General features: G+C 50.9%; 1 protein-coding gene and 1 long non-coding RNA gene across 2 annotated transcripts; one reads left to right on the top strand and one right to left on the bottom strand.

Moving 5' to 3' along the window:
- Positions 1-7,333: 7,333 nt before the first annotated feature.
- LOC115501438 lies at positions 7,334-11,132 on the bottom strand. The gene is made up of 3 exons (XR_003964792.1): positions 11,064-11,132; positions 8,138-8,249; positions 7,334-7,859 (listed from the first exon to the last, which is right to left on the bottom strand). It is a non-coding gene; the product is annotated as an uncharacterized LOC115501438 (long non-coding RNA).
- Positions 11,133-20,214: 9,082 nt separating this feature from the next.
- LOC115501287 (heparan sulfate glucosamine 3-O-sulfotransferase 3B1) lies at positions 20,215-58,739 on the top strand. Its single transcript, XM_030296279.1, has 2 exons — positions 20,215-21,254; positions 57,822-58,739. The coding sequence occupies exons 1-2, from the start codon at positions 20,701-20,703 to the stop codon at positions 58,438-58,440; spliced, it is 1,173 nt and encodes a 390-aa protein (XP_030152139.1). The 5' UTR covers positions 20,215-20,700; the 3' UTR covers positions 58,441-58,739.
- Positions 58,740-69,509: the final 10,770 nt, after the last annotated feature.

The following is a 69,509-nucleotide window of genomic DNA, read 5'->3' on the forward strand; positions in this document are numbered from 1 at the left end:
ATTCTCACCTCCTCAAAGAAGCGAACCAGGCAATACTTGTCCTTCTGGGTCTGGCTTATTACACTTGGCACAACGTCTTCAAGGTTCAGCCATAACGCAGCATGTGTCGGAATTTCATTCCCTCTTATGATGGAATAGTATTCTGTTGGATGTTTTCTTCTAATAGTTTGATAGTTTTCACTGGTAAGTTTAGCCTCTGAACTATTTTGAGTTAATTTTTGTATATGATGTAAGGGTCCAACATCGTTCTCTGCGTGTGGTTGTCCGTTTTCCCATAACTATTTTTTGAAAAGATTGTCCTTTCCCACTGAATGGTGTGGAACCCATGTTGAAAACCGACCTACCATATGTGGGAGGCTTTATTTCTGGGCTCTCTATTCTATTCCATTGGTCTGTATGTCTGTCTTTATGCCAGTTCCACACTGTTTTGATTACTGCTTCGCAGTAAATTTTGAAATCATGAAGTTTGAGTCCTCCAAGTTTGTTCTTCCTTTTCAAGATTGTTTTAGCTATATGGGGTCCTTTGACATCCCACATAAATTTAAAGGTGGATTTTTATTGATGCACAAAAATGTAATTGGAGCTTTGATAGGGATCGTGTTGGATCCATATCCAACTACTTTGGGTAGTCCTATCGTCTAAACAGTATTAAGTTTTCCAATTCATGAACGCAAAATGCTGTTCTATTTATTTATGTCTTCCTGTAATTACTTTTAGCGATATTTTGTACCTTTCAGGGTACAAATCTTACACTTCCTCGGTGACGTTTGTTCCAAAGTGTTTTATTCTCTTTGATATTATTAGTGGAATTGCTTTCTTAAAATTTTTTTGGATTGTTCATCATGAGTATATAGAAATGCAACCAATTTTTGAGTGTCGATTATGTATCCTGTAACTCTGCTGGGTGTGTTTATCAACTTTGTTTATTTTTGTAGAATCTTTACGATTCTTGCGTTTATAAGGTTTTGTCATCTGTAAACAGGGATAATTGTACTTTTTCCCTTCTAATTTGGGTGCCTTTCTTTGTTTTGTGGTCAGTTGCTCTGGCTTAGCACTTCCAATACTATGTAAAACAGAAGTGGTGAAAGTGGACATTTTTTTTCTAGTTCCTGATTTTAGAAAAAAGGTTTCAGTCATTCATCATTGAGTATGCTGTTACCTGTGGACTTTACATGAATGACTTTTATTATGTTGAAGAAGCTCCCTTCTATTTCTACTTTATTGAGTCTTTTTAAAAAAATATATCCTGAAAGGGTGTTTGATTTTATCAAATTTTTTTTGCATCAATTGAGATGATCATGAGTTTTCCCCCCCTTTACTTTATTAATGTGGTATATTACATTGATCCATTTTCATAGATTTAATCAATCATTGCATGCCAGGAATAACTTCTACTTGGTCATGTTGTATGGTCTTTTTAATATGCTGCTAAATGTATTTTGTAATTATGTTATTGAGGCTTTTTCATCAATCTTAACAAGGGATCATTTCATTGCATGCTAGAAGTTTTGCTATGTTGTTTGTCATTTTCATTTGTCTGAAGGTATTTTAAATTTCCCTTGTCGACCTATTTGCTGTTTCGGAATGTGTTATTTAATTTCCACGTATTTGTGAATTTTCCTAATTTCCTTCTGCTATTGACTCCTGACGTCATTCCATTGTAATGGAAAAAATACTCTGCATGATATTAATCTTTTTAAATGTATGAAAACTTGGGGCGCCTGGGTGGCTCAGTCGGTTAAGCGTCCGACTTCGGCTCAGGTCATGATCTCATGGTTCATGAGTTTGAGGCCCGCATCGGGCTCTGTGCTGACAGCTCAGAGCCTAGATCCTGCTTCAGATTCTGTATCTCCCTCTCTCTATGCCTCTCCTGCACTCATGACCTTTCTCTCACTCTCTCTCTCAAAATAAACATTTAAAATCATTTTTTAAAAAGAATTTTAAAAAAACTTAGCTCCTCTACAGCTCCTTTTCCACTTCTTTCTGTTATTGATATTGCAAATTACCCCTTTATACATTGTGTGTCCAACAATATGAATATTTATATTTATCCATTTGTCTCTTAAATCATGTAGAAGAGTGGAGTTATCAACCAAACTTACAATAATACTGGTTTTTATATTTGCCCCTGTATTTACCTTTCTTGGGAGTTCTTTATTTCTTTCTACAGCTCCAAGCTGCCCTCCAAGCATTCTTCCATTTGAACCTGAAGGAGTCCCTTTCCTGTTCTTGCAGAGCGGGTCTAGTGCGAACAAACTCTCTCCACTCCTGTTTGTCTGGGAATGCTTTAATTTCTCCCTCATTTTTGAAGGACGTTCTTGGCAGATATAGAATTCTTGGTTGACAATTGTTTTTATTTCAGCTCTTTAAATATATCACCCCCTAGCCTTCTGGTGTCCCAAGTTTCTGTGGAGAAATCAACAAGTGATCTTATTAAAGGTCGCTCATATGCGTTAAGTCATTTCTCTTGTGGCTTTCAAGATTTTCTCTTTGGTTTTTTGTCAGTTGGATTATAATGTGACTTGCCGCGGGTCCCTTTGAGTTTATTCTACTTGGAGTTTATTGAGCTTGTTGGCTTTGTATGCTCAGATCTTTCATCAAATTTGAGCTGGTTTTTAAAAAAAAAAATTTTTTTAAATGTTTATTTTTGAGAGAGACAGAGACAGAATGTGAGTGGGTTAGGGGTAGAGAGAGAGGGAGACACGGAATCCAAAGCAGGCTTCAGGCTCTGAGCCATCAGCACAGAGCCCGACACGGGGCTTGAACCCACAAGCTGTGAGATCATGACCTGAGCCGAAGTCAGATGCTCAACCGACTGAGCCACCCAGGCGCCCCAAATTTGAGCTGGTTTTGGTGATTAATTCTTCAAATAATCTTCCTGCCCCTTGTTCTCTCTCTCTCCGTCCTCATTCTTGGACTCCCATAATGTGATGTTGGTTTATCCACTGGATGGTGTCCCTTAGGCTCTGTTCACTTTTCTTCATTCTTTCTTATTTCTCCTTCATACTTGGAATTTCAAATGTCATGTCTTTAAGTTTGCTGATTCTTTTTCTCTGGCTGCTCAAATCTGTTGTTGAGCCCCTCTAGTGAATTTTTAATGTTAATGACTTTACTTTTCAGCTCTGGAATTTCTGTTCAGTCCTTATTAACCCTTTCTCTCTGTAATGATATTCTCACTTTGCTAATGCATCTTTTTCTGATTTCCTTTAGTTCTTTGCCCATATTTTTCCTTTCATTCATATTGCAGTTGTTGTTTTAAAGCCTCGTCCTAGGAAGTCTGATGGCTGGCATTCCTCGGGACAGTTTCTGTCAGTTTATTTCGTCCCTTCGAGTGGGCTAGATTTTACTGTTTCTCTGTATGCCTTGTGACTTTTTGTTGAAAATTGCATGTTTGACTATTACAATGTTGTAACTCTGAAGATCAGCTCCTCTGTCTTCCTCAGAATGTTCTGGGACCTTTAGATTGCTCTATTGTGTTTGTTCTTATTGACGAAGGCTATGATAGCCCATCTCTTTTGTGATTTTCGAAACCATTTTTACAACAACTATTCCTTATCATATGTGATCACTAAAGTCTGTTCCTTTTGCTCTTGTTCGGCTAATGTTTTGCTAGAGATTTCCTTGACTACCAGGAGCAAACACTCACACACATACAGAAAACTAAAATAGCCCTCCTAGTCTTTGTAAATTGGCTCTCGGCTGGAACGCTTTGCCAGCACTAAGCTAGACTTGCACTGAAGCTAGGGATTAGCTCAAGATGAAATCTTTTTTTTTTAATTTTTTAAATGTTTCTTTATTTTTGAGAGCTTGAGTGCAAGCTCTTTATTTTTGAGACAGAGTGCAAGTGGATTAGGGGCAGAGAGAGAGGGAGACACAGAATCTGAAGCAGGCTCCAGGCTCTGAGCTGTCGGCACAGAGCCCAGTATGGGGCTCGAACTCACAAACTGCAAGATCATGACCTGAGCCAAAGTCAGGTGTTTAACCAACTGAGCCACCTAGGTGCCCCTCGCTCAAGGTGAAATCTTAACGTCTTCTGAGGTCTTTTCTGAGCATGCCTCTTGCCCTGGGGATGTGCATGGCTTTAAATCTCCTCTCATGTATGGTGGCTTTTGAATGACTTAGTTTCCCAAAGAATCTCACCCCAGCTTTCCTTCCAGGTCTTAGGTCATCCATTTTATGTCACAACCCACAACTTCTTGCCCCAGAGAGCCGTGGGTCTCTAGTTCACCTTGCTGCTTTCATGAGCTGTGTCCATCGTTCTTCTCACCCCAGTTCCAAGCTACGTGAGACAGAAATAAATGTCTTGCTTCACTCCTATGAGGACTTTAAGAGACAAAACAGATGAACATAAGGGAAGGGAAACTAAAATAATATAAAAACAGGGAGGGGGACAAAACAGAAGAGACTCATAAATATGGAGAATAAACTGAGGGTTGCTGGAGGGGTTGCAGGTGAGGGGATGGGCTAAATGGGGAAGGGGCACTAAGGAATCTAACTCCTGAAATCATTGTTGCACTATATGCTAATTTGTTTGTAAATTAAAAAAAATAAAAAATTAAATTAAAAAAAAAAAAAGAAAGAAATGTCTTGTATCAGTCCTTCAAGTATCCCCCGGAGAGATTAGAATAGATATAGACAATAACTTGGGAATGAGGTCTGTTCTGCTCCCTCTGCTTCGAAGGACTGAGGTCCCAAACTGGGAACACAGGCTGCTGCTACTTTAAGACCAAAGCTTCTACTGTGCCAGGGAGGGGCGGGGTAAGGCCAAGTAAGAATGCCACAAAACGTTCCTACCGCTTTGAAGATAGTTTCTTTTCTTTTTCTTTTCTCTTCTTTCCTTCTCCTTTCTTTTCTTTCTGTCTTTTTTTTTTTTTAATTTGACATTCACTTGATTTAAAAATTGGACTCCCTCCGCCCTCCTGCCCTGAGTTCTGACAAAGTTAAGTCAGTCAGTTTCCGATTTGTTTGTTTTCTGTGGTTGACCAAGAGCTTGGAGCTTCTTAATCCACCATTTTGCTCCAGTTTCCCTCTAGTCTTACTACTTGTTCATGTTAAGAAGACCGGCCACATTTTCCGAGTACCTTCTATGTGACATAAATACTAGGGATATTATAACAAATGAGACACAGTCTCTACCTTCATATGGCTTCTCTTCTAGTGGAAGACACCAGAAAACAAGTCACTTAGACAATTGCCATTTCTAATGTGTGCCTTGAAAAGGGGGAAAGGCTAATCTAATATAGAGAATGACAGGAACCTACTGGGGTCCTTGAGTGCTATTTTTCTAGTATCTTTCTTGCGTGCCAGAGAAAGTCTCCATGAACTTGGGTATTTGAGTGAGACTAAGGCTGGAAAGGAGGTCCCAGTGTAAAGAGTGGGGACAAAAAAAATGCAGCCTAGTGGGCAGCATTGACAAAGACCATGGTGTAAAAACATACTTGCGGCACTTAAGGGAGCCATCGAGACTTCAGGACCACGAATAAGGAGAGGAGGGCACAAGACAAGGCAGGCAAGCTGGAGGGCAGTTGGAGGCCACTTGAAGTTCAGTGGGCAGCCATATGTCAAGTTGAGGGGTGACCCAGTTTGACTGGACTTCTAACATCATTTGTTGCTAAGTTGAGAACTGATTAGAGAATGGTATTATGGAAGCATGGAGGCCAACTCGGGGGATGTTTGTTACAGTCCAAGAGAGATTATGGTGGTCTGGACTATGGCGGTTGACAGGAAGGGTGCGGAGAAGAGGGAGACATGGCTGTGTTGGTGGTGGAGGATGTGGTGGGACTTCCTGATGGGTGGATTGGATGGATGAGGAAACAGGCAAGGGAGAACTTGAGGAGAGCTTCCAATTTTCTATGAGAAAATGATACGAATAGACAACGGTGCCATTACGATGGAGAGGGAAACCTGGGCGGGGAGAAAGGGCTATTTCGATGTGTCTTGAAATAACCCTAAGACCCCCCCCCCAAGTGGAAATGTTGAGTAGGGAGCAGAACATAACACTGTGGCTCAGACACGAGAGGACTGAGCTGGAATAGACACACAGATCAACGGAACAGAATAGAGCGCCCAGAAATAAACCCACAATTACATAGTCAATTAACCTTTGATAAAGGAGGAGGCGAGAATATGGAATGGGGAAAAGCCAATCTCTTCAACAAATGGTGCCGGGAAAGCTGGACGGCGACACGCCAAAGAATGAACTGGACCGCTCTCGTAACACCATTCACAAAAATAAACTCGGAATGGCTGAAAAACCTCAGTGTTTTTTCACTGGAGACCCACAACCATAAACGTCCTCGAAGAGACAACAGGCAGTAATTTCTCTGACGTCAGCCCTGGCAACAAAAAGAAGACTGAGCTACAGATGTAAATTTGGAAGCCTTTGAAACGTAGATGGTATTCTAACCCATGCGTTTTAATGAGGTCACCTAGGGAGACCGTGTGGAGAGAAAAGAGGTAGGGACCTCAGACCTCACATTTAAAGGCCAAACAGATGAAGTGAACCAGATACAGAAGCTGCCAGATCCCTGAGCCTGGATTCACGAAAATAAACGTCCTCTGGGATCACACGGCGGGATCTGACTGCTCGAACCATTACTCGGTGTCTTTGTTTATGTTCTGGGATCATTAAAGCCAAAGGCAGATGGCAGGTCATAAAACGCTGCTTTAAGAAGTCGGTAAATCCGGGGCTCCCGGGTGGCTCAGTCGGTTAAGCGTCCGACTCTTGATTTCTGCTGAAGCCATGATCTCGGGGTTCGTGGGTTCCAGCCCCACAGCAGGCTCTGTGCTGACGGGGTTGGGATTCTCTCTCTCTCTCTCTTTCTTGCTGCTCCTCCCCTGCTCACATGCACACATGCTCTCTCTCTCTCTCTCTCTCTCTCTCAAGTTAAAAAAAAAAGTCAGTAAATCCTTCTCAGATGGGGCAAAGAGATCCCGAAGGCCCCTTCCAGATCTATGCCCCTACAATGCCAACTCTCCATGCAGGAATTATGCAGCCTTCCTCCGGTGCTTTAGGAAATAACTGTGTGTTTCTGAGCCACCAGAAAGGGATAGGGGGGCCGAGAGAGAAGGAGAGAACTTCCTTGTGTACAGCTGTCTCAGTTTCCATCTGAATTCGTTTTCCATCCTCGTGTTTAAATTGGTATGGTTTTTTTTTTCTCTTTTACAATGAACATATGCCTTTATAATATCTACACTTAACACTGTCAAGATTCTTCTATGGACTGGACTGTGTGTCTGTCCCTAACACAGTGCCTAGCCCAAGGGGCAGCTCAAGAAAGGCCAAATGAACGGACAAATGAATGAATGAATGAAGGTTTTGAGCTAGTGAAGGATCCAGAAACTCATTTACTTTAGAATCCAGGGGATCTAAAGCAGATCTGACATTATCCGTACATATCAAGTAAGTTGTTACTTTAATGCAATAACCCGACGGGCTTAATTACTTCAATTCCTTTGAGCCACAACAATTTGTTGGCCACTTGCCTAGGATTGTGGCAGGCACCAGGGTCAGGGCTAAAGAGGGCTGACAAAGGGGAAGAGTTGGTCCCTGGGCTGCGGGCTGGGAGATGCACAAATAGAACAAAACGCCCAACATGGGAGTGGTTTGTGCACCCCCCTAAGGGCAGACCTAGACTGGGGAGGCCCCCGTGTGGTAGAATGGGTGTGTGTGTGGGGGGGGGGTGGGTAACAGCCTGCTTGGCCTCTTTGTTGAAGTCTAGATGACCTTGGGCAAGTCCGTTCACATCGTTGGAAAGCAGCATCGTCTTCCATAAAAGGGAGTTCTTTGTCTCAGTAGTGCACACGGGAAGTCCTCTCGACTCCAACATTGTCATTTTCTCTTTGTCGTCAGGAACTCTCTGGAAGGAACAGGTTTGTATAGGCCAGAGGGCAGAAGTTGGAGTTACAGGGGCCTGATGTACATGTTTGGGGCTCACCTATTAATGGTTCTTGGGGCTCCCTTCGAATTCTATTTCAAAAATGTAACATTTGAAATCATGTTCACGTTTAAAATGCAGGCAACTTCACCTAAGAATCCAGTTTTCCCAGGAGATCCGACAGCACAAGGAAATGCTAGCCCTGGGGTGGTAGGTGCTGTTTTCCCATTTACTTTGGACCCCTCTCGATGGTTTCTTACCAGTCCTAGTGGTCCAACTGGTGACCGAGTTTCAGAACAGGTATTTGGAACAGGAGTTCAAGCCAGTGATGTTCCTGGAGGTATGTCCCTCGAGGGAGGGCGGGAGCCTTTCCTAGGAGGTAGATCAGAATGTCTGAGCGTGTTTTCGATCCCAGAGGTTCAGAAGGTACCCTCTTCCCACTTCCTTACCTGAAAATCAGCGGGTGGCATGAGCCACTGTACAGATGAGAGCGCGGGGCGGGGGGCGGGGGGGGGGGCATGCACAACAATCATTTACGTAATGGCGGGAAGAGCTAGCATCCATCGACTGCTGGCTTAGGTCTAGCACTGCTCTGAGCCATATAGCATTACCAGCCCCATTTCACAGATGGAAACTGAGGCATCAAGACATTAGTTAGTCACCTTCTCCAGAGTCCTGGGTTGGCAGGTGACTGAGCCAGATACTTGTTCTGCAGATGAAATCAAGGTTGGGAGCTACGACTTGCACAGCTAAAACCCACGGAGGGGGGGGCGTCTCTGAGCGGGGAGGGGGCCCGCTGAACCTGGTGTTGGTGAGCACCACTAATTCGGATGGCAGAACAGAGCGCGGGGGCCAAATGTTAGTTGACGTGGCGGTGATGACTAGAAAAGCAATCCCAGCAGAATATCGTTACTCCAACACGGAGTGTGTTCCTTCTAATACTGTTAACCTCCTCCAGACAAATTCTTTTTTTTTTTTTAAGATTTTTTAAAAAAATATTTATTTATTTTTGGTAGAGAGACAGAGCATGAGCAGGGGAGGGGCACAGAGAGCGAGGGAGACACGGAATAGGAAGCAGGCTCCGGGCTCCGAGCTGTGAGCACAGAGCCCGAGGCGAGGCTCGAACTCACGGACTGTGAGATCATGACCTGCGCCGAAGTCGGACACTCAACCGACTGAGCCCCCCAGGGCCCCCCCCCCCCCCGCCTCCGGACAAATTCTTAAACCAACTGAAGAGCCAGCTCTGGGTTTTATAAACCAACCTCTTTTACTATTATTATTATTTTTTTTTTTTTTGGAGGGTTCACATTCGTGCTTTTTGTCTGCCAGACGGAAATGGGGTTGAACGTCTGACAATAGCCTGTGCACGTGTAAAAGCTGAGCAGGACACTGGAGACAAAGCCCACCATTCAGTGACATAAGTCATTTCCAAGGATGGCTTATGAACGTCGGCATCATTACTCATACTCTCAGTGTTCACAGAAAGCCCTGGGTGTCCAGATTTCAGGCAGGTTTCCCCCTGAAAGTTAAGAAATTCATAAAGTGCTGATGGAAGTCCAAAGGAAACAACAACAATGAAGTGATTCCTCGTACGGCCGATTTTTCCTGAATGTACTTTGCAAAGTCGGGGAGAAGGGTGTAGCGTGTAGGATGACAGGAAACGGACTTGTCTATTACTTCGGCCTGTCTGGTGACTGCAGGGAATTGAAAATGAGGAATAGGTTGCAGAGGTGATTTCCAGAGGGAGAAAGAGTGGAATATGGAAAAGAAAGGTCAGAAACGGAGGAGGGGGGACACATCAAGAGTGAAGAGAATGTCGCGGGACATTGCCGGGGAGAAGCAAGGGGCAGCGAGGCATGGTATGGAAGCCTCTGGAATCAGCAGCCTTTTTGGATGAGAAAAGGAGCAAGGGATAGTGTGCATTTGCTTTTTTTTTTTTTTTTTTAAAGCAGTTTGGAGACTCTGGTGACGATTCACTAAAACACTGTACCAAATCACCTGACTGCAGAGAACACACCGGTTGAACGTGTTTCAAGATCTCAGAGGGATCACTTGTTATATTTCAACGGGTCTGGTTTGAGAGACATCGCCGTATGACTCCAGAAAATCTGGCGGTTGCTCAGCCAAATACTACGGCCAGTCACTTTCCTGCCACTTTAAGAGGAATCACTTTGAAATATGCGATGTGTCTGCAGACACTTGGGATACAGGTTATGAGAACCACCGTCCCCCCCCCCCCCCCCAGATACCACTGCACATTTTCTCTTTGATTAAAACAACAAGATTCCTTTTTAGCCAATAAGTAAAGTCTGGTTCAAAGGCTCTCAAACTGCCACCTGTTACTTCAAAAGCTCTTTCAATTCCCCCGAGCAACTTACTGTAGGGCCCTTGCACTCCTGGGTGTGGTTTCCATCCGTTTCTAGCCATGCTCTCTCCGTGTAAAGGAAGTATCGATCTCTGAAGGCAGATTTTTAGTAGAGACCTGTCCGTGGAGGTATCTGCCTGGCCCTACAGCTATGACAGTGGAGATGGAGAAAGGGTCCTATGGGTATAGAACAGGTCAAGATCTCAGAGCATTGACCGGAAATCGAAATTTTGGTTCAGTTTTTAAAATTAAAGGTGGAACTGACTGGCCCGTCAGGATGGCCCACTATAAAAAAAAATATTAACAACAAGTCCGGGGGGCCCAGTCGGTTGAGCATCTGACTCTGGATTTTGGCCCAAGTCTGTGATCTGAAAGTCATGAGATCGAGCCCCACGTCGGGCCGCCCTGGGTGTGGAGCCTGCTTGAGATCCTCTCTCTCCCATTCTCTCTCTCTGCCCCTCCCCACCCCCCAAAATTTAAAATAACAAGCCCTTGTGCACTGTTGGTAGGAACGTAAAACGACGGAGCTGCTGTGGGAAACAGAATAGTTACTAATGCGAGAAGCGGCACCTCAACTAATTAAACACAGAGATTCCCTATGGAAAATTCTGGATCTATCGCCAAAAGAGTGGAAAGAAAGATCGCTCACGGCAGCATTATTCATAATGGCCAACAGGCAGAAGCGACTCAGTGGACCATCCTTCACCCTTACAAATGAAGGAAATCCAGACACGGGCTACAACTGGGATGAACCTCGAGGACATAACGCCGAATGAAATACATCAGACGCAAAAAGACAGGTGCTGTGTGAGTCTGCTTACCTGAGGTGCCCAGAGTGGTCAAATTCACAGGGACGGAGACTAGAGTGACACTTGCCGGTGGCTGGGGAGGGAGGCTGGGGAATCAGTGCGTAACAAGTACAGAGTTTCAGTTTTGCAAGATGGGAGGAGTTCTAGAGATTGGCCGCACGACGTGAAAGATTATGAAAGATACGAAAGATTACGAAAGATACCAGGTGGCACGCTTCACAGAGGGCCACGAGTGTCATAATCTACCACAACCATCAGAAGAATGGTTTGATATGTATATTCAATCCATAATTTACAAATCAATAAAAGAATGAGGGGAGGAAATGTAGAAAATACAATCCAAGAGAAGACCAGAAATGAGAAAAAAAAAAAAAAAAGCAAAGATGAAGGATGGAAAATAGGATCTAACATACCATGTAAAAATAGGCCATTAATTAAAATAAATTAAAATAAAATGGGAAGACTTAACTGTCTCTGTAACATTTTATTAAAATAATTATTTGTGCTAACACCTCTGGATAATAGAGGTACAGATGTCTCTTAATGATTTCTTTGCTTTCCAATATGTTCAAGGTGTTTCCTAATTAAAAAAAAAATCTATTTTAAAAGGAGCGAAAGGGAAAGCAAATTTAGAATTAGTTTAGAAATCTTATTAAGAAGGTAGGAGTAGATCTCACCAAATGCTGGCAAGGATATAGAGAACAGAAATTCTCATCCGTTGTGGGTGGAAATACAAAATGACACAACCATTTTGGGAGACATAATGTAGTTTCTTACAAAAATAAACATATTCTCATCAAATGACCCAGCGATTGCACAGCTTTGTATTTGCCTACATAAGATGGAAAATTATGCCCACACAAAATCTGCATATGAATATTTATAACAGCTTTATTTACAATTTATGGCCCAAATTGGATGCAACCCAGTAGATAACACCAACAGACTTTGATACATCCAGACAACAGGATATTGTTCACCAGTGAAAAGAAACGAAGGGCCCTGGGGTGGCTCAGTTGGTTAAGTGTCCGACTCTTGATTTCGGGTCAGGTCATGATCCCACAATTCCTGAGGTCGAGCCCTGCATTCGGCTCTGCGCTGACAGCACGGAGCCTGCCTGGGATTCTCTCTCCCTCTCTCTCTGCCTCTCTCCTGATCTTGCTCACTCATGCATGTGCACTTTCTCTCTCAAAACACACACACACACACACACACACACACACACACCTTAAAAAGAAAGAAATTAGGGGCGCCTGGGTGGCACAGTCGGTTAAGCGTCCGACTTCAGCCAGGTCACGATCTCGAGGTCTGTGAGTTCGAGCCCCGCGTCAGGCTCTGGGCTGATTGATGGCTCAGAGCCTGGAGCCTGTTTCCGATTCTGTGTCTCCCTCTCTCTTTGCCCCTCTCCCGTTCATGCTCTGTCTCTCTCTGTCCCAAAAATAAATAAACGTTGAAAAAAAAATTAAAAAAAAAAAAGAAATGAGCTATGAAGCCATGAAAAGACATGGAGAAATCTTAAATGCACATTGCTAAGTGAAAGAATCGAATGTAAAACAGCAACGCTATATGATATTCTGAAATCCAACTATATGATATTCTGGAAAAGGCAAAAATGGAGACAGCAAAAAGATCGGTGATTACCAGGAGCTTGAGAGGAGAGAGGGACAAGTAGATGGATGTGTTTAGGGCAGTGAAATTTTCTGTGTGGCTATAATGGTGACACGCATTTCTGAAAACTTACCGAGTGTGTACCACAAAGCGTGTTATACCCTAATGTAAACTATGGACTTTACATAATAATAATGCCCATATTGGCTCATCAGTGGTAACCACTGTACTGCATTAACACAAGATATTAATATTGGGCAGAAATATGGGTGGAAACGGTGCTTGAGGAGATAAATGGGAGGTCTGTATTTTCCGTTCAACTTTTCCATCGACCCAAAACTGCTCTAAAAAATAAAGCCGATTCATTTAAAAGAAAAGTGAGGAGTCAGATTAATCATTCCCTAACCTCTCAAGAAATTACGAGAGAAAAATTACTAATGCAATTCTTCTGGAAAATAAATGGGGTCAAAGAAGAGATTTGACGTTTTTAGGTAAGCCAGCTTTCCTTCTGAAGGGGCAGAAGCCTGGTCATCCCGGCCAGTCTCAGATATCTCTGGAGGGCAATCTGAGCTCCAGAGTTTCCTGTGGGGTCAGCAAAGGATGTTGTGCCTGCAGCACAACGGGACTTCTCAACCTCTGCCCAAGCCTGCTTCCTTCACCCCCTTCCTTCTGTGGTCCCAAGGGCACTCCCTCATAAACATCCTGTAAACTCATCCTTCCCCGGCTACCTATTATCAGCTGATATCCTTGAGGAGCACGAGCTCAGGGAGAAAAACTAGACAATGAAGGTACGCCAATAAACAGTTTTTAAAAAAGTAGAGACGTTGAATAAAACATAGACAGTGATTGAGGTAGAGTACTCAGGAGATGTTGAAGTGCAGAATGGATGCCATCCAAGAATGACCTAGCAAAACCCTATGCCAGGAGAAAACAGAACAGCTATAACATTCTAAGTGGAAAACAAACAAACATGTAACTAAAAGAATTTTATACCCAGCCAAAATTTTCCTCAAGTCTAAAAAGGCAATAGGCAGACATTCTCAAGGTGTCGAAGGCACAGCATATCCTTGAATGCTTTCAAACAGTATCCACAATGGCCATTTATTCCATGAATTCCAATCAACTAAAAATAGGTACCAGAAATGAAGCTCTCAGATTTCTTGGCTCTGTTGAATCACATAAAAATAAAAGCAAGGGTGCCTGGATGGCTCAGTCAGTTAAGCGTCAGACTTCAGCTCAGGTCATAATGTCACACAGTTCGTGGATTCGAACCCCAAATCGGGCTCTGCGCTGACAGCTTGGAGCCTGCTTGGGATTCTCTCCTTCTCTCTCTGTCCTTCCCCCACTCTCTCTCTCTCTCTCAAAATGAATAAATTTTTTTTAAAAAGTGTCAATATTATCAACCTTGATAAAGTAAAATAAAGTATACAATAGTTAATTTTTTTTACAGTTACAGGGGTGAAAACAGTATAAGTGTGCCAGTTTACCCATGTTTCAGAGCAAGAAGTGAATAAATATTGTCTCTATAAATAAAGGGCATACTGGGGCGCCTGGGTGGCGCAGTCGGTTAAGCGTCCGACTTCAGCCAGGTCACGATCTCGCGGTCCGTGAGTTCGAGCCCCGCGTCGGGCTCCGGGCTGATGGCTCAGAGCCTGGAGCCTGTTTCCGATTCTGTGTCTCCCTCTCTCTCTGCCCCTCGCCCGTTCATGCTCTGTCTCTCTCTGTCCCAAAAATAAATAAATGTTGAAAAAAAAAAAAATTAAAAAAAAAAAAAAAAAAAGAAAAAAAAATAAAAAAATAAAGGGCATACTTTCAAAAAATGATTCCAGGGGCGCCTGGGTGGCTCAGTTGGTTAAGCGTCTGACTTCGGCTCAGGTCATGATCTCGCGGTCCATGAGTTCGAGCCCCATGTCGGGCTCTGTGCTGACAGCTCGGAGCCTGAAGCCTGTTTCAGATTCTGTGTCTCCCTCTCTCTCTGCCCCTCCCCTGTTCATGCGCTCTCTCTCTCTCTCTCTCTCAAAAATAAATAAAATAAAACGTTAAAAAAATAAAAAAAAAATGATTCCAAATGCACGTGTTTTATTTTCTTAACTTTAGAGGTATCTTTTAGGAAACCACAGTCCCAGGGATAAAGATATATATTTATTACTTCAATAATTCCTTAATTTTATTTTATTAAAATCTTTTTTTGTTCATTCATTTATTGAGAGAGAGAGAGAGAGAGAGAGAGAGAGAGGGAATCACAAGCAGGTTCCGAGCTGATTGGAGCCCGATGTGGGGCTTGAACTCACAAACCATGAGATGGAGAAGGAAACTGGGGGAGCAGGCCTGGGCAAAGTGACAAGTTCAGCTGTGATGCAGGCCCAACCTGCTTTGCCCGCCCCACAGGAAGCTCCAGGGCTGGGCTAGCCCTCCAGAGGTGGCGGGGGGGGGGGGGGGGGGGGTGCTGGGATGGCCAGACCTCTACCTCTGCACGGGTCACTGGATGGGGCCACCCTGGGAAGGAGTAGGCCATTCAGCCCAGCAAGCTGCTGTCTACAGTTCTCTGCAGTCATGGAGGGGGTCCCATCAGTGTCCACAACATGAGGGGCTGATGAGTTGGGGGAGATGGGAAAGAGACATCCTTGAACCAGGAATGGCGAGTTCCAGAGCAGTGATGGGGTCCCTCTGTGCTGGGCTGCCTGCCGGCTTCCTCCATTGTGACAAGAGGGGAGAAGGGGGATTGGGGTGGGTGTTAGTCAGTGTGGAGGTTTGGTGGTGAGAAGGTGTAGAAGATTCCCTGTTAGCATCTATGTTCTCAAAGAAGCTTAGAGAAAGACTGTCTCTTGGCAAAGGGGGCCTCCTGGAGACACTTATGGGAGTTGCAGGAGCGTTAATGAGACCATAGTAGGTTTGCGGAGGGACAATTAGTTAGGTCCTGTCACCTCTGTGGCATGATTTCCTCCAGCACCCTGGGCTCTAGCCAGGAAGGTGGAAGACAGGATTGGCCTTGGAGGGTTCCGTTGCCCGCAGGGTACAAATGGAGGAAGAGAGGGGCCGAAGGCATTTGCTGGGCAGGAGCACAATGACAGACAATGTTACTGGGGCTCAGAGGATTGTGTAACTTACTCAAAGCCACACAAGCCAATACGTGGGTTGGCAACCAGTTTAGGAACAGGAGCCCAGGTCTGGTGTATCCCATTCGGGGCCCTGGCAGGAAAGACAGGGCACATTCCGAGACTGGGTAATAAAAGGACTAGGTAACTTCCAGAGACGCTGGAGGAGGGGAGGACACACAGGAACAGAGCGCTGCCTGAGCACCAGTAATGGCCAGGTCTCAAAGAGGTGAAGGGGACGGCCATGCCAGGGCCTGGCGACAGCGTGGAGAGGACTTCCCCGTGACTTCCAGGAAGGGACGCAGCCAGCCTTTGATGGCCCAGCCAAGAGGGACCTTGGCGTGAGTACCTCTCCCTCGGTCTCCCCACCATTCCCTGCCCCCCCCCACACCCCAGTTTGGCGGGGGGCAAGGAAACTAACGGGCTCTGGGCAAGGTGCGAAGTGGAATCAGAGCACACAGCCTTGATGCCTCCGGATACAAGTCACCGAACCAGTCTGGGCATCAAGCTTCTTTTATCTGTAAGATCAGAGCAGTCACCTGCCTCCTGTGATTTGCAGAGGGCCCTTCCTGCCCCGCGGAGCTGACCGCGCACCCCTGCGTGGGCCAGCGGGTCCTACCCACACTGGCTTGCACGCGCGCTCCCTTCGGTGCAGGGGGAGCGCAGCGGTGGGAAGCGCTTCCTTGCCCTGGGGAAGCCCTCCAGCCGCCTCACCGGGAATTTCGAGCCCCGCCTCTGCCTGGCCAGCGGCCCCCGCGCGGCGGGGCAGGTGCCCCCTCCCCCCGCCCCGCAGAGCGGCGCCCTCCACCCCGGGGGGACGTGGGGATGATGCGGCCATCTAGACCACGCGGGAGACTTGGGAGGCCACGAGGACTCCGGGGCGCGCCAGGAGGCGCCGCAGGAGCCCAAGCGGGGTGGGAAGTCCCCTTCCCTGTCCGCTCGGCAGCCAGCGATCCCCGCCTCCCGCCACCCGCAGCTGTCGGAGCGCCCCCTGGCGGGCGGGCATCGGAGGCGCGGCCCCCGCCGGACCCCGCACCTCCCGCCGCGCGGGGAGGAGGGGGAGCGAGCTTGCAGCTGCGAAGCCCCGGGAGGCCTCCTAGCTGGGGTGCGGGGGTGGGACGGGGGCTCCGGGGAGCGGAGGAGGGCCCGGGTTCCGGTGACGGCCCCGCCGGGAGCAGCGCTGGGGCACCGACCCGGGAGGCCGCCGAGGGTCACGAGGCCGAGCTGGCAGCGGGCTCGAGCAGCTGCGGGCGCCTCCCTTCCCGAGGCCAGACTCGGAGAAACTTCAGGCGGAAAGTACCGCGGGGATCTTTGGGCTCAAGTCCCCTCTTTTACAGATGGGGAATTCTAAGGCCAGGGAATGACCCGACTGGGTCGCAGGGCGGGTCGTCGGCCGGACCCGGGGGAAGAGGAAAAGGGACTGGCCCCCTAAGGCGGCCCTGTCCCTTTGCTGCCAGTTTAGAACAACCCCCCCCCTCCGGTCCCAGGTGAGCACCCCATTAGGTAATCCCAAACCAACCAACCAAAATACCACATGAACCTCACAGGGTTACTCAAATGGAACTGGCTCCTTTCTAGGATTTCCGAATGCAAACATTTTGCATCCTCTCACCAAAAGTAAACCTTTCTCCAGTTTTGGGGCGGCGCTTTAGCGGCCGGCCCGGCTCGGGGGTGGGGGGACCCGGCACTGCTGAGCAATGTTTAAGGACAGGGTTCAAGGTCAGCTTCGCCACCAGCTCTGTGCGGGGTGACACTGGGGTTCCGCGTCCGCAGTAGGGGAGGATGGGGGAGGGACGGCGTTGGCCAAAGGCGGACCCTGTAGCGGCAGCCCAGGCGTGGGGACTCGGCGGGGCGCGTTCCGAGCCCGGCGGACCCACCAGCCAAGTGGACGGAAGGGCCAAAGGGCCGGCTGCTCGGCCGCCGCCTCACAGCCCAGCCCCGGCGCTGCACAGGCCGCAGATGACCCGCCGACCTCGGGCGGCAGAAACCCCTGGGCGCCGGGAGCAGCGAGAACTCCCCCATTGTTCTGGGGCGGATTGAAGGCGCGCCGGGAGGAGGCGGGCGGCGACCAGGCTCTGGGGTGCTCAGCTCTGCGGAACGCCCGGGGCAATTTCCGATGCCCACTTTTTGCTTCCACTCCCTCCCCCTCTTCACCCCCGGGGAAAAAAAAAAAGCCCTCAATATATCCGGCGACTTGATTTGTAATTCCCTACTTCTTTTCTGTTACACTCGACTTCTCTAACCCTCAGGACACAGACCATTTTTATTAGGAAAATCCTTAAAAACAAGCTGTAAGATTCGCACCCAACCAGGCCTGAAGTTAGCCACACCGGGAGGTACAATTCGCCAGAGCACTACCGCTCTCTCCCCTGAATCTTCGACTCCACAACCCCCTAGCTCCTAGCCCCCCAATAGTATGAATTCATGAAAGACACATCCTTTGGAGATACCCTTTCCTTCTTGCATTTCCAAAATAAACCGTCGGTCTGATGCTCAGAAGAGCATTCTCGTGTTTTAAGAGTTCAAAAGACATTAATGATTAATTAAATTTAAAATGAGGAGAACAAGTCACTTCTGAAGAACAAATACAACATCCCAGCGACAGGGGAAAAGAAAAGTTGGAAAGAAATCCTCCCTGCGAACAAAAAAAGAGGCAGGAAAATCCTCTACCTAAATTACACTCCCCCCCCCGTCGCCCCCTCCTCCCCCCCCCCCCCCCCGGCAGTTTTGTGCGAAAATGTCTTGGGCTCAAGGTACTTAGTTACAAAGAGGTGACCCGGGGCACAGCTGGGGCGCGTGGGTCCCGTGGCGGCCTCTGGGTTCTCTGAACCCTCTCGGGTCACCGCCGCCTCCCTCGGGCACATTTTCGAACCGGAGGTGCTAAGGCCAGGCTGTGTTTTTGCCTGTTTGTTGTTGTTGTTGTTTTCCGTGTGCTCCCGACACTCTGGAACCGGAGCCGGAGTGGGGCTGCGGGGACTCGGGGCGCTTGGGGACATTTACTCCGGGAGCGAGAGTGCGCGGGGCTGGCGGCCGAAGTCTGGTGTCCGACGAGCAGGGCGGAGGGAGGTCAGTTGCGCAGTGCAGGTTTGCGCCGACACTGAAATGCAGCGTGGGCGGCGGCTCCGGGTGAGTCACCCCGGGGGGCGACACTCAGCCCCGGGGGCCGCGCTGGGGTCGGAATCGGAAGGAACGTTCTGTCCCGGAAAGGCGCGAAGCCGGGCGTTGGAGGCCCGCTGGCCCCGCCGGAGCCGCGTGTGCAGGCACTGAAAACTTTCTGAACACGCCCGGGATGAACTTGAACATCCCGAGCTTCCGAACTCCAGCCGCCGGGGCGAGAATGCGGCAGCGCTGGGCCCCCCTCGCCCTCGCTTCCGCAGCGAGGGTTTACAGCTCCGCTCCCGCGCCCCGAGGGTCCCTTTGCACAAGAGAGCTGCTGGGAGAGCGGCTTCCACTGGGTTTGGGCTTAAATAAAGAGCAGCTCAGCGATCGATTTGCTCCAAGTTGAGAAAACAGCACCTGATAATTAGTGTAACAGGTCAGCAGACCAAACCGCCTCCTAGATGAAGGCGCATGGAAAGCTGGCCTTAACGTTTATTCAGGGAAAGCGGGAAAGAGAGAACGTTTTCTTAAACCCACGGTCCCCCCACAAACTCAGATCCGGACAAAACTTTCTGCACGTGACGTTCACACTCCCTTTTCGACCACGAAGCCTTTCACCAGACTCTACCTCACAGTTAATTTTCTTCCTTCGCTCCCCCGACCTTTCCTGCCAGTTAGGGAGCAGAGGGAAGATTTTTCTCGAGGACAGTTTACACCGATCTCCGTTAGCTCGCAGCCCGAAAGAGAGCAACTCCTGGCAAAAAAAAAAAAAAAAAAAAGGAAAAACTTTTTAAAAAAAGTTGACAGCCTTTTACGAACTTTCCACTTAAACTTCCGACACCGGTGCCTGTTCCGGGTCCCCGACGTGGGATGGTCGCTTTGGGGGGGGGTGCTGCAGGCATCTCTGGCCTGACTCTCGCGCCTCCAACCCCCTTCCTACCGCACAACACACACACACACACACACACACACACCCCCCTCGGGCCCGCCAGCGAGACATCTGGATCGGGACTCGAGTCCCGACCCAAGGGCAACTACACGCCAAGGCTGGCTCCAGGGCAGCGAGGGAGCAAAGGCGCGCGGGAGCCGGAGCGCACGACCGCACCGCTTGGCGGGGTCGGACCTCTCCCAACCCTCAGCCGATCCAGCATCCTTCCGACCATCTGCTCCTGTCACCAGCTCCTGGCTCCGCCCCCCTGAGCCCGCCCCTTGCCCCGCAGCCAATAGCAACCTCCGACCTCTCTCCACCGCCCCAAACCCTTTCCACACCCCCACGTTCTGGGAGCCGGTTGGCTGCTGAACGCTCAGCGGAGCGCCTGTATTTGCAGAGCGCTCCGGGTTTCTGGTAGGTGGACGGAGCCGTCAGTCCGGAAGGCTGGGCCCGCCCACCCCACCTCGGTCTCGGGCTCTCTTCCTGCGCAGTTCTTCGCAGCCTCCGCGGGGAAGTGCCGGGGCCGCTCCCGAGGCTCAGTGGGCAGGACCGCGAGAAGGCAGCCCCGGCGAGCGGCCGTGCGCACCGTCTGGAGTGGCCGGGGAGCGGGGGCGCGGCGTCCTCTTGCCCGAGCAGGAGCACCCTTCGGGCCAGCAGTTGCCGCCACCCCGACTTTCGTTCCAGTTGAAGCTCCTCCCGGGCAACATGTCAAAAGCCGCCACCGCTACAGCTGCCGCCGCCACCTGGGGAAGAGCGGCAGCGGCGGCGGCGGCGGCGGCGGCCGCGGGCGCGCGGGGGCAATAAACCGACCCGCCCGGGAGTCCTGCGGGCCAGGGAACCCCCTCCGCGCTCACAGCTCCGGCGGGCCCCGCGCCATGTGCTGAGCCATGTCCCTCGCCGCGCCCCCGGGCTGCGCATGGGGCAGCGCCTGAGCGGCGGCCGATCCTGCCTCGATGTCCCCGGCCGGCTCCTGCCGCAGCCGCCGCCGTCCCCGCCACCGGTGAGGAGGAAGCTCGCGCTGCTCTTCGCCATGCTCTGCATCTGGCTCTACATGTTCCTGTACTCGTGCGCCGGCTCGTGCGCCGCCGCGCCCGGGCTGCTGCTGCTGGGCTCGGGGTCCCGCGCCGCCCACGCCCCGCCGGCCCCGGCTCCGGGTCCCGACGGGACTACCCCCAGGCTGCCGTTCCAGGCGGCGCCGGCCACCCCGCTGGCTGCGGGCAGGGAGCCGGCCGAGGGCGCCGCGAGCCAGGAGGAGCAGAGTCCCGAGACGCCGGACTCCCCCAGCCCCATCTCCAGCTTCTTCAGTGGGTCCGGGAGCAAGCAGCTGCCGCAGGCCATCATCATCGGCGTGAAGAAGGGCGGCACGCGGGCGCTGCTCGAGTTCCTGCGCGTGCACCCCGACGTGCGCGCCGTGGGCGCCGAGCCCCATTTCTTCGATCGCAGCTACGACAAGGGCCTCGCCTGGTACCGGTGAGTTTCCCCAGCAGGGCCAAGGGCAGGGGCGGCAGCCGCGATCCAGACCCGCAGAGGACGGAGACGTGGCATGTGCCGGGGAAGTGACAGGGGTACAGCCTCCGACCCCCCCGGGGGGCGGGGTGGGGCAGACAGAGGAATAAAGCGGCGGCGCCCGGAATCCCGCCCCGGCATGGTACCGGGTGCTCGGGGCTCCACTCCCCACAACCCCATAGAAACTTCTCGAGGAGGTCTGGCAGCTCCGTGGCCTGCGGTGCCCCTAGAATTAATCAAAGGGGGGTGGTCAGCGACTGGACCCTCTTAACTGTGGCCGTTTCCCAAAGCGACCAATCCAGATCTGCTCGTATTTTATTTTTCCTCCCGGAGCGCCGGGACGTTCTGCGCCCAGCCGGTCACGGTCTCCACCCTAGACCAACTTCCAGAGCGGTTTCTGCTCCCCAGATGGGGAGGGGGGTGGAACAGACCGACGGCGTCTGTAAACTTTTTTGTTACAGTCGAACTCCTGGCTGGAACCCGAAGACGGCCAGACCCGCTTGGCTGGCGGGCAGCTTGGGCTCGGGAGGGCGAGCTGGGCGGGTGGCCCGGCGCCTCCGCCCCGCAGCCGGGCGGGCGGCGCGGAGCGTGGAGCGGTGCTGGTCCCTGTCGGGCAAAGGCGCGCACTGCAGCCGGCGGGAGCGGCGCGCGGCTTTGAAGGCTCCGGGGCGCCTCCGGCGCTGCTCGCTCGTTTCCGCCTCCCGGGCCTGGGTGCCGGGAGAGCGCGGGCCGGGACGCGTGTGTCCGCGGCCCTGCACTACGTCGGGGTGCAGAGAATGTGAGGGGTTCGTTGATTGAGAAATGTGCTTTTCCCGAAGGTCAGGCCTTTAGAAAACTTCGCTTCTCGGGTCAGGTTGTGGGGTCGGGTTGCCGCGGGGCAGCGAGCGGCCCTTGGGGTCATAATCACGACCTCTGCCCAACGCTTTCCAAAGCTACCCGTCTTTGGAGTGAGCTTTTGGGTTGACCGAGCTTCCGGTGAGGCGCGGGTGGGCAGGGGGTCCAGACTCCGGCCTTGGAAAAACTTGGTCGCCAACCAGGAGCCCGGCCAACGGCCTACACCCCTTCTCTCTGGTCCTGAGCCCCCAACCCTCGCGAGTGTGACTCTGGAGTGGCCGGCAGGCAGTCCTCCAGGCCCAAGATGCTCGGGACTTCGGGGAAACAAAAGGGGAGAGTCGAACCGAACCCGCGTTCCCTGCTCCCATCCCCCGCCCCCAGGCCCCGCGAAAGATAAAAGGGGGCTGACCCCGCGGATTAAAATCCCTCTCTTCCCAGCCTTGCCCTCCCGCTCCCTTTTGTCCTTAATGTTTTTATTATTGTCAGGAGTTGCCCGAGTCTCGAGGTTTAGCCAGCCGTGACAGTCACGCTTCCCACCGTTGCCGGGCTCTGGTGTCCGACGTCTGGATTCGCGTCCGGGCTCCGGCAGCTCGCTGGTGGCGCTGAGCCTCAGTGCTCCCATCCGCGCAGTGGGGATCCTGTGGTTGCCCCCGCCCCGGGCGGAGAGGAGCGCGCGGGTGCGCTCGGGTGCCCGGCAGCCACGTGGGGGCCTCTCCGAGTGTCAGTGCCGTCGGGTGCCTTGTTGTTCCTGCTTCTGCCACCACCTGCCCTCTTTCTCCAGGGATGAGCAATCTGGGGGCCGGGAGGGCAGGAACGTCTTTTCAGGGGGAACCCGCCGGGGGCCGGAGGCAGCCCGGGGTTTTCTAAGATCCGAAAGCTAGGGGCCGGGTCGGGAGGACCCGGCTGGAAAATCGCCGAATCGGCGGAGTCAGGCGGTTTTAGAAGCACCTGGGGCAGATACGGAAATCCCCACTGGAGGATTCGCGCGGTGTCTAGGCGGCCGCGCTCCACCTGCCACGTTCCTTTCGATGGACTCAAAACTGCGGAATAAAGAGCGAAGCCGCGCTGGAAAGGCTCGCCGCGCGCCTGCAGCGGGCAGCGCAGCAGCCGGGGAGCCTCGGGCGGGACCTGCGCCCGGGGCGGAGGGGGGGGGCGCGCGGGGCGACCGGACTTGGGGGAGGCGGGAGCCTCGTCGTCCTCCCTTGCCAGCTCCCGGAACCGAGGGGCCGGACTGACGGGGACCGGGAGGCCCAGGGCCCGCGGCGGCCACCCCGCGGACCGGGGTGGCGGGAGGAGCAAAGTGCAGACCCCGCGGCTCGCCCCCCGCGCCGCGATCCCGGGCTGCCCCCGCAGCGCCCGGCGGGGCCGCAGGCTTAGTGGGTGTCTCTAAGAAAAAACAAGACAAAACCCAAGGCTTTTAAGGGCCATCTGCTTACTTCGTTTTTTTAATTGATGAAGGATATTCTGGATGTCTGGGCACATGTGTGGACTTAATTATTTTGAAGGCAGCCGTTTTAACTTGAGACAGACCACACCGGGAGGAGACCTGTCCCACGACGCTTTTCCTAAAATGCGGTGCCCGGGGAGCACCCCTCGCCCCGGCCGGAGTTCGTTCTCTGGGCTCAGCCGAGCCTAGCTCCTCGCCAGAGGTGTGTCCCATTGTATCTATCTCCCGCTGTGTCCGGACGGTCAGGCCGCAGACTGCAGAAGAGTGTAAATAATAATTAACCGGAGAGTTGCAGTTCGCGTACTGGTTAAAACGTGTCCTCAGAAGCAGAAAATAGGAGAGAGGGGAAGACATTTTGAAGGCATTTAGACATTTTGAAGGCACTAAGAAGCTAGGGGGCACGGATGGTTGAATCCGAGAGTCAGGCGTGGCGGTCCGTGGGGGAACCAGGGTCTTGGCTGTGTCTGAGCAAGTCGTTAATAGGTTTAATCGGTTGATAACACACTGTTGCTAGTGGCCTAACCGGTAGCCCAGAGCCTGGGCAGATTTGCGTTAAGTCTTTGGATATGATCGTAGGTCTTTTACCCTCGGCAGAATGAGACAGTAGCAGGCCGAGCTGCAGGGATCATGGTAGGAAGGAGCCTACCAGGGTGGCGACACACGGAGCTGACCTTGCCACCCGCCAGGAATCAGGAATTTTCTGCTGCTTCACCTGCTGCTGCAGGAAAAAAAAAAAAATGTTAGTAAGTGCGGTTCATCTGCTCCGGACCTGCGTGTTTTAGTCTGGGATTAAGACTCTTGGGGGTTTATTTTTCCAGTCCATTATCCAGCTCGCTCTTGCTTTGATCAGGCCTCCCAAACTTCACAGGTGTTTCGAGGACCCCATGGGTTGGCTTATCAAGACTTGGGGTGAAACCGGCCTTTACCTTCTGTTCCGTGGTGGTGAAGGTGTTTGAGAAATAATGGGGGCACCTTACATACCCCCAGGTGGAGAAATCACCCACCGCCTACACTGAGGCTCTGAACACTGGTTTAAACTTGGAATTTAAAATTAAATATGTACATTCTGTAGTAAGTTTCTCTTTTTGATTTCGCTTAAGCTCGGTAGATTTTCAAGAATTTTAATGACCCCAGTTTGGGAATTAAGTTAGCTAAATATTGTGTGATTATTATCGTGATTTTTTTTTTTTTTTTGAGAGAACTATGCCTTAGATGTTACAGCGCCAGAACCCCTTCCCCGCCTTGACTCTTCTTTGCATTTTTGGTTGTACAAAGAAGCTGACACTTGAATGCTGTGGCCACGTTAGAAAAAAAAAAGTATGGCGTGTGGGTGGTTTTATAATGTCGATAGCTAACACTTACTGAATGTTTTCCCTGTGTGCCAGGCACTGTTTCAAGTTTTACAGGATTAGCACATTTAATCCTGGTTAGAGTCCTGTGAAGTAGGTACTTCTATAGGCCAAGAAACACAGGCACAGAGAGGTTAAGCGACTGGCCCAAGGCCTCACAGCCAGAAAGTGACAAAGCTTAGTATAGCAACCCAGGAGGTTCTGATCCAGAGGTCACTCTGGGCTGTGCTCCCTCCTTGCTTAAAGTGACCAGGACAGGAGGCTGGTCATAGATGAGTTCAGAACTGGGTTAGCTTTGGAAGAGTTTTGAGTTGCCTCTTGTACCTCTCGTGACCTCAGTGTAGACTGCTCACTTACATCAGCCCCAGAATAGGAGAGTTGCTGCATCCCATGTTGGCTTATAAACTAGAGTAAGGATAATTCTATCACTATAGAAGTTTCATTTCTATGCCTGCACAGGACAGAGCCAAAGGAGTCATTAAAATTACAAAAATATCCTCAAATACAAAGGCTGAGAAAACATGATGTCCCTACAGAGTAGATTTATTCTCTTCCATTTGCCCTTTTTTTTTTTTTTTGTTTTTTTTTTGTTTTTTTTTTTAAGGCTGGGGAGGGGGGTGTGTGGGAGGGCATAGAGTTAAAATAAGATGTTCCAGAACTTTCTTGGGATGAATTTATTCATTAAAAAACAAAAAAAACAGTCCCCCAAATCAAAACTGAAAACTTGCACTTACCAAACCAGAAGACAGTTAAAACGAACACGTGGAGCAGATTTCTTTAGAATTAGATTCTAACACCCAGTAACTTCGGAAATCTCAGACTTGAAAGCCAGCAGCGGAAAATAGCAACTTTTCCTACACTTCAATTTCCCAAATGCCGAGGAAACTAATTTCTCCTCTGTTTTCCTAGACTAGCTCTGAAAACTTGGTGGCAAGGACCGCTTCTGTCTTCACTGAGGAAAATTTAAGATACGATCTGATTGGAGATAATCCTTTTTGAAGTAATTGCACTTTCTCAGTCCTGGAGTTCAAACCAAATATGCAACTCACTTCAGGCTTCTGGGTGAAGATCAAAAATCTCCATTTATATGCAACAATTTGAAATACAAACCATCATGTTACAGAGCTGTCAAGATTTATTAGCAAGACAGTGCAGCATGTGTTGAACTCTGTTTTTAATTAGGCACCTAAATTAGACCATAAAATGGTTGATTAATCTTTTACAAGTTGAGGGGAAAATATAACATAAATTAACCTAATCATAAGTGTTTCCCCAGATGCTCTGAGTTAATAAAACAGTCAATATTTAATAGCAACCTATTTGTTTTAGATTAAAAAAATGCTGAAATGTAGGAATTACACTTCTCTTTCAAGTGATAGGGCATTATTGAACAGGCCTTTAAAAAAATTAGCCTAAAATTTTTTTTTAAAAATTAAATTAAAATATTAAAAAATATTTACCGAAATAAGATACCATAATTAGGAATTAAGTGTGGAGTAAACTAGATTTTGCCTTTTTAACAGAGCCAGGAGTATTAAAAACTTAGCATTTAATAGAGACTAATATTTATAAAGACCTGTCCCCAGCTAAAGTTGTATTGTTTGAGATTTTTGAAGTGATCTATCACAGCTGTTTTTCTAGTTTGGGTGTTTTTTTTGTTTGAAGCAAAACTTTTTGAGATTAAAAACAAGTCAATGTGTCACACAACCTCATTCCAAATGCATATGCTGGTTTTACCTTTTTGTTTAAAACGTGTTGTGTAGGATATAAGGTTTTCTGATTACATAAGTTGACTCTTAAATAAATTTTTTTTTTTAAGATTTTTATTTATGTTTGAGAGAGAGACAGAGTGTGAACTGGGGAGGGACAGAGAGAGAGGGAGACACAGAATCTGAAGCAGGCTCCGGGCTCTGAGCTGTCAGCACAGAGCCCGATGCGGGGCTCGAACTCACAGACTGAGATCATGACCTGGGCCGAAGCTGGACACTTAACCTACTGAGCCACCCAGGCGTCCCAAGTTGACCCTTTTTAATCACTAACATTACTTAGAATTAAAAGTGCTCCAGGAATTTAAAAAGGAAAAAAAAAAAAAAAACAAACCCAGCCCACTAGTGTTCTGAATCCAGGAAGTGGCATTTATTTAGAGCTTCAGAAGTGACCAAGATCGCTTGCAAGACTGCTTTCTGTGTCAGTAGTTTTTCAATACTTTGTGTCCTCACTCTATGAACATGGAAATTCACTTGATTGACAGAGACACAAAATGTCTACTGGAAAGGCAACGCATAATGAGCATTTCTTTTGCTGTGAATAGAGTTAGTTTCCAAATAGGGCGCTACCTCTCTCATTTAACAGTGGGTGATTTCAGACAGTAAGGGAAATTTCGGCGCTAGGCTGCCGGGACAGTCCGGAATCCCAGCAAAATGAATTCCCGAAGTATGTGGCATATTTTCAAGGGTAATGGATACAATATGGTGCCTACCTCAAATGAAAACATTTACCATGACGGAGAAGAAATGAGATACTGGTATCTTTGAAAGCTACTTGTAAGTAGAGCATGAAGCTTTTTCTAATATTTAAAAGATTACCTTGTTAGAAATCTCCGATTGCTCTCAAAGTATACCAAAATAAAACTAACACCCAATAAAACTGGTGTTAGTATTATCGGTGTGTATATATATATATTTTTTTATATATATATTTTATAAATTTATATATTTTATATATATTTTCTGAATTTAGATATGGGGAAAAGTTGAGAAGGGAGAAGCAATTACCAGCTTTGAATAACATGATGATAAATATTTTTCATTGCAGCCAAGAGGCTATGTGTCAAAATACTGTTAATGCTAATAAAACCCATTCATTTTCTTTGCAGATAGAGAGGAGTTGTTGATTTCCCTTATATCTATATCTTAAATTCTTTAAACACACACTTTTGTGGCTTGAAACGTTAAAAATAGCTTACATTCCTGGGTCACTCAAAAAATTTTACCTCCTTGCATCATGGGTGTAACATGTTTAAATAGCAAAGCTGTACTGAACAGTGTGTTCGCCCCCCAGAGAGAGTTGCTTTTAGAAACCGGTAGGACTGTGGATCCGGTTAGAGAGGCACTACAGAGGGCAACTGGGATTTTCTACTTGCATTGTAATAAAAGTATGTATGTACATACATATATTCACTGGGACTTTAACTTGGTATGTTTGTTACGGAGCAGATAAGCTCTTGGGATAAAATATTTTTCTCCTAAATTCAGCAAATGTGTTAAAAGAAGACTCTGGTGTAGCATCAGGTTTGGTTGTTATTTAAGCCCAGGCTGGACTCCCGTCTTGCAAAGGGATCAGTATTTTTAAACACTTTGGACAAGAGTGTGAATGATTCCATGTGTTCTTCAAGCAGCTTGGGGGCGAAGGATTGAGACCCCCTGTTCTCCCCCCGCCCCCCAATCTCTGTCGCACTCAGTGCACAGGGTTACACTTGCTCAAGAACTCATACAGTGCTGTTAGATTGTTCTGGGCAACGTGAAGCTTGGGGGCAACAAATGGAGAGTGAAAGAAATACATATATATGGGGAAGAGAAGTGAGAAGCGGCAGATTTCTCACGCACACCCTCGACTGAATGGCAGAGGGGCAGGAGGGAAGATCTGATGACAGAAGTGTCCGGCATGGCCCCACAAAGACCCCCGGCGCGGCCACGTGTCTGCCACCATCGGGGAGCTAGCCGAGCGCTCGCCTAGACCCGGCGTCTTGGAAGGTGGCACAGAAAATGGCTCCGCGGCTGGGATCCGTCAGCACGGTCCCTGTGTCGCGTGGGATCGCTACATCTGGTCCAGGATCGGTGAGCCCCGGAGACAGATGGCGGAGCTTCCCTTGTCGGGGGCGTGGCGGGGGCGGCCCCTCCGCCCCCGCGGGTCGCCCGCTGCATCCACGTGACCAGCCCGAGCGCCTCGCTGCAGCCTCACCTGTTGGGTCGAGCCGGGCGGAGCAGCCCGCGCTCGCGGTGGCGGGGAGGGTGCCGGCGGGCCGCGGCCGCGCGCTGATTGGTCCGAACGGTTTCCAGGAGGCCAATGGCGTTCCGCCTGCGAGGCAGCCCCGCCCAGAGTGGGCGGGCAGAGCCGGGGCGGGCGGGATTTCCCCGCTGCCAGCCATCCCTCGGGTGGGGCTAAGCGGGTCCTGAGCCCTCGTCGTCCTGCCAGCCCGGCGCCCAGGCGGGTCCGTTTGCTCGCTTCCTTTCTTTCCCCGCCCTCTGTGTGCTCGGAACCCTCCGGCACAATTTCCCCTGCCTCCTGGAGGGGAGGTGTGTGTTCTCGAAGTATATGCCTCTGTTGGGTAGAGCTGGGGGTGCAGATCGGCCTCGGCCTCGCTGAATCACTGGCTTGTCGGGGCGCGGGCAGAATGAATGAGTTCTTGAGATGGGCGAGGAAACTGCCTTTTTAAGGAGAAGGGGATGAGATGGCTCGGAAGGAAGTGAATCAGCAGAGTCCGTTTTCAAGCAGCACGTGTGTTCTCTTTCTCTCTGGGGGAGGAACTGTGTTCTCCTGGGTTCACTCACTTCTGTATTGGGTGCCTGGAATGCGAGTCAGCAGGTCCCGTGGGCACCCCAAACTAGCTTTATTTTTCCTGAATGGGGCCGGTTAAAGGGCAGGATGAAGAGAAAAGGTGGAAGAGGCCCCGGGTGGGGAGGAGAGGAGGCTAAGGAAAAAGCAAATAACTCAAGCCCCTTCTGATTCCTGAGTCTCTGCTGGACGGAGACCAGGTGGCTCAGCGCCCCCCTTCTCTCTACCCTCCCCCCCCCCCCCCCCCCCCCGGCAGTGCCCTGAGTCCAGCAGCTGCCCCCTACCCGCAGGGGGTTGGAATGGCTCCGCGTGTGCAACCCCGGAGCGCCCTTCTGCCCCCAGCCCCAGCCTGCATATGGACATTCACAAGGTTACCCTTGTTTAGTGCAGCGGAAGGTTTGAAGGACCACCTTAAAACGCCTCCTTGTCACGATGGATTTACACCATGCACTGGGACCACTGTCGTGCATTTGGAGCAGACCCTATTTTGGAGGGCGGATCTTTTGCAGAGATGTAGGAGATGATCTGTATTAAAAGAACGGGGCGTTGGCCTAAGACAATGCTCTTTGCTGCAGGAGATGTTGAAGAAATGCAGGATTTGGATCTCGGGTCCATTAAAGTGGTCTCCCCAGGGGAGAAGACACACTAAGCAGACAATTAAGAGAACAGTCTTATACCCCCAGATCACTCCCAGTTCCTTCCCCCCCCAGCTGAAAGGCCTCTCCCTCCCCCCGCCAACTTGCTTGTTTCCAGACCTGGCTCAGCCCAGCTATTCCTCTTGATGTGCTGTTCCTAGGGTCCCTGGTGCCCTCCAGGCTGATTGTTCCAGAAATCTCCAGACACTTAGCATATGCTAGTGCTGCCAGTTAACACAGATACACAAAGAAGTAAACATCCTGTTCCCAGCCCAGAGCTTTTACAGAAGCCCCAAGTGGGTGAGTGGGTGTGGGGGGGAGGGGTGAGCACAGAGAATAGGGGAGGAGAGCCGATCGCTACTTTGTCACTGACTTGAAACACTCAAATGGAAGAAGTCAAAGGTGACCATTTTGAGCCTTTTTCTGCAGTCAGTGAAGAATACATTCTCCTAAATCATGCTGACCTATTTTTTCCCCACTCATTTAACAAGGGTTTATTGAGCATTTACCTTTAAAAAAATGTGTATTTATTTTTGAGAGCACAAGCAGGGGACGGGCAGGGCGAGGGGGCCAGAGGATCTGAAGCAGGCTCCGTGCGGACAGCAGCAAGCCCAACGTGGGGCTCGAACTCACGAACCGTGAGATCATGACCTGAGCCGAAGCTGGAGGGACTCTCAACCAACTGAGCCACCCAGGTGCCCGGAGCGCTTGCTTTTTAAAAAACATGCAACCTTTATCTTTCAAAAGCATTTTTAGGATCACGGCAAATTGGAGTGAAAAGACCAGAGTTCCCAGGTACGCCCTGTCCTCACAAATACACAGCCCCCCTCACTGTCCCCATGCATCACCAGAATGGTACATTTGTTACCATTGATGACCTTGCATGACACATCATTATCATCCAAAGTCCTTAGCTTACGTTAGGACTTACAGAATTTACAACATTGCTCTCCATGTCCTGTTACAGCTTTTGACAAACGTATAATGACATGTACCCATTGTTTTAATATCCTACAGAATAATACGACTGCCCTAAAAATGCCCTGTTGGAGCACTCGCTTTTCTCAAGTGCTATCCGTGGCAGCCAATGGAAATACGAGAGACGTGAACTCGTTCTTGAGGGGCCTGTTTGAACCGGGGAACTAAAAAAATCTACAGGTTCAAAAACGCCGCAAAGCAACTTAAGCACTGATTTAAAAAATCTTTTGTCCTGGGGCGCTTGGGTGGCTCAGTCGATTAAATGTCTGACTTCGGTTCAGGGCATGATGTCACACTTCGTGAGTTCGAGCCCCGCATCGGGTTCTGTGCTGACAGCTCAGAGCCTGGAGGCTGCTTCGGATTCTGTGTCTCCCTCTCTTCTCTGTCCCTCCCCTGCTCGCACTCTGTCTCTCTCAAAAAAGTGAGTAAATGTTAAAACAAAATTAAAGTCGCTAGTCCTGCGAAATCACTGGTAATTCCGAAAACCCTTTTGAGGAGAACGGGAAGCGTTCGATGAAACAGTGAAAATTGAAATGTGATTTTGTACAGTTTACTTTCCAGGAGCTTTCCAAAGACCGCTAAGCAGATAGGAAGGAGAGGGAGGGTCCATTACTATGTGATACAGTGGGGGGGGGGAAATGGCTCAGCGTTAGTGAGTGAGGGCCTGCTGTGTGCAGGGAGTGATGCTTCTGTGTGATTCCCCCCCACATGGTGGAGGAGGAAAGGGAAACTCTCAGAGATTGGTTGCCTAAGGTCCTACAGCTAGATCTGCAGGTGGTCAACCTCTTGAACCCAAAGCCCTCCCAGATGGCCCTTCGGACGCCCCATCTTGGAGCTCCTGTACATGGTGGAAATTCCACCTGGTGTTCCAGGGGGCCGCTTCAAGCCATCTCTTCTCTTGTTTCCCTCCTCCCCACCCCCACAAAGACACACAGACTTTTTCACATTAAAATATCCCCAGGGAGGGGCGCCTGGGTGGCGCAGTCGGTTAAGCGTCCGACTTCAGCCAGGTCACGATCTCGCGGTCCGTGAGTTCGAGCCCCGCGTCGGGCTCCGGGCTGATGGCTCGGAGCCTGGAGCCTGTTTCCGATTCTGTGTCTCCCTCTCTCTCTGCCCCTCCCCCGTTCATGCTCTGTCTCTCTCTGTCCCAAAAATAAATAAAAAACGTTGAAAAAAAAATTTTTTAAATAAAAAAAAAAAAATATCCCCAGGGTTATAGTTTCCCTCTCTTTTTCTGTCCCCGTGCCTACTTTTCCTTCTGCCCACACCCGCTCCTCAGCCTCAGCTCTGTTGGAATGACACGGGCATTTGATAGATGGCAGTTTTCATGATACCTATGTCACAGTCACTTTCACATCACCCCTGCAGCCCCTACTCTAGCGCTGAGATCTGTGTATTTGATCCCCTTTTCTGACCGCAACCTCCCTCCATTTCTTCACTTACCAACCTGTTCTCTTTCACCTGTTCTTTGAGCCTGCCCGCCACCACCACCGCACCCCAATTCTTGGTTCTCAGGATCACTGAAACTCTGCCGCTTGCTCCCTATGCCCTGTTGCTTTCCTTCTGCGTTCTCTGACGCCCTAACCACCGTTGTCCCTACCAGCGGAGACCTCTTGCTTTGTACTGTCCCCAGGCGCTGTGCAGGAGAAGGTCTTAACCGTAGAGCAGTCCTGGCCCATGCTGAGTTTATGCCCTTGTCCGAGAACTTGGCTCTCACTGTGCAGCTTGCTGGCCGTTCAGGTCACCACCGCTTACCCATGCCAAGACCCGTTGTGTACAAAGGAACTTCGGATGGCATCGTCTTCCTTCAAGCACCCGTTCAGAGAACTCCTACACGGGCAGAAACCACAGAGAGACCGTGGTCTCTGTAGGAACACCGCGCGCTTAAAATCTTCTCAATGTGGCTTTAGTTTCTGCTTATTTTCTTTTCATTCAGTGTCTTTTCATTCAGTATCGCCTTTCTCCTTTTCCAAGACTTCCCTTCTTCATTGCTAAGAAGTGTTGCGTTCTCTCTTTTCTGCGTGCTGTGAAGAAAATCCGAGACATCGCATTATTTTATCTAGAGGCCTGGCTTTTTTTTAAGTCGGATTCTTATTTCACGTACCTACAAGAAAGTGTGCAAAGCAAGAATGTGCAGCCTGATGAATGTTCACAAAGTCAACATCCCAAGGTAATAGGGGCTTAAGAACTCACCCCCCCCAAAGCCACCCTTGTGCCCCCTTCCAGTCACTGTCCCTGTCCCAAGGACATACCAACCCTCCTACGTTCCACCATCACACATTGTGGAACTTAATGTACATGAAATCCTGGAGCGAATGCTTGCAACGTTTTGAAAACATGTAAATTCATCGCTGATATTGACAGGCTCCGAAGTTTCGCAAGCAAATCTGGGTTTTCTGATTCTTTCACAAAGGGCGGGACCAACAGCTGGCTGGAACCGGAAGGCAGCCGCACCTGTGAATGGGGTTATGTTCTTTTCCCGTTTGACACAGTCCTCACTGCTCCTTACTGTCTCCCACTGGGCCGGCTTCGCTCGTCTGTTACCTGCCTGGTCCTGGGTCAGGTCGGTGCCAGAGTGCTGGCTGCACACTGTCCCCTTCCCCCACCCCTTCGCCTCGTTTTTCAGGTACGCACTATTTCAGAATTAAACTCCCTCCGTCTCGTTGTTCGTCGTGGACGTTCTCGTTAGATTTGGGGGTTAGCCATTTCTCGTTGGACTTGGTTTTCGTCGGGCGCCTCTGTAAAAATCCTGGGAGAGGTTGCACGGAGCTCCGAGGCTCACTGGGGCCATTTGAAATCAGAATCCTCATCGTCAAATTTGTTCTAATGACCCGCTTCTATTTAAAAGATGTTTCGGGGTGTCAACCTTTTCCCACAGACTTTGTGACCTTCGGGAAGTCGCTCTGTGTCTTTGGTGTCAGCATCCCCACGTGTACAACGGAGGTGAGCCCGTATTTCCCCAGTCCACTGGGGATGTGTGGTCCTACTTCTCGTGACTAGTACACAGCTCGTGCCCTGTGCAACACGCACGCTGGTCTATACCCCTCAGTGAGTTCGCTGAGCAGGACCTGAAGTGGGCTCCAGGCTCTGAGCTGTCAGCATAGAGCCCGACGCGGGGCTTGAACCCACCATCCGGGAGATCATGAGCTGAGCTGAAGTCAGACGCTTAACCACCTGAGCCACCCAGACGCCCCACTTAATGATAGCTTTAAATGCTAACTGTCCGGTGTTAACATTTATCTTCTTGAGGACGGTTAGCAGGTGGCCTGCCAGCCACACTCTGAGAAGTACTGTTTCCAGTTCCTTCAATGAACAGAAAGTTCTGGAAAGATGAATAGTGATAACGCGTAAGAAATGGTTCCGTGTTCGGGCGTTAAAGGTCCTGAGAAGCACTACGGCCCGAAACAAAACACAAAACCAAACCAAAAAAAGCCCAGACAGGACAAAACAAAAATCTGTTTTCTTTTCTTGGAGCTGGCATTCCCCACCCCCACCCCCACCATGTACAGGATTCTCTTTTCATTCAGTATCACCTGTTACTCCACGAAGCGGTGCTTGTCCTGATGCCACTTTGGGGTACATTAGCACACCAGGTCCCCAGGGTTTCTTACACTTTGAAGAATTTGACCCCGGACCCTGTGCGCTCTCTGTCCACCTTTAAAAAGGTGCCCCTTTGGGGTGCCTGGGTGGCTCAGTCGGTTGGGCGTCTGACTTCGGCTCAGGTCATGATCTCACAGTCCGTGAGTTTGGCTCCGTGTCAGGCTCTGTGCTGACAGCTCGGAGCCTGGAGCCTGCTTCGGGTTCTGTGTCTCCCTCTCTCTCTGCCCGTCTCCTGCCTGCCTTCTCTCATTCTCTCTGAAAAATAAAACGTCACAAAAAAACAACCTGAGGTGTCGTCATCTCTTTAACCGCCCCCCTCCTCCTCCCCACGGTGATAGTGCAGAAAAAGTAAAGAAAGAGAAGGGGTGGGGGGGTGGGTCGCGGTAAATCAGGGGAGCCAGCCCGGGCGGAAAGTTGCTGAGGCTGAGGCCAGGGGAAACCGACTTGCTCATGAGGATTTCAAGTCGGGTCTCGCTGCAAGCTTCTTTAGAAGGCTTCGCCCGGCTGGTGTGCCCTGAGCAGGCTAATTGCTGGTTCAGCGTTCCTCCAAGAAGCTTATGTCTGCTTTCAAAGGTGAGGGCCCCGTCTCTGCTTGCTGGTGCAGGGGGGCGGGGGTGGAGGGCGAAGTGTGTCTTATTGTATCAGAGCACCAGCAGGATTGCTCACGCCCCGGACAGAAGGCTGAGGTCTCTGGGAAATAACCGTTCACTAGCCACACATAAACATCAGCGCCCTCGAGCTGCAGAGGGAGCCAATCACTTTTAAAAAAAAACAAAACAAAAACAAGCTTGCATTTTCCCTTTTGTTGTCTGGGGCCCAGGGGGAACCCTTGAAAGTGTTCTTACTACCCACCGCACCGGAAACGAAGGAAACTTTAAGATGAGGTGTCCCTGGGAAAGAAGGCGAGTGGAACCTTTTAACGGAGAGCGAGAGGGGGATTAATTTACCTGTTTGTATCAAACTTAAGTTACGGCAGTATCTGGATTTCCCCTCCAAGCACTCTAAACTTGCTAGATAGAATGACCTTCTTATCTGCAGGTACGCTTACCATCCACTCCTTGTATTTGGGGACATTCTAACACCTGTTTGCATCGCCTCCCTCACCTCTGCCCTGGGCTCTCGCTTACAGGGGGGGATGTCTGGTGGGGGCTTTTCACGTGGTCTGGAGGCGCAGACCGTTTCACACCAGAGTGGGGGCCCCCACTGCACGGACTTGACTAGTTTTTCATTCTTATCGCGCTTCCCTTCCTATAAAGTTACGTATGTTTTAGCGAGATATTTAATACCCGTCTTCTCTTTCTGTGGGGCCTTCTGGAAATCGGGCAGTAAGGCAGACTTCTCGCCAAGCCATGGCCAAGGCATCTGGATGGTAGAAAGAGGTGTGTGGGCTGAGCACTAGGGGATGGGGTAGGGCAGAGGGAGTGTCGGGATTGGGAGAGGAAAATGGCTCAGAAGTTGAATGTTACGTTGGGAGCGAAGCCTTTATCTTACTGGCCAGAGGGATTTGTTGGGGGGGAGGGGGGCGCGCAGCTGAGCCTCCCCTACTGAAGAAATTTACAGATGCTTACATGAGTTTTGCACTTGAATTCTTTCCATGCAAGCATCTGCTCCCCGGGGTACTCATGAGAAGGGATGGGGCTCTCTTTGTCACTTACTCCAGACCCCACCTCTCCCTACTGCCTCCCTGGGTAATTTGGATGACTGTCCCGGAGGGCCTTTGCTCCGTGGTCTGAATTGAAGTGTTGGGGGAGCCTTGTCCACGTCAGCATGGAAAAGTGACTGCAGGTACCCGTCCCATGGGGCTTAGGGGCTGCATTTCCCTGGGGGGGGGGTGTGGGGAGGCAGGGGGAGGGCTCAGGAGAGCACAGCCAGGGGGCTCCTGATGAGGGGTCTGCCCCATGCACCTTTCTCCTTCCCTCTGCCTTTCTTTTCCTCTGTCTCGTCTGGTTCCGTCATTCACAGTTACCCTTAGCCTTGTGTTTTCCTCCTGTCGCAGCTGGAAACAAACACAGAATGTGGCTCGTGGCTTTTTGTGTCTGTTCTATAAAAAGAGCATTTGCCGGGGAGCACATGTGCTGGCTTCCTCAGGACTTAAGCTTTTGTGCGTTTTAAGGTCTTTGATCAAAGAAGCCACCTCATCTGAACCCAGATGGTGTCTTTCGGGGATGTCAGTTGTGGGCGGGAGGGGGTGCATGGGCCCACCACCTATTGGTGCCTGTGCCCTGTGGCTCTTCGCCCTCCACCTGTGGCACATGGATGGTCCGTAGGTCCCCCAAGCTCGAGGTGCGTACCCCGCACGAGCAGACGGCAGAGGTCCGACTGCAGGGAAAGATAACACCGAGCGTTTGCACCGTTCAGGCCCAGCCGTGGGCTTTGGGTCCTACACGTCCGGCCCCACTCAGCGTTTCGCACGTGAGTGCCATGAAGAAGCTTCCAGCTGCTTGTCGCTTACACTCTGACGTGGATTTGGTGCTGTTTCGCGGCCATGGCAAAAATCCTTGGGCTTCTCTGTGCTCGGGGGCGCGGATTGAGGGGACCGCCGGGAGGAAGCCAGTGTCAGGGACAGCCCTGAGGACCGTGTCCCCTGGAGCCCAGCGGCAGGGACGGAGAGCTAGGGAGGGCTTCCCTTAGCTCCGGGTACACGTGACCATCCACCGGTGTTGCTTTTTGTTCCCGATGGCTGCGTAGATCTGATTAATTTACGGAGCATCTATCCTGTGCCAGACTCTGGGGCTGCAAAGATGTGTTCCTTTCTGAGATGCTGTTGCGTGTTTGTTTTATCAGCCCGGCCGGAGCCTGTCCTCGTGAAATTTGCATTCTCCTGGGGAGGCGGGCAGTAAAGGCATAGCAGGTGAACGAATAAAACTAGAATACTCCCACTGATAAGAGCCAGAGGAGAAATAAAACAGGACGGGGCATTGGAGGGTTAGCGGGGAGGAAAGAGCTGCTTTAATTTTAGGCAGGGGGTCTTTTTCAAGAGGTGATGTTGAGGAGAGGCCTGAATGAAGAGAAGGGGTGTCCGAGGGTCCAGGAGGTGGGAACCTGCCCCCAGAGAAGGCATTGTGACCGCAGTGAAGAGATCAAAGGAAGTTGGGGGGGGGAGGGAGGACAGAGAGGAGGAAGCTCTTTATGTTCTTAATGAGGATGCCAGTTGGGGGCTCTGTGAATGGGAGGGCCGGGATCTGACCTACTTTTTTAGAAAAACCCTGACCACCCCATAGACACTGGCCAGGGAGAGTGCGGCTGCGGGCAGGGGTTGAGATGGTTTAAGTACAGTGGACCTTGATGGATGCAAAATGAGAGGCCTGGTTAAGGGGCGCCTGGGTGGCTCAGTAGGTTAAGCGGTTAAGCGTCTGACTTCGGCTCAGGTCACGATCTCGCGGTCCGTGAGTTCCAGCCCCGCGTCGGGCTCTGTGCTGACAGCTCAGAGCCTGGAGCCTGTTTCCGATTCTGTGTCTCCCTCTCTCTCTGACCCTCCCCGATTCATGCTCTGTCTCTGTCTCAAAAATAAATAAACATTTAAAAAAAAAAAAAAAGAGGCCTGGTTAAGGCAGGAAAAGATTGCAGAGGGAGACCTGTTCTGGATGGAGAAGGATCTCTACTGGGAAGGCCTCAGAGAGGAGGGGGCACCCTAGTTAAGGTTTTGACGGGTGAATAGGAGTTTGTGTGCAGACCGTGCGGGGAAAGGGGTCTTCTTAGCAGAAGGAATACAGGTGGAAAGGCAAGGAGGTCTACGTGAAAAGGTGTGGATGTGGGGAAGGATGGGCAGAGGAGAAACATAATAATTAGGGTAGGACAGCGTCAGAAGGATTGATGTCTTTGGTGAGTGAGCCTTAACTTCATGACTTCAAAGTGCCATTGGTAGCACTGTTTATCCCGCACCTTCCCCCCCTTCTCTCTCTCTCTCTCTCTCTCTCTCAAGTATTTCAACTTGGAAGTGGGATTTACAAGATGCCGTCGAGTAGCGTTCAACAGGCATCGCTCCCGCCAGCGATCAGAAGAGAAGCCGCCCAGAAAACCCGGCAATTGCCAGAGATGCTCACAGGATGTGTTCCGGGACCCACGTCCCCTAAGCCGGTTGCTTTTTTGCTTGTCTGGATGGAGCCTTTCATTAGGGTAAAGCCTAAAGCCATGTAATTAGAAATTCCACCGCTTGGCTCTTCGGACCTACAACAGAACAGCTCCGTGGACGCTCGGCTCCAGCATTCTTAGAAGCTGAGCAGGGCCGGGCGGCTGGTGCCCAAATGCCAAACCTGGTAATTAAGAGGTGGCTTGGCAGGCACACACCTGTTCTGGGTGTGCAATTAGTGCCTGCCGCCCTTGTTACTGGAGGTTGTACCTCTGCACCGACCCCGGGGGGGGGGGTGTGGGGGGTGGGGGGGTACGTATGTGTCGATTTCCCCCCTCCCCCCTCCCTCTCTCCTCCTCCCACCCCCTTTCCTTTCTTCTTTACTCATCTGAAGCCATATTTCTCTGGTTTTTTTTTTTTTTTTCCTGGATGCCACGTTTCCGATCGTTTAGTCCCAAGCCGCCCCTCTCGGGATTCCGCCAGGAGCAACCCCGGTTTTATCCGAAAACCAGAATAAGAGGCTCTCGCGCCTTTTGCCGTCGTTGTCTTTTCTTACCGTTCAGGAAGGCCGTTGCAAAGAAGGGGACCAGCTTGGAAGGCCAGAGGGGAGTGATGCTTGGGAGGAGAGCATTTGGTGGTGTGGGGTTGTTTTTTTCTTTTGGTTTTTTTTTTTTTTTTTTTTTTTTTTTTTTTTTTGGTTTTTTGTTTTTTTCCCCAGGAATTGCTCATCAGATACTTTTCCAGTCTGCATTCCTGGTTTATAGCCAGGCTAATTTAATTTCCAGCTGAGAGGCTACTCCCCATATGATGGTAATCTCAAATAGTTAATGAGCTAGAAGAAGAGGCAGCCTATTGAATTGATTCGTGGGGCTCAGCTCAGCGGTTTCTCAGTACTAATTTATCAGCCTGTTTGTTTCTGGGTTTGGGAGGCTCGTTCAGCCTGGCACGGCCTCCTGGATCTCCCCGCTCCCAGAGGTGGATTGAGCTGTGCCTTCTGGCCTCTGGACATTCGGAACCAGCTCGCCTTTCCTTTTCACACCTGGCTTCCTCAAAGGGAAGGAGAGCAGAGGAGATAACCTTGGGTCCGTGCGTCTGTCTAGGACACCTGTAAAGCACACCAAGAAAAATCCTGAGTCTCCTTTCCTTCCCTCCAGCCAGGAGGGCGAGTATCACCGGCAGAGCCTTTTGGGCCCGCTGCTTTGAGCCACGCTGCCTGTCACACGGGTCCTAGGATCTGGGGCGAGGGCTTTCCTCCTGCAGAACGCCGGCACCGCTGAAGAAATTAAAGGCTCGAGCGCGCACCGGGAACAGTGACAGAGGAATTAGGGCCCATGCTTGGGAGAAGCTAATCTGATTATTTTCGTTTGTGTGATCATTTGTTTCAGTAGGGTTGAGTTGAGAAATGAACTCGAATAAAAAGCATAAGAGCACGAGTGCAGGGAACCAGTAAGAGGTTTAGCTCCTAGTTTCTAAGTTAATCTCTCTGGGAGCGTGCGCACGCACACACGTTTATTGAACGCAAGTAGGTTTATTTCATTATAATTTATGCCCCGTGTAATTCCCCAAATTAACTTAAAAACAAGCCTGTTTATTTCTTATCATCAGAAAAGGAAGAGAAGGTGGAACCTTTTAGGAAGCGGATGGGTGATACCAGATGGGTCGGTGGTCAGGTGGATGACTGCTGTGTTGGAGCCTTTTAATCCTGGGGGCCCTTAGAAGTGTCGAGAACTGGGATGGACAGTGAGATCCGGAGCTGAACATTCTGATGTCCGAGGCCAGGCTCTGCCATTGCCCCGTGTTTGATTGGGGCGGCCCCGTTTTAACCGCCCCCAGCCTCAGTCTGCCCATTTCAAAGATGGCGCACCCTGCCCATTTCAAAGATGGCCCCTGAGAATGTTGGTGTTGGAGAGGCAACCAGATCCTGGAGACACATTCCTTTCTGGTGAGTAAAATGCGGAGTCGGTCTCAGAATTGACCTCTTCACGGTCAACGACGAGAGAACCATCTTCTGACAAAAAGGAAGCTCGTGTATTCTTTACCAGAGGCAGTCGTTTTTCTTTGTTTCATTCTTTTTTTAACATGTATTTATTTTTGAGAGAGAGAGAGAAAGAGACCAAGTGCGAGCAAGGGAGGGGCAGAGAGAGAGAGAGAGAGAGAGAGAGAGAGGGAGACCCAGAATCCAAAGCAGGCCCCAGGCTCTGAGCTGTCAGCACAGAGCCTGACACGGGGCTCGAACTTGTGACCCATGAGATCGTGACCTGAGCCGAAGTCGGACATTTAACCGACTGAGCCACCCAGGCGCCCCCAGTCATTTTTCTGTTGCCTGAACTTTGAGTATTACAGTGATCAGTGTCTTTGTGGCTTCCCAAGGCCACGTGTAAACCCATCATTAAGCCAGCCCATCATGGGGATGCCTGCTAAAATATGGAGGTGTGTCCCATTTGTAGGCAGAACCTTAGGGGGGGTGAGCAAAGCTCACGGGGCCTAAGTGTGATGCTGACGATATTACGTGGACGGAGAATGAGTGTCCCCTGGGCTCTGGCCGCTGACCTAATACACCAGCCATCCCAGTTGGACTTCCGACGGTAAAGCAGCAGACTGGTGGCTGGGACATTGCTGTCGGGGTCGGGCGAGGAGGGTCATCACCATTGTATTGGGATATTTCTGTTGCCTTCTGAATAAGAGCTGAGGGGTCTCCCACCCGGGGAAAGGGAGTCCTTCCTCCGACGGATACCGTATTTGTCTCCTAAAGATTCCAGATTCGTGGAGACTGATGGGTGGGGCCCCGGCTTTAGGGAGCGTCTTTCTACACTCAGATGATTCCTCCTCTCAACTTGTTACCCAGTAGTGGCACCTGCCTCCCAATGACAAATGAATCAATGCGCATTTAGCGAGCACAGGGGTGAGGGGTGAGGAGGGGGTGGGGAAGCAGGGGAACTGCCCTTTGGAGGGGTTGGAGCTACACTAATTTCCCAAACGTGCTAATGGGGCAGCAGAGGGCCACACGTCTCTTGTTCTCTCCTTTAGGTGGTGTTTGCTCAGGGCTTAAGTGCCCTGTGTTCCAGCCCCCGGGATTTGGAAGTGGACTCATTTGGAAAAGTAGCAGCTTAAAGGCCTTTATTTGGTTTTTGTCCGTGAATGGAGAACACCCACTGAGCCTCTCAGGGAGAGGCGGCCCACTCTCGGCACCCCTCTCGGCTCGCCTCCCAGAGAGACCGCCCGCCCACCCCAGGCTGACCCACCTGCCCAGAATTGGCCTTTCCGGGCCAGAATTCTAGCCAAAATTTGGGGGTATAGTTATCTGTGTTCTCTCAGTTTCTGTTTTCATATATATATACACCACACCACACATACATATGGACACAAAAACCTAAATCCTTGTTTAAAACACTTCTTGGGTGAGAACCTACATTTTGCTGCTGACTCCTCCCCCCCCCCCACCCCCATCACTCTGTGGGAAGCTACACCTTAATGCCCGTGAATTCAGAGCCCATTAGTGCCATGCGCCCCCCCCCCCAACCTTGCTTTAAAAACTGCAGATGATCTGGGGGCGCCCGGGTGGCTCAGTCGGTTGAACGTCCTACCGGCTCAGGTCATGATCTCGCTTTCCTTAGTTTGAGCCCTGCGTCAGGCTCTGTGCTGATGGCTCAGAGCCTGGAACCTCCTTTCGATTCTGTCTCCCTCTCTCTCTCTCTCTCTGCCTGCCCCTCGCCCACTCGTGCTTGTGTGCTCTCTCTCTCTCTCAAAAATAGATAAAAACATTTAAAAAAAATTTTTTTTTTCAACGTTTATTTATTTTTGGGACAGAGAGAGACAGAGCATGAACGGGGGAGGGGCAGAGAGAGAGGGAGACACAGGATCGGAAACAGGCTCCAGGCTCTGAGCCATCAGCCCAGAGCCCGACGCGGGGCTCGAACTCCCAGACCGCGAGATCGTGACCTGGCTGAAGTCGGACGCTTAACCGACTGCGCCATCCAGGCGCCCCAAAAATAAATAAAAACATTAAAAAAAAAAAAAACTGCAGGCGATCCTTGCTGCTACGTCTTTTCCCATCTCTGTCCTGTGTTGCTAGCTTTTCTCTTTTCATTCCCAGTGCCCCTTATTCAGACGCACAAAATCTCATTTATCTTGCAACTCCCTTATTGAAAACATACTTAAGGTGATTTCTTTTTATTTTTTCTTTTGAGAAAGAGAGGAAAAAGTACAGCAGGGGAGGGCCGGGGTGGGGGGGTGGTGAGCAGAGAATCCCAAGGAGGGCTCCGCACTGTCAGCACACAGAGCCGGATGCAGGGCCCGAACTCCCAAACCGTGAGAGAGACCCTGACCTGAGCTGAAACCGAGAGTCAGATGCTTCACCGACTGAGCCACCCAGACGCCCCTTATTTCACTCACGATTAATGAGAGAACCAGACAGGTGTTACCTGTGGTTCCGAGGAGACGTCAAAAGAACATAAATTCAGTTGGAGTAAAGAAACGTTGCTGTGACTTTAGAAAGAGGGTGGGAATCGGACTTTTTTCCCCAAGCGGTGGGAAGTGGAGAAGGAAATCCACAGAGCCTCCCCCAGAAAGCGTTTCTCCGCATGCCTGTGGTCAAGAGCTATATTGCATCGCTGTGTTGTTAATTTAGAATTCCTAGAGTTGCAGAATATTTCAAAGGCAGTAAAAGCCTAGAGTCAGCTAACTGGAAGGAAGACCCCCCCCCCCCCCGTTGGCAGTCTTTTTTGTTCCTTCTAAATTTCTTCATTTTTTTTTTTTTTTTTTTAATGTTTGTTTATTTTGGGGAGAAAGCGAGAGAGGAAGAGACCGAGAATCCCAAGCAGGATCCCAGCTCTCAGTGCAGACCCCGACGCGGGGCTCAAACTCATGAACCATGAGATCACAACCTGAGCTGAAATCGGGAGTCAGATGCGTAACTGACTGAGCCACCCGGGCGCCGCTCTTGACGTCTCCTTGTATCAGTCTCCAGTAGGACTCCCGGAGCCCAGATCTGTTCAATATGTGTTGCTGGGAAGCTCCATCGGCCACACTCCAAATAGATCTCTGTGCCACTCCCCTGCTCCGTCTGATGTGGCTTCTCACCGCCTTAGATCAAATCCAGCTTCGGTCTAGCATTTGTCCATTTACCCACTTACCTACTTCATTCATCAAACTCTGGGGCGCCTGGGTGGCTCAGCCTGTTGAGCATCCAACTTCGGCTCAGGTCATGATCTCACGGTTCACAAGTTCGAGCCCCGAGTGGGGCTCTGTGCCAGAGCTTGCTTTGGATTCTGTGTCTCCTTTTCTCTCTCTCTCTTCTCTCTCTGTCCCTCCCCCACTCATACTCTGTCTCCCAAAAATAAATAAGCATTTTTAAAAAATTAAAAGAAAACAGCCCACTTATTGTTGCCACAGTGAAAATAAGGCACAGTCCATTTCTTTGGGCGTCGGGATAGGAGATCATCACCATTTTCCTTCTTTTTTTTTTTTAATGTTTATTTATTCTTGAGAGAGAGAAAGTACAAGCTAGGGAGGTGCAGAGAGAGACAGACAGAATCCGAAGCAGGCTCCAGGCTCCGAGCTGTCAGCACGGAGCCCGACCAGGGCTCCAACTCGTGAACCGGGAGATGATCTGAGCTGAAGTTCAGACACTTAACCAACTGAGCCACCCAGGCGCCTCTGAGATCATCACCGTTTTCCAACCTGGCCCCAAACAGTAACTTCTCATTCCAGGTTGCGCCCTCTTCTCTTTGGATAGCTGCAAATGGCTTCCAGTCATTTAGCCTCAAGCATTGCTGGCTCATTTACGTTCATTCATTCATTTACTTGTTCATCAAGCACATTATTTGCACATCAAGCACATCCATTTTTTTGCTGTTTTGTGTGTCTTTTGAAGATAAAGGTCCTTGGGGCGCCTGGGTGGCTCAGTGGGTTAAGCATCTGGCTTTGACTCAGGTCATGGTTTCAGAGTTCATGGGTTCGAGCCCCATGTTGGGCTTTGCGCTGACAGCACGGACCCTACGTGGGATTTCCATTCTCTTATTCTCTCCCCTTTTCTCTGCCCCTGCTCCACTTTCTCTCTCTCTCAAAATAAGTAAATAAACTTAAAAATCCTTAACATTCACAATCCGAACAGATACAAACAAAACATGGAGGGCAGTAAGATTGTACCAGACGTTTTGTTCTTAGAAATAGTCATTAGGCTTAAAAATAGTTACAGGGTTAGTGTTCCACTCGGGCTGATGCAGGGTAAAAGGCTAACTCTTGTAACTCTTAGCAGCCTCTCTCACTCACCATTTAGTTATTTGATCTCTTTGGTGCTTAAAGTTTTGTTCCCTTGGGGGACTTGCGGTGTCGGTGGGGAGAAAGCGCTGTGTCTAAAAGCACAGAACTGCTGGAAATGTGAAAACTCACCAGGCAGGCAGGCTCATCCACCAAAAACTTCTCATTGAATGTAAAAAATCACCATGGGACACACACTCCCTGGAGCGTAGCATCAGCTTCCCAACACGTTCCATCCCGCCTGTCCTTCCTTGGACATGAAACCCACAGTCAAGTTGGACTCTGCAATCTGTTCCAAATTTATTGCTTTTCTATATTAAAAAAAAAAAAAAAATGGTAGACCATGACAAAGAATGGATGGGAATTGGGGCAGTTGGACTTTTCTTCTGCTGAAAACGGACCCTGGTGAACTTCCATACTTTTTAAGCTGAGAATTCCAAAACGGTTGGGGGGTGGGGAGTTGGGGGACTTTGGTGAGTGTCTCTGGGGTTTCCATCGGCAATGTGGTGCCACTCATTTTCTTGAGACCCCTGTGTGTCAGTTTCAAGGACTTGGTCAAGCCCAACTGATGACGGTCAGGAGTGTGAGATAAGAACCAACAATTTTTTCTTTTGTCAGCAGTTTCCTCTGAAGTTTATCCTCTCCCTTGGATATTCTCTCTGGGTAGAAAGTACTTCTTTCTTCTCTAAAACGTTCTTGAGCTATTTAAAGCCTGCGATAAGGGACGTTTATTTGTAGTCATTTCCTTTTACTTTAGCTTGACTTTAAACTTACATCTCGGGATTTTTATTGGCCTAATTCACTTTATACAGTTTTCAGTTGATAACCATAAAACGGGGTCCTGTTTGTTGAGTCGAGGGGAAGGATGGAGCCCTTATCTTGGACTTCAGTCTAGAGTTGACTGGGATTTCTCTGGTCCCGAACTCCTACTGGCCGCACAGCCGGGAGGCAGGAAGGTAACTGATGATATCAAGTCTACACTAGGTGGGTCTGGTTTCAGCCAGTTGGGCTATTTCTTTCCTTCTGCCTCAGATGGACCCCCCCCACCCCCAAACTGTGGCTGGTTTGATCTTGTAAACATTCTCTGCCATGTTTAAAAAAAAAAAAAGGAAAGAATCTTCCCAAGTAGGTTGTGTTTCTATTCTATTAAAGGCTGCCTCATTTTCCATTCTTCTGTGGCTTGGATCACCACACTCATTCATTGAAGTCAACCCAAGAATGGGCACTCAATATTCCTTTGTCTCTGATGTCCTACCAGGGGACTAGGAAAGAAGGTGCAGTCATGAGCTCTTTCATAGCACGAGTGGAGAATTAAGGGAAGCTGAGACTTCTTCAGATAGCTTGTTTTTTCATGAGCCTTTGAATTTGAGAACCAGTTTAGTATTTTCTTTTTCCGTAGCAGTATTTCCGCAGAAATACCCCTAGGATCCGCAGCCACATGCCAGAGGAGATAATAAAGAGATACGAGTGGGGTTCATTCCACCTTACCTTTGGGTAGGGTCTTGCTGCTTTAAGAGCTTTTATTCACCTGCAAATGACATCCAATTTTATTATTATTATTATTATTTTCTTGTAAACTAGGCAGGACAAATCTTTCCCCTTTACAGATGAGGAAAGGCAACTCCGAGATGTTAGGCACTTTGCCTGAGGCCACACAGCCTGACCCTGAACCCTGCTTTTCTTTCCACCCCACCAGGCACCAGGCTATTTAATAAGCGGGTGCATAGATTCAGGGCCCCGTTGAACATTGGCCTCTGTCTGAATTCCACCCCAAGGTGTTGGCCTATACCGGTGCCCCTGAGATGTAGTTAATGCATGTCAAAGAAACAGATCTCTCCATCCGGGTTCGACTTCACCCCTGCCAGCTTGGGTCAGACCACTGCTGGCTGAACAGGGGATGGAGGAGGGGTGCGGTGGGGAGAGATGGAGATGATCAGCGTCATTTTTCAGATTCTGAGAGCCCAAGAACATCCTTTTAGACCAACCCATTAACTTGCATATAGAGGGAAACCGAGCCCAAAGCTTTGAGTGCCTTCCTGTCCAAAGCGGGAGCCAGAACGCACAGCCTCGTGAGCTCTGTAGCCTCTGCTTTTTTTTTTTTTTTAAACAGTGTTAGAAAGCCCCCTCCCCCTGCCCCCCTGCCCTGTGTGTTCCCTCCCCCAGCTTCCCTGGTAAGGGGTAGTGCTTGCCCTTCGCTCTGTGTCCACAGCTAGTGCTGAGTGTTTTCTGCAGCTCTTGGGCGGGGGCCTGTTTACAAACATTTGCACCGAGTTACCAAGGGCACAGGGAAGGCAGATTGTCTCGGGATGAGGCAGGGAGCGATTTACAGGAGCCTGTGACACACACGAGGCGGGCCCTGTGCTGCCAGGCAAGTCCCCCCCCCTCTCCCCCCCCACCACCCCCCCGCAGTGCTGAGGCTTCCCTGCCCCGGGAGCCTGTGCCAGACCCCAAGCCAGCCGCTGATCAGAGACCACCGCCCTGGCCCTGGCCCGTCTCCGCCCAGGAAGCCTTGCAAAGCAGGAGCAGGACCGCGTCACCTCGGGCTTTGCTCACTTGGGGTCAGGTGCCCCCCCTCCCCTCCTCCACGCTTGGTCCTCTGCCCTGTCCCCTCTCCGCCCCACCAGCAGGGCTGGATTAACTTTCTTAAAAAGTCCGCTTCCCTGAAAACTCTTTTTCTTTCTAATGATCAAAAAAAAAAAAAAAAAAAGTGCGCGCGCGTCGCGTCGTGTGTGTGTGTGTGTTGTGTGCGTGTGTGTGTTTGTTTCCGGGAAATGGGACACGTTACTCTGGTTGCACGGGATTGGTCCCGGCACAACAGTCAGGTCCAATAAACGCAGAGCGGTGCCCCAGAGAGCTCACACAAAAGCCTATTAGCTTCTAATGAAACCCCTCTCTCCCTCCCCCGCCTCCACTTACCCCCCCCCCCCCCCCCAGCCCCTTCCAGGAACAGGAACTCAGGCCTTTGTGAAGCAGCGTCTATAACAGAGGATTCTGCCAAAAAGAAGGCATCTTGAGTGACCCAAGGAGAGAGATGCTCTTTTGCGGCCCCCACCCCCTTATGGCATTCAGGGGCTTTTCATTTTTCTGAGCAGTATTGAAATTCTAGGACAATGGAGGCCAAATCCTTGCAGTGGGGGTTGGGGGCTGGGGGAGAGAAAGGAGGAGGGGGAGGGTTGCAGGAGGAGGAGGCCTGGGGGAGTCCAGCCTTTTGTACTTTTCTTCTTTTCTACCCATTACCTTAAAAAAATTATAAAATAAAAGGAAGGGGGAAAAGGCCCCAGTAAACTTGTATGATTCATGACATCACTTCCGGCAGCCCTAGCGATCCCCAAGCTTGGGGACCCGGGAGACCCCGAGAACAGCAGACTATTTACAATTTCATTTAAATTATTTTTAAAACCCTCCCAAAGGAGTTCTTTGATATGCAAACATCTCCCCCAATGGAGATAATTATTTATGGAGATGTGGCTCTTTGAACGGGTGGGCTTTGAGGCTCCCTAGGAAAGGAAGAAGGTTCCAGATAAGGAGGGGCCAGAGCTGATACGCATCTCCCGCCCACTCTTCCTCTGGCCTCCCTCGGGGTTTGGGGCGGGGGGGCGGTTAGAAAGCGGCTTTAAAGAAGAAACTTACCCAGAGTTAAGACCCGCTGTTGGGAGTTAAGGTCTCTCCAGCGTTGTCCACAGTCAGGGTTTCTAGAAGTTTCTTCCCTGTCCACGGGTGCCTGGGCTTTCTGTAGGAGAGGAAAGGGGAGGCTGATAGATAGGCTGCAGCTTGTGTGTGTTTGACCCTGGAGGTGCGCTATAACTTACAAGGTGATGAGATGGAAAGACACGGGGGGTGGGGTAGTTTTTTTAGGGGGTGCCGGATAATTAGGGTTGGTAAGAGAGGCCCCCAGAAGAAGGTAGGAGATTAGCCCACACTTGTTACCAAAGTCCAGTGACCAGGACCGTAATGACCCAGGGACCTCCTCTTTCCCTTCCCTCTGAAAATGCTTTAATGTGGCCTAAGGTACCAAGTGCCCAAGAAACCTGGGGGAGACACCCCCTCCCCACAACCTGCCAGCGACTTGTCTTCCAGCTTTGAGCTTGCCGCCCCCCCCCCCCTTTCCTGTCCTGTCAAGTTGGCCTCCCCGCAGTGGGGATACTGAGGCATTTAGCTAGCACTGGACCTGAAGTAAAGCCCCCAGCCGGCTCTGGCTCTTTCCCTTCCTCCCCTGGGGAGTAGAGGGGCTTGGACAGCCCCAACTCCGCAAGATGAGGGGACAGAGCAGTCCCATTCCTAGTGATCCAGGTGTCCTTCCATAAAATAAAGACTTTTTGTGTGTGTGTGGGGGGGGGGTTGCATATATTTTCAAGGCAGAAAGCTTGACATGTTTCTCAGACCTTGTCTCGTATGTCTTAAGAATCTCGGTTTTTCTTTTATCCTGGGTGGTTGGGGCAAGGGGGGGGGTGGTGGTGGAGGGGCCAGAGTGGACCGGGCCACGCAGCTGGGCTCCCTGCGTCCCAGGAAGAGCCCTCAGCTCAGAGGGAGAGTGAGTGTAGACGGACTGGACTGTGGCGAGAAGGCGAGAAGTCCCCATAGGGTGGTGGCCTAGGCTTAGGGGTGGGAGGGCGTGAGACCCCATGAATTCCCCAAGGAGGAAACCACGGCTCACAGAAAAGAAGCTGCAGCCCGATGAGATCCTCAGGGTCCTTTGGGGTTCGTGTTGCGGCTTCAAGTAAATTTCAGTTTTTGAGACCAGTTTCGGGTTCGTGGCAAAATTGAGGGGAAGGTGGGGAAGGTGCCGAGATTCCCCTTAGACACTCCCCCCCCCACCCGCACATGGGACCATCCCCCACCATCCACATCGTCCACCCGAGAGGGACATTTGTTTGTTACAACTGATGGACCTGCCTGCACACGTCATAGTCTCCCAAGTTCCAGTTTTCGGTAGGGTTCATTCTCGGTGCGTACATCCCATGGGCTTGGGCAGACAGTTTCCCCTGCCCTAAAAATCCCCTGTGCCCCTCACCGTCTATTCGTGTCGCCTCTCCCCCTAATCTCTGCAGATCCCCCTGTCTTTGCGCAGAGCTGCTGGTATGTGTGGGTTTATCAGGTGGCATTCTACTTGCCTCACCTTTTTTTCTCACCTTTTTTTTTTAACGTTTATTTTATTTATTTTTGACAGAGAGAGACCGGGCGTGAGCTGGGGGGAAGGGCAGAGAGAGGGGGAGACACAGAATCCGAAGCAGGCTCCAGGCTCTGAGCTGTCAGCACAGAGCCCCATGCGGGGCTCGAACTCACGGACCGGACCGTGAGATCGTGACCTGAGCCGAAGTCGGACGCTTAACCGATTGCGCCACCCAGGAACCCCGACTTGCCTTTTGAAGGGGACATCCTTAGGTCCTAGACAGGTTTGGGACTGTGCAGGTATGAGGAAGGAGGTGGTTTGGTTTATTTTGTTTTGTTTTGTTTTGTTTTGTTTTGTTTTGTTTTGTTTTAGGCGTGGGGGGCATAACCTTTCTGGAAACCTCGATTCTTCTGTTTCGTGAAGATTGTTCTGTTCTTGCTTTTGTGTTCCGAATTCTCAGAGGCTGGGCTCCCGCTTCTTCGAGGAAAAGCTAAAGTAAATGTAGCAGAACAGGTTCTTGGCTTGTGCCCCAGGAGGGTCACCCTTTGTTGGAATACCCCGAACCTGGCAGCCTCCTGGTCATACTAACTTTACAGACCGGGAGCTGAGGCCCAACTTGTCAGGGATGCGGCCAGGGGGTCATGCCAGTTAGGAGCGGAACCGAACCAGAAGAGAGGCCTTCCTGGAGACGAGTTGGTTTTTTTTGTCTTTTAAGTCAACGGTTATACCCGTGAGGTCAAAATACCTAAGTCCCGATTGAGCATTTTCTGATGCATAAAGCTAGACATCAAGGGTGATGAGTTACTATATGTAAGTTTAAAAGACATTTTTATTTTAGTTTTTTAATGTTTATTTATTTTTTAATTTTTTTTAACGTTTATTTATTTTTGAGACAGAGACAGAGCATGAACAGGGGAGGGTCAGAGAGAGAGGGAGACACAGAATCCGAAACAGGCTCCAGGCTCTGAACTGTCAGCACAGTGCCCGACGCGGGGCTCGAACTCACGGACCGTGAGATCGTGACCTGAGCCGAAGTCGGACGCTTAACCGACTGAGCCACCCAGGCGCCCCAATGTTTATTTATTTTTGAGAGAGAGAGAGAGAGAGAGAGAAAGACAGAATCTGAAGCAGGGTCCAGGCTCTGACCTGAGCCCAAGTCGGCCGCTTAACCCCTGGAAGAAATGTTGAAAAAGAAAAAAAATCTTCGTTGGCGTTCGGACAACGTGGGGGTATTTCTGCAACCGAGCGAGGCCCTCGTCATCCCGGCAGGGGGAGGAGAAAGGGGCAGGCCGAATGTTCCCTGGTCTCTTCCCCCGGTCTCTTAGGTCTGAGTGGGAGACTGGCCCTCCCCACCCGACTGTGGCTCACAGCTTTGTCTCCCCCCCTGGAGGGCATTCGCTTCCCTCCGCTTTGCATAAATGTCTCCGGCATCTGCCAGGCTGTGCGGAGAAGGTTACACCCATTTGAATAATCGTCCTTTTTATTGTTGTGTAATTTGCCAGTTCAAACAGTTAAGTTCAGTTGCTGGACCACGGGAGCAGGGGCGTCACCCGAGGAGAGAGAAAGACGCAGGGCAGGAAAATTAGGGCCACATTGGCTGCTGGAGAACATCACTGTTGTCAGGCTTTTTAGAACTCTGGTTCATTCGAGTTTCCTACGCCTTTGGGCCTGAAGGTTTGTTTTTAATTGTCTGCTTTTAGAGGAACATATTAGAGCCAGCCCCCCTGGGGCCTCCGGTATCCTGCTCTGTGGCCCAGCTCTTGGGGGGGGGGGTCACTGATACTCCCAGAAGATCACTGTGCTGGTCATTGCTGAGTTTTGATGGCGGTGACACGGCTGCCTTGGCATCTGAGGGTTCGTTGAAGAAGTGGGGTCCTTTCTGCTCTGACCTGGGGGATCTGCCTGGTCAGGATCCCTCAGGCTTCTGCTAAGGGCATTTCTTGTGCGTGTGAGCGTGTCTTCCTTGAACTTGCAGCAAAGGCACCGTCCAGCCCTGTGGGCTTCACAAGTGCCCGATGGTGACACGTGCCGCGTGTGGCAGAGGGGGCTGGGGCGGGCACCGGAGGGGGAGATCTGTTCCCACAATCGCTAATATTCCCAGGCTCGGCTGACCACCGGAGATTGTGGGCCTAAGACGTCTATTGTTTTGAAATCTGACTCCTATTTGAACAGTTACCATCACAGCCATCTGATTCTAGCACTGAAATACCTATTATTAAGATCCTAATCTGGGAGGGGGGGAGGGGAGGCAGGTATCTATTTAAAGAGAGGGGACGTGTGTGTGGCCCTGTGTGCTCCTCATCAGATTGAGAAGAAACAGGAGGTTGGGAAGGGGAAGGAGCCTCGGAGGGGTGACTGGGCCCCCACCGCCCACCTGCAGGTCGATGACCTGTGTCCAGGGGAGCCACCCTTTCTCCTTCCGCGTGTTTCTTCATTGGTGAACTGGGGGTCGCAGGACCCCCCCCCCCAGAGGCGCGTCGTGAGGATTAAATCAGATAATGCACGCGAGAGTTGCTCTGCAGACTCACAAGCACTATATAATTATTAGCTGTGATGATCAGTTTGAGAAACTGGCTTGCATAACGAGCCGCTCAATTAAGCTGCAAACCTCCCCCCTGGCCTGAGGCCGGCTTGTCCTGCTGGGGCCACTGGGAGGGGCACGCAGGGCCCACGTGTGGGGGAAGGGCTTGCCCTTGGCCATGTCGTCGTCTCCTCGTTTCTTCTTGGTACCACTTGTTGTGCCCAGAGAGGTTTTGGGTACCGGGACGGGAAGCCCGGCCGGGGAAGGGAGGGGGGGAAGGAGGGAGCCCCAGGAAGAGAATGGAAAAGGCTTCGTTCCAGGACCTGGGGCTGGGGTGGGGAGGGGGGGAAGGGGACTTGCCTGGAAGCTGCCGGAAGGTTCGGTGCCAGGGATTTTCCCACACGGTCCTCAAGCTGTGTTCCCCACCCGGTGAACCCACGGGGCTGTGCTGGGAGCTGATGGCTCTGTCTTGAGCACAGGGCCCGCCATGGAGGACCGCCGCCCCCCCCCCCCTTGGAAGCCTGTGGAAGGGACTCGGGAGGCATGTGCGGAGATGAGGGAGAACCCACTTGTGTACTCCCCCATCAGCCATGAAGCAAGGGGGGAGCACGGCACGAGTCCGCTGGCTGTCATTTGCAGGATCAAAGAAAGTCCTGGGGGCCCCTTGTGTGCTCTTTGCCACACATGTGCAGACTGCAGACCATTCCGGGGAGAGAGGGATCCCCTTGGAGCTGGTGGCAGCCAGAATGGCTTGGGTGACCCCCAGGCGGTCAAGCTCAGGAAATCCGTCCGCCGTTCGAGGAATCCTTCTTTGTGGCCAAGGAGGTTTTGCCTTTGGACTTGGGGATAGTGAGGCTCTCCCGGTTTCTAGCTCTGTTCTGTGGTGTCTTACTCCCGTGGCCCAGTGAGCCATTTCGGTTGCTGCCAGACCCTTTCTTTAAGGACACGGCGGTGGGGTGGGGGGAGGTGCCTGGGTGGCTCAGTCGCTTAAGCGGCTGACTTCAGCTCTGGTCGTGATCTCACGGTTCATGGCTTCAAGCCCCACATCGGGCTCTATGCTGACAGCACAGAGCCTGCTTCAGATCCTCTGTCCCTCCCCCGCCCCGTCCCTCGAGGCTCCCCCTCTCAAGAATACGAAGAGCTGGGGCGCCTGGGTGGCGCAGACGGTTAAGCGTCCGACTTCAGCCAGGTCACGATCTCGCGCTCCGTGAGTTCGAGCCCCGCGTCAGGCTCTGGGCTGACGGCTCGGAGCCTGGAGCCTGTTTCCGATTCTGTGTCTCCCTCTCTCTCTGCCCCTCCCCCGTTCATGCTCTGTCTCTCTCTGTCCCAAAAAATAAAAATAAACGTTGAAAAAAAAAAAAAAAAAAAGAATACGAAGAGCTGTGGTGGTTGGCCTTCTTTCCGTCGTGATGGAGGCACTTTTACTCTTTTTTTTTTTTTTTCAACGTTTATTTATTTTTGGGACAGAGAGAGACAGAGCATGAACGGGGGAGGGGCAGAGAGAGAGGGAGACGCAGAATCGGAAACAGGCTCCAGGCTCCGAGCCGTCGGCCCAGAGCCCGACGCGGGGCTCGAACTCCCCAGCCACGAGATCGTGACCTGAGCCGAAGTTGGTCGCTCAACCGACCGAGCCACCCAGGCGCCCCTAGACTCCACCTGCTTCTGAGTGAAACGCAGAACAGACTGAGAGCCAGGGCTCTTTTTCCCTCCATCCCATCAGCCCCACGACACTGCCACGTTCACCCAAGCGGTTAATGCGTTTCCGTAAATGTGCTTATTAGTAAGAGGAGCTGTGCTCTCAGTAGATGAGGGGTGGCTTGAAGCTGGAGGTTTAGGATGTCCTACCGGGAGGTAAATACTTGGTCAGAAATGATGTGGGAATTGCCTTCTTTAAAATTCCCGGGCCCACGTAGAAAATCTCTATCCCATGGCTAATGGAAGATTGTGCATCCGGGACCAAAACTGAGTCTCCAGTTAGTTCACACATCTCCTTTCCTTTTGCTGTGCACACATGTGCTCAGTTTTGTCCCACCATGTGCTGTAAACTGTGGGCTGAACACAGTAATACTGGAAATCACCCTCTCGTAGGAGCAGCAGTTAGTATGTATTAATTACATATGTTAAGCGTGTTCAGAGCATGTTATGATCATTAATGGTTTTACTCCTCTTCCAACTTCCATGAAGTAGGTACTGTCACCTTCATTCTTACAGAGGACTAAGAGAAGCCCAGAGAAGGTAAGACAGTTACTCAAGGTGGCACAGCATACACGCTGAAAGCTGGGATTTGAACCCAGGCCATCTGATGTCTGAGCCCACGTCCCTTAACTGTTTAAACTGCTCTGGCTTGGGGCGCCTGGGTGGCGCAGTCGGTTAAGCGTCCGACTTCGGCCGGGTCGCGATCTCGCGGTCCGGGAGTTCGAGCCCCGCGTCGGGCTCTGGGCCGACGGCTCGGAGCCTGGAGCCTGTTTCCGGTTCTGCGTCTCCCTCTCTCTCTGCCCCTCCCCCGTTCATGCTCTGTCTCTCTCTGTCCCAAAAATAAAAAATAGGGGCGCCTGGGTGGCGCAGTCGGTTAAGCGTCCGACTTCGGCCGGGTCGCGATCTCGCGGTCCGGGAGTTCGAGCCCCGCGTCGGGCTCTGGGCCGACGGCTCGGAGCCTGGAGCCTGTTTCCGGTTCTGCGTCTCCCTCTCTCTCTGCCCCTCCCCCGTTCATGCTCTGTCTCTCTCTGTCCCAAAAATAAAAAATAGGGGCGCCTGGGTGGCGCAGTCGGTTAAGCATCCGACTTCGGCCGGGTCGCGATCTCGCGGTCCGGGAGTTCGAGCCCCGCGTCGGGCTCTGGGCCGACGGCTCGGAGCCTGGAGCCTGTTTCCGGTTCTGCGTCTCCCTCTCTCTCTGCCCCTCCCCCCGTTCATGCTCTGTCTCTCTCTGTCCAAAAATAAAAAATAGGGGCGCCTGGGTGGCGCAGTCGGTTAAGCGTCCGACTTCGGCCGGGTCGCGATCTCGCGGTCCGGGAGTTCGAGCCCCGCGTCGGGCTCTGGGCGACGGCTCGGAGCCTGGAGCCTGTTTCCGGTTCTGCGTCTCCCTCTCTCTCTGCCCCTCCCCCGTTCATGCTCTGTCTCTCTCTGTCCCAAAAATAAAAAATAGGGGCGCCTGGGTGGCGCAGTCGGTTAAGCGTCCGACTTCGGCCGGGTCGCGATCTCGCGGTCCGGGAGTTCGAGCCCCGCGTCGGGCTCTGGGCCGACGGCTCGGAGCCTGGAGCCTGTTTCCGGTTCTGCGTCTCCCTCTCTCTCTGCCCCTCCCCCGTTCATGCTCTGTCTCTCTCTGTCCCAAAAATAAAAAATAGGGGCGCCTGGGTGGCGCAGTCGGTTAAGCGTCCGACTTCGGCCGGGTCGCGATCTCGCGGTCCGGGAGTTCGAGCCCCGCGTCGGGCTCTGGGCCGACGGCTCGGAGCCTGGAGCCTGTTTCCGGTTCTGCGTCTCCCTCTCTCTCTGCCCCTCCCCCGTTCATGCTCTGTCTCTCTCTGTCCCAAAAATAAAAAATAGGGGCGCCTGGGTGGCGCAGTCGGTTAAGCGTCCGACTTCGGCCGGGTCGCGATCTCGCGGTCCGTGAGTTCGAGCCCCGCGTCGGGCTCTGGGCTGACGGCTCGGAGCCTGGAGCCTGTTTCCGGTTCTGCGTCTCCCTCTCTCTCTGCCCCTCCCCCGTTCATGCTCTGTCTCTCTCTGTCCCAAAAATAAATAAACGTTGAAAAAAAAATTTAAACTGCTCTGGCTTTACTAACCTCCTACAGACACGCTGAACGAAGTACCACTGTTCCCCACGTCACGTGGTGGAATGCTTCAGGCCAGGGAGCATGTAAGTCACAACCTTCCATCATCGGTTACTGTTATTTGCAAAGCTAAGTGCCACCACAAAACAGCTTTTTTTCTTTTTTAATGTTTATTTTTGAGAGAGAGAGAGAGAGAGAGAGAGACAGCGTGAGGGGGAGAGTTGCAAAGAGAGAGGGAGAAAGAAGAATCCGAAGCAGGCTCCAGGCTCCGAGACATCAGCACAGAGCCCGACGCGGGGCTTAGACCCACGAACCGTGAGATCAGACCTGAGCCGAAGTCGGACGCTCGACCCACTGAGCCACCCAGGCGTCCCTTTGTAAAGATTTTCTTAATGTTCATTTATTTTTGAGAGAAAGAGTGTGGGGGGGGAAGGACAGAGAGAGAGGGAGACACAGAATCGGAAGCAGGCTCCAGGCTCTGAGCCATCAGCACAGAGCCCGACGCAGGGCTCGAACTCACGAGCCGGGAGATCATGACCTGAGCCAAAGCCGGATGTTCAGCCCACTGAGGCCCCCTCCTCCGCCGGTGCCCCCAAAGCAGCTTTTTGGTGCCAATATCATGGCCTGCATCTCTTACAGGTTGTTAGCAGTTTTGTCGGCATACTTTTATTTAAATTAAGGCTGTGATAGAGATCTATCTACCCCCCCCCCCTTTTTTTTTAATGGAATCTAAAGTATTTTTTGGAAGCTTCTAGAGCTGGGTCTTGGGAATTTCCTCGTGGCAAGTCTGCGTCCGTTTATATACTTCCATCCGATTTCACCTGGGTTTTAAAAGGTTGCCGCGTGCTTTTTGCCGTGAAGGCGTTTTTTGCCCGTGGTCGCCGCGTTGGAGCAGGTATGGCCTGGATGGGCTAGGGGGACCTCCTCCTCCTGGTTCCCGCCGCACACGTGCCCAGGCTTGGTGAGCACACGAAGACAGGCTGGTGGGGACTCCCGGACGGCACTGTCTCTGGGGGCCCCAGGTGCTGTTGTCAGGAAGGGTACATACCCAGAGGCCAGGGGCCTTTGTGTTGTGACCCCTGATGTTTGGGGCGGTCCGGAAAGCTGGGCAGCCTGCACAGGGAGTCAGGGGTGGTGCCCGTGACAAGATCGGGAAAAACTCCCCTCTCTTCCTTCCTCTTTTCGTCTCGGAGGAAGGTGCTGTCATACTTCACGGAGATAGCATCTGGCCTCCGTGGGGATGTTAAGGTACCTTCCGGGGACGACCCGCCGTTGGCACTCTCTCGCGGTTCCGCAGCCGTTCCCGGTAACAGAGGGGAAGCCGGGATCGAAAGTGTCGTCTCGGAGACGAGACGCGCGGCCAAAGAGGCGTCCCCTCCTGAGCCGACTTTGCTCTGCTTGCTTTTCCCCAGGGACCTGATGCCGAGGACCCTGGACGGGCAGATCACCATGGAGAAGACGCCCAGCTACTTCGTGACCCGCGAGGCGCCCGCGCGCATCTCGGCCATGTCCAAGGACACCAAGCTCATCGTGGTGGTGCGCGACCCGGTGACCCGGGCCATCTCGGACTACACGCAGACGCTGTCCAAGCGGCCCGACATCCCCACCTTCGAGAGCCTGACGTTCAAGAACCGCACGACGGGCCTCATCGACACGTCGTGGAGCGCCATCCGGATCGGCATCTACGCCAAGCACCTGGAGCACTGGCTGCGCCACTTTCCCATCGGCCAGATGCTCTTCGTGAGCGGGGAGCGGCTCATCAGCGACCCGGCCGGCGAGCTGGGCCGCGTGCAGGACTTCCTGGGCCTCAAGAGGATCATCACCGACAAGCACTTCTACTTCAACGAGACCAAGGGCTTCCCCTGCCTCAAGAAGGCCGAGGGCAGCAGCAAGCCCCACTGCCTGGGCAAGACCAAGGGCAGGACCCACCCGGAGATCGACCGCGAGGTGGTGCGCCTGCTGCGCGACTTCTACCGGCCCTTCAACTTGAAGTTCTACCAGATGACCGGCCAGGACTTCGGCTGGGACTGACGGGACCCCCCCCTCCCCCCCACTCCGCCGCGCGATGTGACTTTCCCACTTGGCTTCTATGTTGAGAGAGATTATATGTATGTAAAATGTACAGAAATCTATTTTATAATAATTTATTTTTAATTCGTAAGCAATTAATTCACTAAGCTGCCTGGCCACACTCTTCAGAGGGTTTAGCTTCGTAACCCGTTCACATTCCAAAGCGTCTCATCGGTTCTTTTCCTCACAGTTGATGGTGCTTCCGTGTGTCCCCCCCCACCCCCCCTCCCCCATTCTATTTAAAAAGAAGAAAAGCACAACTTGAGATTTTTGTCGTTACGGGTACGCAGCCTCCGATCGCTGGCTGAATTCGCTCGCCGTCTCCTTGTGTCTTGGGTCTCCTAGTGCGGCTCCCATTTCTGTCCCTGCCTGCACACCTCGCAGGAACGTGACACCCCCCCTTCCCCCCAGAGGGTCACGTCTCCTGTGGCAGCTTCCTCGCCCCCGTGTTGACATTTCTGAGGACGTGGACGCCAAACCACAGCGCTGAGGCTTTTCCCCCAAGTCTGCTCAGCTCGTGGGGGACATCCCTGCCTTTGCGGGGACGCCCGCCTCCTTTCTGGGGAGTCCTTCGTGCCAGGGTCCAAACGTTTACTTGGGCGTGGGGTTTTGAAAGATGGCCCTGTGTCGTCTTCTGCGCCAGTCCCTGGTTCATTAAGCAGCTCGAATCGTATGCAGACGGTAGCTCCTCCTTCCCAGGCCCCGTGTGTGTGTGTGTGTGTGTGTGTGTGTGTGTGATGCTGGGATGCTGCTTTAGAAATAAAGATGACCTCTGACTTGCACGCATACGCCATGCCCCGTTCCCCAGGCCAGACAATTCTGCTTTGACACACCAAAGAAATCCCCTAGGCTAGCAGAATCTCCTGGCACAGACCGCACGGGTCCAAAGGGGTCAAGTGCATCCCACCCCATCAGAGTCCGCCAAGGTGCTGCTAGGTGCACAGCCAGCCCCAGTTGGGCACATCCCAGTAGACTGGGAGTAGACCACCTCCGAGGGGAGAAAAGACAAACCCCCACCAGAAAGGCGGCCAGCAGAAGTGAGTCGTGGCCCCCTCACTTGATGTCTGGAACTCTCCTCCTCGGAATCCCTGGCTCATCCCAGATTGACAACACAGCCTGCAGCCGACGGCCAGACTGCAAGAACGCAGAGTGGCTCTTGTAAAGACAGGTTGGGAAAGCTGGCCCCGTGTTGCCTGGAGACACTCACGCCTGCCAGTTGTGAAGACGTCCCCTTGTTTGAGCTAGGTCCCGGCAGAAGGTTTCCAGCGTTGTTGCTGCTGATGGCCGAATGCTCCCCCCGGTACCTCTCTGCCGAGTGAGCAGTTGGAGATCATTTTTGAGGACTTAGCCTGTGGCAGTTGGGTAATCCTATAGCAATGTCACGTAACGAACATACTCCCCGTATCCTGTTTTCCGAACCACAACTGCTTCTGCCATCAGAGGGTTTTGATTCGAGTTCTGCTTTCGCCGGGGCACATGCGGGAAGGTAACGCGTCTCGTCAGAACGGTCGGGGCGTGATGGTCACGAAGCCGCTTTCGTGTGTCGTTGGGGGATAACTTGCCCGACAGAGTACGAAAACTTCTATGAAAGGAGAGAGATGGTCCCTCTTTAGCAATCGGTCAGGATGTCACTGGTCATTAGGTGATGTCTGGTTTGTGTTTGCCCACAAGTTTCAGCCCGGGTGCGCCCAGCTCGCCCTTAGCAGCAAAGCGATCGTGGGTCGGGTGAGGTCTGTGTAGGACGATGGGCCGGGGGGGCTCCGTGCGATCCTCAGATGTTCTGTTCGTTTCAAAGCTCTGTCACTGCCTCTCCCAAGTAGCTTAGCACCTGCATTTAGGGAAGCACCCTAACCCTGGCGTGGGTCTTTCTCCCTTCTTGCCGCTTAGGCATCAAGACGTCTGCAGAAGGGTGCCGATTGGTCCAGAAGGGTGCTGATGGGTCTTGTGGTTTTCCAGTCCGAAAGCTCACTGGAAATAAAACCACCGATGCTGCTTTTCAGTAACAGAGTATCGTTTCAAGTAAACGCCAGTGTCCACCCCCTCCGCCTCACCCTGCCCTGGCCACACTCTGGCCAAATGCGAGCCCCGACAGGGCTCGTGATGCAGAGTTGCAGAAAGGTTCGGAGGAGGGCTGGCGACAAAGCAGTCCGCCTTCGGGTCCCCGCCGTCTCTCCAGGCTGGACAATTTGGATGAAGTTGTTTAGTCCCTGCCTTAAAACAGAAAACAGGAAGTTTTCAGATAGAAGGAGGGGAGGGTCATTGAGTCATGAGCCCTGAAGCGAGTCAAGATTCTATCCTGGGTCAAATCCTTGAATCCAAACAGATGGCGCTAATTAGCAATGACGGACTAGAGCACGTTTTTCTAGAGCAGACAAATAAATCAAACTTCGTGCGCATCTCTTCATAGAGGTCTGATGGCTCGTAATTCCTGACGGATCCAGACGCGACATCTGCCCCCAGGTTACGCCTCATCGTGTGATAGTTATTGTAGAGCCCGAACCCCCATGCCTTCCTCCTGTAGGAGTTAAGCAACACAAACACATAAAATTCAGCCTTGAGTTTCTTCCTGTTCTAGCAATCTCCAAGGCCACCGACTCAAGTTTTTTAGCTGTTAGAAGACACCCATTTCATGTTTTGGCATTTTGTCTCAGCACGTTTTGGGTTTCTTCCAGTTTAAAGCTGTGCTATTCAGTGGGGTACTTGACCCCTCTCGGTTTTGTCTTCTTTATTAAAAGCAAAAAAGATAAAAATAAAATGGGAGGTTTTTTACTGTCCCAGAAATCCGTGCTCGCTTGGAGGTGTTTGTATCGTAGTCTGGTGACTTGGTAGGTCGTACCTGGAAAGGTATTTAGGTATATTGGCTGCCTAAGAAATACTTATTTGGATGATGGAGGAAGAGAAATTATCTTTTTCATAGGATTCTCTTTGGAAGTTATTTCGAGTGACAGTTTAGACTTTTGGAGAAAGTTTCAGATCCTGCCAGGATATTTATTTACGTAAGAAAGGAAAACGGAAGGCTCCGATAAACTAGAGATACTTAAGTGTGGGTCTCAAACACAGACAGAGATGTCCGTGTCATTTTTTTTTTCGTTATTCTCGAGAAGGATGGTCCCTTAAAGGTGTGGTTAGATTTTTTTTTTCGCTTTTGTAACCTTAATTTATGACGGAGTTCATTCAGCCCAGGAATCTGAAATACTGTGCAAATTCTGGCGGCGTGTCTTCTATAACCTGGATGTTAGAATAGCCAATATGTACAAAAAAAAAAAAAAAAAAAAACTAAATCAAGTATTTTGTCCTATGTATAACACAGATTAATTTTACACAGAGAAAAGAGGTTTCTAGGAAAATGAAAATCTGGTAATTCATACTATTTCTTTGTATGGACGAATAAAATATATTTTACCAACTTGTGGGTACTTTTATGTCTTACGGCGTGTTGCGGGGGGACGGGGACTGTGCCTGGTTTGTTGAATAACCAATCAGATGCGCGCGGTCGTGGGTGCCCGCACGCGCGCTCACGCGCGCACACACACACACGCACACAGGCATTCTGAGGGTAGGTTGATTGGCAGACTTCAAAATCCAACTAATCTACAAATATGTGAGGCAGGTTCTTTGTAAATGACTCTCAAGGCTACGAGATCAGCGGGGAGCCCCCCCCCCCCCCCCCGGAGGAGCGTACGTGGCCCTCCAAGCACACCAAGGCTGCTGTGTGCTGCTGTTTCTGACTGCATCAGGCTCCAGCCTGGAAGCCACCATGTGGGGGGACCTGTGTCATGCTGCAGGTACGGTGAAGCAGAGCTTTGGTGGCTGGGTGATCTGGCTAAAGGTAGCATTCCCTTCCCACGTGCACAGAGTATCCTCACTGTGGTTCTCTGTCTTTGGCCCGTAGCAGGAGACTTCCTGTTTCTTTCCACGGGACACACCCTCTGGACGCTGATTATTTACTATTTTTTTATTAAAAAAATTTTTTTAAGTGTGTTTTGAGAGAGACAGACGGCATGAGCAGGGGAGGGGGACAGAGGGGGGAGCGAGAGAATCCCAAGTAGGCGCACTCTCAGCACAGAGCCCGACACGGGACTCGAACTCATGACACCGTGAGATCGTGACCTGAGCTGAAACCGAGGGTGGGATGCTTAACCAACTGAGCCACCCGGCCGCCCTGATGATTTACTACTTTAAACATTTGATTCATTCTTGTATCTTAGTTTTATTTTCAATTTTCAATTGAGATTTAGGTTGCTGCCCCTCTGGTTGAGTTTTAGAGCAGCTGACACCAAGTAAGGCTCAACCGGGAGAGTTGATAACCCCGAGGCTTGATAAGGCTCAATCCCGAGAGTTCTGCCTTCTTCGTTTTTTGGAAACGAAGACTCTGTTGAGGTCTGATGGGCTTACAAAAAGGGAACATACGTAATATAGGCAAGCCAATGAGTTTCGTGGTAAGTATTCACCCATGAGGCCATCACCACTATCAATGGCATGAATCTATCCATCCCCTCCAAAAGATCCTTCCGGCCAGCTTTATTTTTTAGGTGTGATCACAACATTTCACATCAGGTGTACCCTCTTGGCCAATGTTTAAATATTCTGTATGGTGTCGTGAACTCTGGGCACTGTGAGGTCCAGTCATTCCTGGGACACCCGTCATTTTGTACAACTGAAACTTCACCTCATTTCAAAAGGGAATAGGTTACAGTCTTGGGTGCAAAGGCCATTATCTCTTGCCAGGGAGAGGAAGTACTCAAAAAGACATAAATACGATGAAAACAAATCAATGCTAGTCATTTCTGGCTAGATCTAACTCCAGCCTCGCTTGCCGTTGGCTCGCCCACTGTTCCTGGCAACGGTGACTCCTGGTGAAGGCTAGAAGTTGACAACTTTGCATCTTGCCCTGAAGGGTGGAGAATTCAAGAGGGTATGACTTGGTGCTGTCTGGTGTTGAGTTTGTGAATCCCTGAAACCCGAGCATCCCCTAAATTGTCTCTGGGTTTTCTCACATTAAAAAAAAAGAAATTAATGTTTATTTGTTTTAGAGGGAGAGAGAGAGTGCAAGCAGGGAGGTGCAGAGAGAGAGGGAGACCCAGAATCCGAGGCAGGCTCCAGGCTCTAAGCTGTCAGCGCAGAGCCCGACGCGGGGCTCGAACTCACGGACCAGGAGATCACGAGCTGAGCCGAAGTCTGATGCCTAACCAACGGAGCCACCCAGGCGCCCCTCACGTTGTTGGAAAGCGTGGTTCGCGCTGAGAAAGCACCTTGTGTGGAGGCACAGAGTTGGACGTCAGCCTAGCACTTCAGGAAGGCGGTGGAAAAAACACCCCACCTAAGTCGAGAACGCTGGGCAGGTCAGGCAGGAAACAAAAATGCTGGAAGCCCTAACACACCTCAGACCAATGACATTCGAATCTGTAGGAGGTGAGGCCCCAACACTGGTAGGTTTCAAAAGTTCCCCAAGCATGGACCTCGAAGGCATTATGTTTGCTGAACTAAAACCGAGGGAAGACAAATACTGCACGATCTCACGCGGGGAATCTAAAAGAGAAACACTCAGGGACATAGAGGGTAGAGCAGCGGTTACCAGAGGTTGGGGGGGGCGGGGGTGTGTGTGGGAGAAATGGGAAGATATTGATCAAAGGGAACAAACATCTAGCTGTAAGACTCACGAGTTTAGGGATCTAATGTAACTGATGATACTGTATCATACACTTTACTGTTGCTAAGAGAGGAGATCCTTTGACGTTTATTTATTTATTTAGAGAGGGAGCGAGAAGGGGAGGGACAGAGAGAGGGAGCGAGAATCCCAAGCAGGCTCCGCGCTGTTGGCGCAGAGCCCGAGGCGGGACTCGTTTCCACCAACCGCGAGATCATGACCTGAGTCGAAATCAAGAGTCAGACGCTCACCCTCCTGAGCCACCTAGGCTCCCGGAAGCTTACACAATCTTATTTGTCAATTAGGTCGCAGAAAAGCTGGAGAATGTTTAAAAATAAGATAATGTAACCGAAAAAGCTCCCCCAAGCGGTTCTCTCATGTAGCCAAGCTTGAGAGCCATGGTTCTCAGAGTGTGGTGCCTGGACCCCCATCAGTATCCCCTGGGAACCTGCTAGGCATGCCCCACCTCAGAGCTACTGAATCAGAAATGCAGGATTTAATAAGCTCTCCAGCTGATTCTGATTCATGCAAAAATTTGAGACTCCCCACTAGGGGCATAGGCTTCTTATCATTCCATTCTGGAACGAGAGACCTTGGATCTCTCTGATCAAGCACACTGACCTTTCACCAACCAAGGCAATTATGAAGCCTACTTCTACTGCCAGGATTACCCTCATTCTGCTGGGTCCTGTTTTTTTCGGGAGGCCCCCATATAGTCACCTCTAACGTATTCCTGTGAGTGGAATGATGGATGCGTATATCACAGAGGATCTTTTCAAAGAGGGTTAAACTCCTTTAACATGCCACTTTCGGGGCGCCTGGGTGGCCCAGTCGGCTAAGCATCTGACTTCGGCTCAGGTCATGAGCTCACGGTTCGTGGGTTCGAGCCCCGCATCGGGCTCTGAGCGGACAGCTCGGAGCCCGGAGCCTGCTTCGTATTCCGTGTCTCCCTCCCTCTCTGCCCCTCCCCTGCTCCCGCTCTGTCTCTCAAAAATTAATAAACATGAAAAAAAAATTTTTTAATGCCGCTTTCCACCTCACCTTCTGCCTTCAATCTTCAACAATATATCCCCAGCATTTCCTATATGATAGACAATGATTTCTTCTCATCCTTAGCAACGGACTCTATGCTTGACCCCCAAAAGCCCACTGACTTAAGGCTAGAGACTCCGTCTGGCCCTCGTGTTCTCAGCTGTGATGGGCGGATCTAACTAGCTCTTAATAGCGCATCTAGTTTCATTTTTCCATTCTCCCTCATTTTTACCATCACTAGGTGTATGCCTGGTGAGGGGGCAGTCTCGTTGCAATAAGTCAGCGGTGGTAACATTCCGGTGGGCTCGAAGCCCGCGTCTTCCATTTGAGAACTTGGCATCTTGGCTCCGTGCCACAGTCTAGTGTTTGTGTGGGAACGGAAAAGGGACTTGAGACCTCGGTGCAGAGGTGCCTGAGAGGCCTGGAGAAGCTTCCCTGCAGGGACTCCCCTAGGCTCCGCCTGTTTTCTCTTTCAACACATTTAGCAAAAGACAGATTATAGAAGACGCCAAGACTGCACTGAAATCAGTAGACAACAGAAAGTCTCCGGAGCTTCTTGAGAAGGGAAGGCGTGATATTCCGCCGTAGGAACCGGGGCAAGAAGGGGCTGGAGCCAGAGATCGGCTCATTCATCCAATGCGTATTTAAGGAGCGCCCACTGCTGCTAGGGACACAACCTTAAACGCCACACGCTTCCTGCTTCAAGGAGTTCACATGCCAGGCGGGGAGGATTTGAAGGATGTGTGCAGATAACAGCGGGATGCAATATGGCAAGGGCCGTGGCGAAGCGCCATGGGAAGTCGGACCGGGAGATCCTAACCTGATCCGGGGCGGGGGAGGGGGAGGGGTCGTACCTACAGGTCTGGCAGGAGGCAGCCAGGTGATGGACGGAGGGCGAGAGGCAGGCAGAGGGCAAAGAGAGACGTGAATAAATGCAGCCAGTTGTGGGGGCAGGGACGGAGCCCGGATTGTGTGGGGGAAGGGGAGAGGCTGGGTCTGGAGGCATCGGCAGAAGACTGTTTTGCAGGCAAACGAACAGCGGTTCGGCCGCTTCTGAGCTCTAGTCTCCTTCCTCCGGTTGCCTACCTGCTGCCTGCATCTGGACGTCTCCATGAGCATCTCAAGGAAAAGCATGTCATAAATGGAACCCTCGGTTCTCTTTCCTGCACCCGCTCCCCTGAGCCTGCTGCCTCAGGGGCGTCAAGCCAGAAAACTTGGAGTTGTTCTTGGCATCTCTTTCACATTCTTCAAGTCCAACCCGCGGTCCCTATCCTCCCTGTTCCCCAAGCTCCAGCCACAAGAGTCTTCTTTTCTTGTCGCTCCCAAGGAAGCCAAGGTCTTTGGGGCCGCCTTGCTCCCAACTCCTGGCCTGGGGAACTTATGCTCATTTTTCAGAACTCAGCACCACCCCCGTATGCAGGAACTCGGCCCTTGGTGAGGTCTTCTCTAACTGTGGTTACCCCCCGTGAACCACACGGGCGGGCGTTCACACCCTTTTCCCACACTGACTGGGTGCTGTGTCTCCGAGTGCTTTAATCATCAGGAGACAAGGGAAACAGGGCTGTGCCCACGGCATTTCATTGGCCTGGCCACCTCTGCTTCCCCTCTCTTAGAACACTTGCGCTTTGGGGCGCCTGGGTGACACAGTCAGTTGAGCATCTGACTTTGGCTCAGGTCATGATCTCGAGGTTCATGGGTTCGAGTCCTGTGTCGGGTTCTCTGCTGTCAGCGCAGAGCCCACTTCAGATCCTCTGTCCCCCTCTCTGTCTGTCCCTCCCCCATTCATTAAACATTAAACACTAAAAAAAATTTTAAAAAACATTAAAAAAATTAATAAACATTTAAAAAACATTAAACATTAAAAAACAGAAATAAACATTAAAAAAAAAAAAGAACAACTGCTCTTGGGATGCCCCCTCGGGGAACCCAGCTGCCATGCTATAAGTAGCCGAAAACGAATGGAGACACCATGCGTGTTTTGGGTAACAGTCTCAGCTGGGCTCCCAGAAGACAGCCGGACTCAACCGCCAGCCATATTAGCCAGCCACTTTGGGGGTTCCAGCTACCTGTACCCCTCCACCGACTGCGGCTACAGTCAACCTCACATGGATTAGAAGAACCACCCAGCTGAGCCCAGTCAACCAACAAAATCGCGCGAGATCATGACTGCGTTTGGTCTTAAGCCACTAAGTTTGGGGGTGCTTTGGATGGGGAATTGTGACGGTCCCCAATCTAGATGAACTTATGCTCTTCTTGTAGCTCAGAGAATCCAATCCCTTTCCTCCATAGCACTTGCTGCACTGTATTGATCTGGCTGTATTTCATGGACGCAAGATGCAAAAAATCTTCCAATCTGTTCCGCCATCTTGGTTCCTTCCTTCCGCACTTACTGCAATGTATAGCAGTGCACGTATTTGTGTTCCTTTGTGGTCTTTCCCCAGCACTAGTCCGTCATTTCCATGACAGCAGAGACTATGGCTTCTTGTTCATCAGTAAAGGGTCTTCAAGGTACCCAAACCCAAGAGCTGCTTAACTTCTGTTGGACGAAGGAAGAAAGTGTTGGGATTATATTCTGAGGGTGAAAGGATAAGAACTTTAAACAGGTGAGTGATGACGTTGTTTTACGTGGAGGAAACGTGATATCCTGAAAGCTAGCTTTTCATGAGGACGAAATACTTCTTAGCTTTCTTATGGTTTAAGAAACAGTAAAGACTTTGGGTTTTAGAAAGAGAAGGCTTCGACATCCAGGTGGCCGACCGACACACGAAAAAATGCTCAACATCACTCATCAGGGAAATATGAATCAAAACCACAATGAGATACCACCTTGCACCCATCAGAATGGCTCACATTCACAACTCAGGCCACAATAGATGTTGGCGGGGATGCGGAGAAAGAGGATCTCTTTGGCATTGTTGGTGGCAACGCAAGCTGGTGCGGCCACTCTGGAGAACAGTATGGAGGTTCCTCAAAAAACTAAAAATAGAACTGCCCTATGACCCCGTAATTACGCTACTAGGCATTTATCCATGGGATACAGGTGTGCTGTTTCGAAGGGACATATGCACCCTCATGTTGATAGCGGCCCTATCGACAATAGCCAAAGGATGGAAAGAGCCCACATGTCCATCGATGGATGAATGGAGAAAGAAGATGTGGTCTATATATACAATGGAGTATTACTCGGCCATCAAAAAGAAGGAAATCTTGCCATTTGCAACTACGTGGATGGAACCGGAGGGGATTATGCTAAGTGAAATGAGTCACTCAGAGAAAGACAAAAATCCTATGACTTCACTCATATGAGGACTTTAAGAGACAAAACAGATGAACATAAGGGAAGGGAAACAAAAAGAATATAAAAACAGGGAGGGGAACAAAACAGAAGAGACTCATAAATATGGGGAACAAACTGAGGGTTACGGGAGGGGTTGTGGGAGGGGGGATGGGCTCAATGGGGGAGGGGCGCTAAGGAATCTGCTCCTGAAATCATTGTTGCACTAGATGCTAACTAATTTGGATGTAAATTTTAAAAAATAAAAAAGAAAAGAAAATACAAATGAGCTAAAAAAAAAAAAAAAAAAAAAAAAAGAAGGCTTTGACCTTGAGCCTGGGAAAGAGACGATGAGACAGGCACGAGAGACCAAAAGTTACTGAAAGGTAATGTTAAAGGTGGCTTTTTAGGCAGTGACAAAACTAAATGAAGGGATTCTAATTTTTTGAGATGGGCTCTAGAGAGACATTTAGGGAGACAGGAACCTGAGGGAGGAAGAAGACACAGAGAGAAGCTGGGTTCTGAGAACGTCCCCCAGGGACACGGGAGAGGCCGGGTCCCAAGGAAGAGGTGAGCGGATTTTTTACGGTAGAGTTGGAATGGTTAGGTCTGTGCAGGTGCTTCCTGTGGCTGCTGTGAGCAGGGACCACTAACTGGGCACCTTAAAACCGTAGAAATAGACTGTCTCACAGGTCTGGAGTCCGGACACCTGAAATAAAGGTGCTACCCCTAAACCTTCAGGGGAGGATCCTTCTTACTTCCCAAAGCTTCTGGTAGCCCAGGCATTCCTTGGTTCAGGGCAACAAAACGCCAATCTGCCTCTGCCTTTTTGTCTGTGTCTTCACATGGCTTTCTTTGTATTTTCTCCCTTCCCTCTCTGGAAAGTGGAAGTCTATGATTTCTTTTCCTTCCTTCCTTCCTTCCTTCCTTCTTCCCTCCCCCTTTCTATCTTTCTTTTCTTTTCCTTTCTTTTTCTTTTCTTTTCTTCCTCTTCCCTTCCTCTTTCTTTCTTTCTTTCTTTCTTTCTTTTCCTTTCTCCCTCCTTTCTCTTTTCTTTTCTTCTTTTCTTTCCTTCTT

The sequence above is a fragment of the Lynx canadensis genome, chromosome E1, assembly GCF_007474595.2.
Source record: "Lynx canadensis isolate LIC74 chromosome E1, mLynCan4.pri.v2, whole genome shotgun sequence".
Lineage (NCBI taxonomy): Eukaryota > Metazoa > Chordata > Mammalia > Carnivora > Felidae > Lynx > Lynx canadensis.

Coding starts and splice junctions, on each gene's coding strand:
- LOC115501287 (XM_030296279.1), top strand. CDS start 20,701: ATGGGGCAGCGCCTGAGCGGCGGCCGATCCTGCCTCGATGTCCCCGGC. Junction 21,255..57,821: donor AAGGGCCTCGCCTGGTACCG/GTGAGTTTCCCC, acceptor GCTTTTCCCCAG/GGACCTGATGCCGAGGACCC.